The following is a 70,498-nucleotide window of genomic DNA, read 5'->3' on the forward strand; positions in this document are numbered from 1 at the left end:
AAGGTGATCCGCGTGCTGAAAACGCAAGGCAAAAAGCCTTTCCTCCGTTCTGTGGTGAGCCCCCGTCGCGCGTGAAACAAGGGCAAAAGGGGAATTTCGAAAAAGGCGAAATTTAGAAACTGGGACCATTAAAAACTGAAAAGTCTCCACGCCAAAGCAGGCACGGATAAAGGTAGATCTAGAAATGTGAAATATGCACTCACTTATTAGGGTCTGTTTGGGTAGCACCCCAAACCATGGTTTGGGGGCCCAAACCATGGTTTGGGGAAAATGCTACCCAAACACTCTTCCAGATATTTAAAACCATGGTTTGGGGGAAACCATGGTTTTGAACCCCCAAACCATGGTTTCACCAGAAGCCATTTCGATCTGCTTCTGGCTCCAATTATTGAAGGGTGATGGTGGGGCCCTCCTCACATGACCGAACAGCCCCCAATTTCCTCTGCTTCAATTATTCATTCGGTCGAAACTTCAAGCTCCCATTCCAGATTTCCAGTCGGTCCATTCCAGAGCTCCAGTTCGGTCGTCCTCTCGCTTTCTTCCCCAGTTCCATTCATCGTCAAGCACGGTCTTCCTTTCCCCCTTCGGTCTTTCCTCCTTGACAGAACGAGTCGCCGCCCGTGTTGAAGAGTCGCCGTCCAGCCATGGTTTGAAGGTGCCGGTGAGAGAAATCGCAGCTCGGCGGAAGAAGATCGTAGCTATCAGTTGTGAGTTCCGGCGCTCAGGTTCGCTCTGAAGCATTCCGCCGCGGTCAGTGTTCCCTGGCTCTTTCTCCGGCGCTCAGGAGCCGCTCTTCTCGTTCGTGCTTGGTCGCCACTAGCCCAGTCGCAAGTGCTCCTCCTGCAGCCGTCGCCGCCGCCGCCGCCGGCCCCGCTGCCTGGTCCGTCGTTCACTCTCGTCGCCGTATTCAGTCCTCCATTCAGGTGAGTCTCTGAGTTCGTTTTAACGACCAAGGTGTGACCGTTAGTTCCCGGCTTAAGTTGATCCACTTTGACGAACACCGGCTTCCTCTTTGCGGGTTTATTTGCCCCACCGCCTTGCTGATTCGATGCCATTGTTTCCGATCCCGGATTTCTGTGTTTTTCCTTCACGGATTCACAAGTTCAGAAAAAGTAATATGCTTATGGGCTCTATCAGTCTATTGATTCTGAAAACTTATGTGAAATTCAAGTTGTTTGGCCGATTTATGCTCTGTGATGTGCTGCTGCAATAAATACGGTTATCATGGTATTTAATCTGAAGCAGCCAAAGCTATTGAGTTATGATTGTTTATCATGGTATTTAAAATCTGATAAATTAAAGGTGTATAAATATGTCCGGTTGGTTTGAGCATGATATAGGGTATCTTCGGTTGGTTGATAATCTGTGAATTTTGTTTTGGTTCTGACTCTCATACGTAAAAATAGAGCAAATGGAAATCTGTGTTTAATATTTGTAGTTTGCCGCCTTATAATTTTTACGACCACTCAACGTTGATGATGACCGGGCTGTCTAAAATTTTGTTTTATATACTCTGCATTGAACTTGTCATGGCTTGTGGTCTGACCGGGTTAATTTTTTTTTCAGTACTGGCTTGGGGTGTTTGGTGGGTGCTGGTTTTGCTTGGTTGATAGTTATTGCTGACGTTCTGCTTCAGTGGTGGGTTGATTTTCATTCGAGGATTCATTTGTGTAGCTTGGTTTATCTAATTTCAGTCAGAGGATTGGTTTTCGGTCTATTCAAGTGATTAGTTTTTCCAGAGACATATATTTGTAATCCTTATGTTTTATTTTGAGTAATCCTGTTTTGAATAAAAGTATAGGATGTTGTATTTGTAGTAATTAAAATTAATTTATTTAATTTTTTTCTAGTCATGAAAGGAATGGGAACATAATTCCATTTTATGTTGAATTAAAAAAATTAATTACTTGTTATAAATACAGATTGAATTTCTTTTTGTTTTAAATAATAATGAAAGAAAGAAAAATGTTAATATGGTATTCATAGTTGATTTGGGTAACAATGACACTTGTTATTTCAATTAATTTTGAGTTGATTAACCTGTGATGACTGAAGAGCTGTAATTGTGATATAGCATAATGGGTAAGAATACGGTGAAAGCTTCCTGGGACCTACGAACCACGAAAGTGTTTATTGACCTCTGCATTGAACTTGTGCAACAAGGGGAAAGAAAAGGTACTAGCTTAACAAAGAAAGCTTGGGATATTCTTGCTGATAACTTTACTGCCAAAACTGGAAGAGTATATGAAAAAGCTCAATTTAAGAATAAATATGATTCCCTACGAAAAGAGTGGCAGACATGGGATAGGCTGCTTCGTGAGACAGGATTGGGATGGGATACTGAAAGGAATACTGTCAGTGCAACTGATGATTGGTGGGAGAGAAAAATAAGGGTAATTATTGAACCTTTTGATCTTACATTTTCTCTACTTGTTAACGTTTTGTGTATATTTACTGTTTTTGGAATATTTTATGATATTATTGGTGTCTAATGTGCAGGAAGTTCCAAACTACGAAAAATTCAGAGAAAGAGGACTTCAATTTAGGGATCAATTGACTCAACTATTTGGGAGTGTGGCTGCAACTGGACCACAAGCATGGGCACCTTCTTCCATGACACTTCCAAGTGAAGGAACACCGAATGAAGATTTGGAAGAAGGGTCCGGAGATAGTGATGAAATTTTAGGCGCACCAACTGGTATAAGTGGGGAATTTAACACAGTGAACTTCAATGATAATAGTGGAGGTAGTGGAGGCAATACTGAATTGAGGAGATAGTAGAAGTAGTAATTAAAGGGTCAAAGAGGAGGGAGGAAACGAGTATCTTGGGGGTCAAGCAGAGGAGAGTCGACCTAGAGCTCACTCAGAAGGAAGAGTGAAGAAGAAGAAACGCGCATCTCCCTCTATGAAAATAGCGGATGCAATTAGCAAGATTGCTGAAACAAATATTTCTGAGGCCGAGCGTGGAAATGAGGTCATTTCACGAGCAGAAGCTAGAAGGTTGGAAGAAGAAGCGCGTGCTTATGAAATTTCAATTAGGGGAGTCCTGTCTCACCTGAAAACAATTCCTGAAGTTGTCAGTGATCCGATTTCTTTAGACGGTGCACACAACTCCTTATGGAACGGCCGGAGGCACGGGAAATGTATGCAGCTCTGAAGGATCAGAAGGAACAACTTCTACCCATTTTAGAGCATTATACTAGGGATTTATGACTTGTTTATTATATTAGACAGTTCCATATGTGTATGTTTTATGTGACCAGTGGATTGTTATATGAATCAGACTACTCTGTAACTTTTATAAATGTTTCGTAATTTCTACGTAGGAATTTAAACTTTATGTGTATGTGCACAGGATAAAACGAATATGGATGATGAAATTAAACATGTGGAAGAGCATGCTAAGGGACGGAAAAAAAAGGGTTAACAAAGTTGCAGCATTGGTTGGTGCATACGCTACTTTGAACTTGTGTAAGGAGCCTCGGCATACAAGTGCTTATACAGGCTGCATATGGGTAAGGGATGTTTTAGATGGCAACTCCAGTCGTTGTTATAACATGTTTAGGATGGAACGGGTGTTCTTAAGTCTGGTGGAACAATTGCAACAACATGGTCTAAAAGAAACTAAAAATATAGGGATACATGAATCAGTTGCAATGTTTTTACATACCGTTGGGCATGCACTTAGTAGCAGAATGCAGCAAGAAAGATTTCAACATTCAGGGGAGACAATTAGCAGACATTTCATAATGTCCTAATGGCATGCTGTAGACTTGCCATGTCTAATATCAAACCAAAAGATCCAACATTCCGGCATGTTCATACAAAAATTCGGTTTGGTAAATACTGGCCTTTTTTTAAACATGCTATTGGAGCAATTGATGGCACACATGTTTCCTGCGTTGTCAGTGCAACAGATCAAACTAAATTTATCTCTAGGAAAGGAACAGTGTCACAAAATGTCATGGCGGTTTGTGATTGGGACATGTGTTTTACTTTTGTCTTGGCCGGATGGGAAGGTAGCGCACATGATGCTCGGATATTTGATCATGCCCTCACAACTCCTTCAATGAACTTTCCCCATCCACCTGAAGGTATTTTTTTATTTCCTATATTTTTTTATATTTAGCTTAACAATAGAAATATAATTTACAATAATTTCATTTTTTATATAGGAAAATATTATTTGGTGGATGCTGGATACCCAACACCGAATGGATATCTCGGCCCATACAGACGGGAGCGTTACCATTTGCCTGATTTTCGAAGGACATCTGGGTTTGAAAATGACAATGAGATCTTTAATTATTTCCATTCAAGTTTAAGGAGTACAATTGAAAGAACTTTCGGAGTTTGGAAAAAAAAGTTCGCAATCTTACAAAACATGCCATCTTATGATTTTGAAACACAAGTTAAAATCGTTTGTGCAACGATGGCTATACATAATTTTATTAGAACGACATCTATTACTGATCCTGGATTCGTTCAGTTGGAAGAAGAAGGTACTTATGTAGAAGATGATGATGATGGGGTTAGATTTTCACGTATACATTCATCAATTCAATCTTCATCTTACATGGCTCAGGTTCGTGACAGCATAAGAGACGAACTTGTTAATTCAATACGAGGATAGTAGTCATGTCTTATTTATTTCCTTTTATCATAGATTGTAATATGTAGTTAAAAAAAAACCTATTACAAATGCTTTGTATCGATGCATCATCTTAATGATTATGACACTTCTTTATTTATATTTCTCTTATTAATATTATGCCTTATATTCTCAAGCTAATTATTACTTACTTTGAATAATTAATAAATTATTTTAAGACGTTTGTTTATTCTATTTTGCAACAAAATAATTCATCTTCTCTAAAAATATTTTTTTCACATTATTATATTATGAATATTATGTGTGGTGACAATTAATTAATAATTGTATTAAACATCAGAGGTTATTATACATGTAGTATGTTATTACAAAAAGTAGTTGTGAAAAAATGTTATGGGATTTCACGTTTACAATCTTTAAACAAATTATATTTTCTGTTCTAAAAAAAAATCATTTTTCTATAAACATTTAATATTATGTTTTATAAATATATGTACACATATTATTATGTATTAATTATATTATCTTATATATTATTAATTATGTTAGTAAAATTATTTCATTAACAATTTTATTTCTTCAAATCAAAATAAATCATAAAATCTATCCCTTATATAATTATCATATTAACTTATACCCTTTTGGTATTTCACATGTAAAAAGCACTTCTGGTAATAACTATCCAAACACTCTCACTTCTCAGAATCACTTTTTCTCAGAATCTATTCTCCACAGAATCTATTCTCCACAGAATCTATTCTCCAGAATCACTTTTCCAAACCACGTTTGAAGTCATCCAAAACACACCTTTTTTAGAATAATTAATTAATTGGTTACTCCATAATTTATTTATAGGAAGAATCCCAAAAAAGAAGTTTTAAAAATTATATTCCTCATATAGCATTAAAAAATAAATCACTGTATCGATAAAAAACTTGTCAGATTTTATACTATATAAAGTACTAGTATATAAATATAGGTGGATAAATTTTTATATTAATCATTAATAATTGGGCAATCTATTTTTTTGAGCTGAAATAATCGGTAATCTATTAATCTATAAACTGATTACCATAAAAACAGCCAGGCACAGAGCAGCCCACCGACAAAACCGGAATCGGGTTTCGGGTTTAATTTCATTTTATAACATAGAATAATGCACGATTAGCCAGAAGATTTATTAATCACACTTATTATTTATTCCATACCAAAATGGTATTAACAAAATTTACCACAGCCACAGAATACTTTTAGTTATCCATTATTGGTCAACTTAAATCATCTCAGAAATCGCAATCTACCTTTCAATCAGTTAAAATTTCCTTTTGAAGTGTAACAATGGGCCGCTGGATTTATAAAATTTAAAATTTTCCCCTTCCGCGTTCCGTCAACAAATTCACGCGCCCAGTGCTCGAGTCCCCCTGCTATAACAAGCTCGTATTGGAGCAGATCAATTTACTGATTTAGACATGTACAAAAATTTGGCTCTACTTTATAAACTCGATTTCGCGGAATACTCGACAGCTAGTTTTGTGTTTTGGGTCAATAATGTCGCCGACAGCTTTAAGCCTTTCAACAGTGAAAAGTAGAGGAAATCCCTGGAGGGCTAATTTGGGAAGATCACAAAGCAGAAGGTTAGTCGAGCGTGGGGGCGGATCACCAAGTGCTAAGGTGTACGCCAGTGTAACCAATTAAAAACCATCGCTGTGATCAGTAAAGGATGTAAAGAGCAGTATTAGTGAGCACGGAAGTCCATGCGGATCAGGCGTATGGGAACCAATCACCGCTGGCACTGAATCAGGGTCATAGTCTCGTGACAAAAGTGTGGCGCCGCTTCAAAATTCAAACCCAGGGGTAAACTGGAGATTTTGCTGATCCCAGATTCGCAGAAGTAGGAGAGTAGCAGGAGGCGGATGAAGCTATCCTGCGTGCTTGCGTGGGAAGAGAAGAGGGACGAGGCGGCGTGCTGAGATCATGAGTTCGCACGTGTGAACCCGTGCTACGCGTGTGAGATGACACGTGTGAGAAAAGTGGTCCTGGGTCACCATGGCGAAACAGGTTGGGCACCACGGCCGTCCAAGTTGTGCGCGATTACCGCTATGTCGCCCACCTCATCGGTCGCGTCTACATTTCATTTCTGTGTTTTGTATTTTTAATGGCAATATTCACTTTAATTAATATATAATGAATTCCCTCAATTAATAATCATACGGTTGTCCCACTCATTACATCAATTCCAGTTCACAACACTATGATTGCGCTGTTTTGATTTTTTTTAAACGAGTTTCGCCCCTTTTTTTCAACATTGGCCGCTTTTTATTCTTCTTCCACAGGCACCAGCTAATTTAGGGAGTGTTTGGGTGACATCCCAAACCATGGTTTGGGGACCCAAACCATGGTTTGGGGAATAATCTACCCAAACACCCCCTCCAAAAACCAAAACCATGGTTTTGGGTCAAAACCAGGTTTTGACTCCAAAACCATGGTTTTGGAAAAGTAAAATTTTTTGCTTTTGGAGAAAAAGAGAGAGTGTGAGGGCCTATATGATATGTATCTTGTTATTTTTTTTATAAACATATTTTTTATAAAATATATTTAATCTTTATATTTTATAAATATATATACACATTAATTATTTATTAATTATATTATCTTATGTATTATAATTATGTTGGTAAAAAACATATTATTAACAATTCTATTCCTTCAAATTAAAATATATCATAAAATCTATTTTTCTGTAATTATACATATTAACTTATGTCTTTTTTTAGTAATTTGTATATATAAAAAGTGCTTCTGATAACAACTATCCAAACACTCTCACTTCAATCAAAAAATCTATTCTTCACAAAATCTATTTTCCCCAGAATCTATTCTCCAGAATCACTTTTTCAAACCACGGTTGTTTCATCCAAACACACCCTTAGTTTATCATTTTCGAAATTTTCAATTCCTAAACTTTGTCTTTCCTCCCGTGTATGTTTGGAAAAAAAAAAGGGATTGACATAGTACAGCCTTTTAAAATTTATCCACCCTGTATTATGTACTATTTTTTTAATCTTAACCTCCTTTAAAACTAAACCCGAGTTCCATCCTTGTAAATGAGGCATGTGAACAAGAATGAGGGGTTGATGTGGGTACTTGGAAAATTAAATGCCATATGATATATGATCACCCATGATGTCACGCATTATGTTATATTATTTTGTAGTACAAATTACAATACAAAATAAATTTTATATTTAAAATTGGATTAGTACAATAAAAAATTAAGACTATGAATACAGGAAAAGGGGGAAAAAATTATGTTTGGTCATAGATTATAAGTTGTATTTCAACTTATCCTACATGCAAAAAATAGTTAAAAATTCATTTTGGATCCAGATATAACATTTTCTTTTCATTTTATTTTCAAAATTTATAATTTTTATATTTATACAAATTAATCTTATATTAAGAATAAAGGGGAAGCGTAGAAATGGAACTGGGTGATGACAGGGTAGAATCTTTGTGCACAAACGTGGAACACTGAATAGGACGTAGTAACTAACGAGCAGCCACAGTGGGATGGAAATCAGAATAGATGATACGGAATGAATTTTGTCGGTGGCGTAACTTATGGCCTGTTAATAACGCTCTTAAACCAGGCCACCTAAAGTTTTGTTATGTACTACTCCTCTCTCAAACTACTATTAACTTCGAACCTGATTATAAAAGATCGTTCATTATTTATAAATAAAATTTTATAATTAAAATCAGAGATAATATTATTAGTGGTCATCCAAAAACAATACGAATGAAAAGATTCTAATATTATTGTTCAAACCCAAAAAAAACAAAAAAAACAGAGACAAGTAACAACTAAAATGCGGTCAATGAAAACTGGATTGGCGTCAGTGAGATGACACGTGGGTGGAACAGGGGCATATAAAAACGGAGCACATAAGAGTTTTATACTTTTATTTATGCTTTTCGACGGTCGTGGATGACAGCTCCTTCCAATGATTACTCTTTATTTTATTGTTTCGAAAAAAAGCTTCATCTTCACTTTGCCCACTACAAGTCAATAACACAGACGCGGATAATTCATCATCTGATACGAGGCTATCGGGTAATAATGCTGCAATTAGCGTCACAGGCGAAATGAGAGTCGAAAACTAACAAAATCCACAAAAGAAACGAGGAGGGCGACGTATCACGTATGAAAGGGAACAGGACAAGGCAGGGTAGGGCCATTTGCTCGGTGAGCTGTGATTGTGTAATTAAAAGGGGGTTAGGTGCAAATTAAAAAACGGGGGGCCGAGGCCTATCTTTTAACAGTGGAAGCACCTGTTAATCTATAAATAATCACAATCATAATAGGATCTTCAAAAGGGCCACCATGGTTTGTCCAATCGGAGCATTCATGTTCCCACACGCACACGAGTCTAATTTATGATTCAATCTCTTCAAGAAAAAGATTCAGGGACACTGACCCATCCGAGGCACTGTGATGGGGGGCACTGGCACCCTGCACCGACACTCTCTTTTTTATTAAAAAAATCGTTAAAAATGATCAATTAACGTTGGAATATTTTAATGTGGACAGTCAGATTAAGGAGGTGTTCAGTTTTTTTCTTTCACGCAAATCAAAATAAATTGTTTTATATATATCGTAAAATTAATTTTTACGTGAAGTTGGAGTGAGGGAAAGATTAAATAATTAAGGCGGCAGGTATTTGGGTAGGGAGAAATGTTCTTAGTTGTGTTGGGAATTTTATGAGAAGGCACAAGTGACCCGGTGGAATTTATTCTGAGGCCATAGCCCAAGCTACACCCTTTATTGCTCTGAAAATGACTTTTTTCCCCCGCGTCCTGTTGCGAAGATATACTATTCCAACCCGTATTTCTCGTCATCGCTAAATTATTCTAAATGATGAAAACTTTCACGAATGCTCAACGCACGACAGCTTTTAAGGAGGGAACTCGCCGGGGATTCGACATGACGCGTTTAAATCAGGAGGAAAAAAAAAAAGAGAACAGAAATAAAGGATATAGTAACGAGAAAGTAGGGTTGACTGTGGGAAGAGGATGATGAAACACATTGGCTAGGTACAAGGAACGAGGAAGTGTTTGTTCATAGTTCATGAGTTGGAGCCAGTTGGAGGCTAGTTTTAAGATGCCAACAAAAGTGGCTCAAACTACTATTGGCATTTTATCGCTACCTGGGACCAGATTGCCCAGGAACAGTTATGAGTTGGTCAACCCAGTTTAGCTTCGTCACGCTCCACATCCCTTTTACACTTGTCCTGTTTCAAAATTTAGAAATGGTCACTAATTAAAATATATATTTGAATAATATCTTAATTTGTAATGGTATTCATGAATAATTATATATAGATTCTATGCTGCTTTCAAACAAAAGCATGGAATTGAATTTCCAAATTAAAGAATAAATAAATTTAATATATTAACTATACATCGCGCTACTTATTCAATAAAATATGAAAAAATTATTATATAAATTGTCAGCTATAAATATGCATAATCTTGCATCAGATTAGCGAGCAAATAGTGATCACGAATATGGTTCAATTCATACTTCATATCAATCATTAGGAACAACAACCCTTCGTTTCTAAATTTACTGCCTCGATATTTCGTGACAACATTAGTGCTGACTTTGATTTATTGAGGGGTTGCTCTCCCCCCCCCAAAAAAAATAGTTAAAATTATAAGAGCACGGTGAATTTTTGAACTAGGGATGAAATTGACTTAACCTTTTCCTTTTTTGTTTTTGGTTACAAGAAGTCTAGAATAACCATAAAGTCACTGCCCTTGATGAATGAGTGATTTGCAGCCGCGGGTATCTATGATCTTTTCACAAGTACATTTACTTAAATAAATCAGGGATTTAAAAAAAAAAGGACAGGGAGGAATTATCTGTAGCTATTATGTGAAAAAAAATCAAATACACACAAGTTTTCCGAATTTCATTTAATACTATCAGGTCTAAAAAATGTTGATATTTACTCAATTTTAAATACAAAGACTTGACTTCTAAGCACTAAATTGTTAAATCTGGCTTGTAAATAACGTAGTTTTATCTGTAAATGTATTAAGTTTCTTAAAATGTTAGTAGTGCTTAATGAAATTAAAATATACTTCTATTGTTCTTAATATAAGATCTATTTAATTAATTTAATTAGATTACAAAAATTAGGTAAGTTAATTAATTATAAAAAATATGTCATATTTTTTTTAAAACATCATGATCATCTTTCTTAATATCCTCATTCCCTCTTCTACCTCATTATAGTTGAGGGAGTATCTATAGGAATAATTTAAAAAAAATTGATAAATATGAAAAATAGGTCTTATATTTAGGATCAAAATCAACTTAATAATTAAGTTATATATTAAGAACTGAAAGAGTATATATATATTTAAATTTGTTATCTGATACCTATAAATAAATTCCCAGAGAAATAAATTAGGATGGTATAACCGGGAATATTCCGCACAATGGAATGGCATCAATGCCCCCATGTTCTGTGGCAACGTGCCCCGAACAAAGTACAGGATTACTGGTTCCTGTTTTTGTTGGACCATCCCCCGTCCCATGTTCGCTTGCCGCTTCTTCTTCTTCTTCTTTTTTAAGATTATGGGGGCGAGGTCCTCGAACTTATCCGGGTGAAAATATACGTCAGGGGTCAAACGTAATAAATATATGTTAAAAATCATGACTGACTAAGCTTCAATTTCCATCAAAATCAATTTTAAAAAAAACCATGTTTATGTAAAATTATATGTTTCTCCACTTCTATTCCACTACAAACGATAACTTGATCCTCAATTCCTCACCTTATATCTTGTTTGCTCATTTAACGTGTTTTCAATCAATCACAGTAATCTCGGTATTTGATTTGGGCAGTGTTTGTTAATCATAAAAAATATTTTTTAAAAAAAATACTTTCATGTAACTTGAAATAAAACTACTCCCACATACTTACTTTGTATATTGTAATATAAAATTATTCTGAAAAGAGATAATTAATCCACAACTCCTTATAGTTTTAACTAATTTTGAATCAGGTCCTTATAGTTTTTTTTCTTTTTATCAAGTCCTTATACTTTTACTTGTTTTTAATTAGGTCATTGTATTTATTTTTCTTTTTATCAAGTACTTATAAGTTCACCTTATTTTTAATTAAGTCCCTAAATTTTTTATTCTTTATTTTATAAATTCTAATCGTACTATTATATAAACATAAAACAGTATATATTATTTAATATTAGTTTATAAACAATAATATTCTAAATATATTGAATTATTATAATGATTTTAATTTTTTCAGCAAAAAAATTAATTGTTCTAAAAAATTTTCCTGAATTAATTAATTCTATTACTTTTTTATTACATAATTATTAATTTAATTTAATTATTAATATTTTATATTTCAGTATTAATCTATTTAATTAAGCTTATATTTAATTAATAAATAAAATTTAAAACTACATGAACCTGATTAAAAATTTAGTGAAATTATAAGGACTTAATTAAAAGAAAAATAAATACAATGACCTAATTAAAAAAAAAGTATAAAGACCTGATAAAAAGAAAAAAAACTATAGAAACCTGATTCAAAATTTATTGAAACTATAAGGATTTACGGATTAATTAATCCTTTTGAAAATTATAATTTTGCTCCAAACATCTCCTTTATCACATCATTCCCCAAAACGAGCCCTACTCTTCTGAAAAGTAAATTTAAATTAAGAGATTAAAATTTAAACTGTCAAAAAAAAAGTTACTCAATAAAAAATACACGTGTCATCTGTTTTTGAAATAATAAAATCTGAGGGGACGGCTTGAAAGCTGTAACTGTCGGCATGTCATCTGATTCTCGAGATAATGGCAATAAAATCTCAGGAGATTAAATTAATGACAAATAAGATTTTAAGAGAAACCACACCTAAGGCCTTTGTCTTTCTTCAAGTCCCAAATGCCACTGGGAGGTCTGATATGGTTCAAGAACTCAGAAACATGTCATTCGCACGAGAGTCTAACCAGCAAGGCATATGCCATGCGTAAATCAGCCCATCTTTATTCACGATAGAAAGGTTAATGATTGAAATTAAAATAAAGAAACAGAACGATAAAGACATATATATATATATATAAATATATTTTATTTATGATTGGGCGGTGTTGGACAAGACAAAGCAATCATGCGAGTAAATCTATGGCTTGCCAATTGTCATTTGCTAGTGATGCATAAATATATGGTTGCTTCAAGCTTCGGACGTCACATGAGCTAATAATATGTTAGGTGAATTCACATGCCTTCGCACACCTTTCTCCAGGCTCCCCTGTTTCAGAATTTATTTTCCCCCTTTTACGGCCAGGACCCCTCCAAATCGCAGTCGGTGCAAGTTTATGAGCCTTCTCGATGGAGTCTTCAGAAACTGACGAGCTTTGCCTTGACTTTCTCGGTTTTACAGGAGATCCTCATAATCAATCAAATCGAACTTGACTTCCTCAGTAATATAATTATGAACTGAATCGTGAAAGATGAACTTTTGTTTGGCTTCTAACTTTTATTGACCCAGTCTAGCCCCCTTTTTAGGTTCAATCTCACCCTCTTTAATAATAAAGTCCGAAAGACAAGTACCGAGCCAGCTTCTTTTATATATCCTGTGAGGCTGTGACCGACACCAAAATCGTAGCCTAGTACAGTAACTAACACACGAGGAATGCGATGCAGGTTTGGCCGTCGCGTACTAAAATCACTGCAGTGACACTCACAACAACGACATAAACTTATAAAAATGAATGCACCAACGTAGGAGTTGTTAGAGTATATTACAACAACACAGGCTCCACGACCAGAACTGTGCTCCCGACATGGCTAGCAACGCAACGTGATGGCTTTAAATATGAATTACTTACTTCCTATCCCACGTTTGGCCAAAGCATACCAGAAACATTAACACGCACCGCCGTTTCGCGATGCCCAGCCGCTTTTCATCTGTTTCCAAATAAACTGAACCAACTAAACTGCCCCAGGAAAAGGTCCTTACCGCTTCTGTAACTCTCATAAATATCAGGTTTGCTGCACACAAAACCTCAGCCGAAGAAACACCCCGTGAATATCATCCCTTTTATTGAGCAACTTGAGGAGAATAGTTTGACTATTAGGTACGAAGCGATTTCCTGTCATTCGTCAGAGTTCAGCGTTTTAGTGGAGACCGCGCCTTTGAACGATCAAAGATGTTCAGGACTAGCACGTTGAATTTTGGAAAGAGTTTGGATGCTCCAAAATTAATTAAAATAATATTTTTACAGAAGTCAGAGATAAAATTTTTCTGACATATTTACTTATTAAAAAAAAAAGCTAATCCAAACACTTTTTAGTCCCTTGGTGATATGCTAACGAATGGGAATGGGGTTCCCGCACGTCCTCTGATTTTCTATTTTTCGCTTTCCAAAACATGAAGGCATTAAAGAAAGAAAAATATACCAAAAGCAGGGGAATGGAAAGGAATTGGATTCTCTCCATTACCCTTCCCATCCTCTTCCCCTCCACCATCCTCCTTTTCTCTTCACAATTATTGGATTAAAACTCCAATAGTCTAGATTTAATATTTTATAACATTTTATAAAAATAAATATTATGATAAAAAATAGATAAATAAATTTAAACTGTTAAAATCTAATCTGAACAGTTCATAACTACAGACTGTTATTATGGAGCAAATTTTTTTAATTTTTTTATTACAATTGTAAACTGTTCAGACCAGATTTTAACAGTTTAAATTTATTTATTTATTTTTTAATAACATTATTCTTATAAGATGTTAAATCTGGACTATTAGAATTTTGATCCAATGATTATGAAGAGAAAAGAAAGATGATGGAGGGGAAGACGATAGAAAGGTAGTGAAGAGAATCCAAGTCCGGATGGAAAAGGATAGCAACAAACGCTACGACGGGCAGGTGGGCACCTAAAACTTTTTGTTCAGTCGTGATCAAGATGGGTCGCGTGTGTTTGGATTCTTTATGAAAGCAACCCATAAATGCAGGCTAGTGGGCCTGGTCACGAGCCTAGACTTGGACGGACCAGACAGCGCAACATGGGCGTCTGAACGGAGCCTGCTAACATCTAAGGTCCGGGCCCATTAATGCTGTGCTTTTGTCCAGCTTTTTGTTGCCTCAGTGTTTTCTTTCCCTTTCTGGAGGCTTTAACCACCAAAACCCTAAACTTAAAACTAACTGTCTCTAGCTGCTATTTAACAAGTAGTTGTTTTATCAATTCTTGGATGGGATTAGCTTGGGGTTATACTTGTGATGCGTGATGTTTTATTCACATTAAACGTGACGATCGTGAAGTATATGCAAATAAAAAAAAAATGATTCTCTCGATTGTCTACTTAAAAAAAAAAAGATTTTCTTGAGAGAGGGTCATGACTCGTGAGTACATGGCGGTCCAAGTAAAAATATTGCATATGATATAAAAATAAATTCCATAATACGGATGGGAAGAAGGGGACCTCATCCTCGCCGTTGTGAAAGCAGCTCATTCGTGAAACGTCACGACTCTCTCAAACCCCCGACAACTCACAACCTTTCCTTAGCCCCTCCTTTCACTGTCACCATGATTATTGCAATAATTCAGATCCTGAGTTATAACTAATACTATCTGGTTTTTAATATAAAATATAGTTAACTATTTTGAAGAGATTAAGAAAATTAATTAAATTAGTTATTTGTTATAAATAGATTTTGTCTTTCTTAAAATACCTTTGCCAATCATATATCTTAACTAAAATTACCATTTGATAAAACATTTTATATGTGTAACTACTAAAATGATTATTTTGAAAAAAATAAATAAATATGAAAAATAAAATAGATTGGGATCTTATATTTAGGACCAAATTAAAAGTCAAATAAGTTCTTATAATAAGAAATGAAGTTAGTCTAAAAATTAGTTAATTGATTTAAATAGATTAAAAATCGGATGAGTATATCGTCTGTTGCTCTGACTTTATCACCCAACTGGCTGGGTGGATTTTAGTGTTGAATTGTCCCAAATATGGTTCTGCTCCTCATGCGTTGATTGAGTCCGTTGGTATCATCGCCACCAACAAAGCCACCCATATGTCATTCCATCTCATATTTATATGTCAAGTTTGTTGTTTAATACAAGAGCTATTTAGGAATTAAATCTAATTCTAAATATAAGATCCTAATAAATTTATTTTGTCTTCTAATTTTGTAATTTGTTTTTCTAAAATATCACTATTGACTATAAAGGACTTTCACCAAGTGATAATTATAATACACATGTAAAGATGATAGTTTAGAAAACTTAATATATATATTTATTACAAATAACCAACTTAATAAATTTTTTACCTCTTAAAAATTAAAGGTAGCATTAGTTTATACAGCAACCACAAATTTTCCTTTCATGTGTCATAGAATCTGGAGTAATGCAACTTGCTAAGATTTTTGTTGTATGTGCCGAGCCTTTTTTAACATTATATAGAATATGAAAATAATATACAGTATATAACTATTTTCAAAACTAGCCCCACAGATATGCGTGTGTGTGTATATATATGTATGTACTCCTCCGGTCCTAATTATAAGACCCAATTGACTTATTTGAGGAGATTAAGGAAGTAAGTTAAGTTGGTTATTTATAATAAATAAGTGTTGTCATTCCTAAAATATCCTTGCTAATTAAGTATATTGGGTCAAACTATAATTATTAGAAGGATTATTTTGGAAAAAAATGCATAAATATAAGAGACAAAATGGATTGGGGTCTTATAATTAGGACCAAATAAAAAGTCAAATTGGGTCTTATAATAAGGACCGGAGGAGTATATGTATAAGTATCTTTCAGATGGAATGTTTTGAAATTAATTAGTTTGTCGGAAATATAAAAATATCCGATGAAGGGAAAGAAGTCGCCAGGCTCCAATATAAAGGACAAGGGATGTAAAACCGTACGAATTGATTGGGAAATAATATAGACAAGTCATGAATAACGGTCAATATAATTTTTGTTCTTTTAAATTTAAAATTTGAACAACTAAACTTAAATAATTAAAAATTGTATTAATCTACGAATAATGATTTAAACTTTTGGAATTCTTTGGAGGCAAATATGGCCCCCAATTAATTCTGACTCCAGTCAATAGTGGAACCCTCTTCCTCCAACCTTAAAAAAAAAAAAATCTTCCGGAGGGGGAGACGACGAGGAAGTATTTACTCCATCCAATTCAAAATATAAGCTAAATTTTATTCTAAGATTTGATTTTTTTATAAGATAATTTTTTTTTTGTCTAATGAGTTTGTTTCAATTTTACCTATATATTTTCTTTCCTTTTTATTCATTTATTATATCTTTTACTTATTTTTTTTATTAATAAGAGTATATTTAAAAAAATACATACTTTATATATTTATTGTTTTAAACTAATTTTAACTAATTTTCTGATACATATAAATAGATCGAATTTATCATATATTTTAAAGTGGAGAAGTATTTGGTTGACCACATTTGTCCTCTCTTGACAGCTTGCTATCACTGCATGTGGCCGGTGTGGGGACCATGCATCTCCCTATTAATTAGAATTAAATAATAATGACCCATATCATTTTTTTTTAATTTATCTGCCTTGGAGGTGATCAATTTTTAATTTTTAATCATGTCAACAAAATATATTTCCTGGATGTAAGAAAGAAGTTAGTCCTTAAAAAAAGAAAAGAAAAGAAAATGCTAGCTTCTTCATTTTGAGTTGACTCTATTATGAGCATTTAATTCAGTTGAACCGGATGATCCAGCTTATTTAAGAAAATTAAAATAATGACTACTTTTTCATCATTGCAGGTTATTTCGCTATGATATATAACTATTTTATAGGCTTGGACAGAGAGCCTTATTTCCATTTCAATTTTGTTTTTCTGGGCCAACAAACTTGATGCTTATGTTTCTTTCGTAAATAAATTACATATATAGATTGAGTTTGATGAAAGCGATTTGATGAATTAAGGTTTTCATTTTCATTAAGAGATTGTCCACTTTTAATACCCAATAATACTTCGAATAAAATTACTTATAACAAAAGATGTTTGTGCCTAGGGGAAAAAAAGCAACTTACATATAAAGCTGAAGCTTCTAAGTGTATTAAAAAAAAAAAGACTGAAGCTTCTGATGCTAATACCTATTTTTCAACTAGTGAAAAATATAACGTAAAAAAAAAAAAACTAGTGAAAAGTACGAAAGCATTTGATAATTAAATAACTGTTTCTTCTGTAATTAATATACACAATTATTAAAAAAATATTAGTATTGCAGGAAGGCACGCAGCCGTGCTTGGCATTAAGTTATCAATAATCGTGGTGGTGGTAAAATTAATAGGAAAAATATAATATTTATAAATTATAATCTTAAAGATACGCCATTTTCATTTGAAAATCTGTGTGAAGTGTAAATTAAACAGGAGGTTGCGTTTAATTTAAAAAATTGAAAAAGCACGCCACGCACTCGTGTCATGCGTGCCATGCGTGCCAGTTGCCACTTAAAATCTGCCTTCTTCATCGTGTAAAATCTTATTTAATATGCAGAGTCCGATATAATTAAAAGAAAATATTATGAGAATTTTTTTTTGGGATAATTAATCTCCGGGTCCTTATAATTTCATTTGATTTTTAATTGAGTCCTTATAAGTTTTTTTCTTTTTATCAGATCCTTTTACTTTCGTGTGTTTTTAATTAGGTCCTTCTATTTTTTTCTTCTTATCAGGTCCTTATAGTTTCATTTATTTTTTAATTAGGTCCTTTGTAGTTTTTTTAAAAATTATTTATTAACTTTATTTTTAAAAATTAATTTCATTTTTAAATTAATAATTACATAATTAGACAAAATAATTAATATAATCATTTAGTAATTAATAAATAATCAGAATAATAATTGTACTTAAATATAAATTATTTATAATTATATTTTAATTTTAGAAAAATTTATTATTGTAATTTGAATCTTATAATTATAAAAATTAGAATTGAAAATAAATAATATATTTGTTTGACTAAAAGTTTAAAAGAATATTAACATAAGATTGTTACAATAATTTATTATTTTTAAAATTTTATTATTTATAAAATAAAGAATAAAAACTATAAGGACCTAATTAAAAACAAAGTAAAACAATAAAGACCTGATAAAAAGAAAAAATATTATAAGGACCTGATTAAAAATATGTAAAAGTATAAGGACCTGATAAAAAGAAAAAAAATTATAGAGACCTGATTAAAAATCAGTTGAAACTATAAAGACTTACATATTAATTATTTCTTGTCTTTTAAATATAGACAAATAAACAAAACGTAAGGGAATTTATAAGATTGCTTCCGCGTTATGGCCTTCGAAGATACACTACTGATACTTAAGACATTGGGGTTGTGATTTAACTCATATTTATTGCTTCACAGAACAAATGATTTAATAGTGAAAAAAGAAAAGAAAAGAAAGATAAACTCACAAATGGATTAAGAAGACAATTACTGAATTATTAAATAACGCTGTAGGAAGAAAGCGCTCCTTGTTATACCTTGCGCGGTGTAATAAAAGATCAGATAATTCCATCCATTATTAATTAATCAAATATCACTACCTGTATAGCTCGAGTAACATCACAGGTGTTTTATATATTCGGCTAACGTAAAGTGATTGATTTTACGAGTAGAAAATTGAAGCATCATTAGATTAAATGACAAGACTTTTTTTGAACAAAAGCGTGTTCACTTTTTTTTTTTTTGCAGATGAAAAAATACAGATAACTACTAAGAATAACGTCAAGAAAAAGCGTATTCACAGAATAATGTTAAGAATAATAATGTTTGTGTGAGAGTAAATGATTCGACACTATGAAAGCAAAAATTATTCCAAAACAGCTTCTCACATTGTGGCCCTGATTAAAGATGGAGGTGGGCAGCTATGCTTACCAGCTTTTTATTCAGCTTCGTTTCATACGCAAGCTTCGTAAGTTAATTGTTAATGATAAAAGGGATCACATGCTTGCTCTGAAGGCTGTGCTTCACTCCAATATGACAATATCAATCTTGAACCACGAAAAGATAAATAACAAAGGTAATTTAAAATTTCAACAACTAATTTCAGCCAAGACGGCGAGGACAAGCGCCTGATTTGGAACCCATGGTTTATCCTAAACGCACTGTGAAAGAACAAGACACTTGTGCAATGAACGCAAGACAAAGCATGAATGAGGTGTGCATTGATGCGAACGGACAAACAAAGCCATTATAAATAAAGACTTAAAAAGCAGCCCCGTCCGTAAATTTCTCCAGCTCTGTTCAGCCGAGTCACCGAAACTTCAGAAAGTTACAAAGCGGCCAGCGAAGCAATTCGCAAGAGCTAAGGTCTTCGCCGCCGCCCTTCCTGTCCTCCTCCTTCGTCGTCTTCGGGAGGTGTCTCGGATCCGCATTCCGACATGGCAGATCATTACACTGTTGGTTGGATCTTTTTCTCTGGTTTGTTCGCCTTGGTTGCTGTCTACAATTTGGTTTTTGCCAGGAAGAGCCGTATTGTTTCCTCCGCGGCTTCACGTCAGTGCCTGAATAGCTTAAACACCGCCGCCGGAGAATGCAGATCCGTTGACAGCAGCGGTAATGTTGATGTCATTATCGTCGGAGCTGGTGTTGCTGGCTCTGCTCTGGCACACACTCTTGGCAAGGTATTTTTGATTTACCATCCTTTTGCTTTTCCTCACGACTTGACTTTTCGCATAACAGGACGAACTGGCTTATTAGTAACTGACTTTACTGATAATGAAGTTATTGTAATTCACGTCAGTGGACATGCTTATAATTTGTGGATTTCGAACGAGGAAGAATAACTCACAATGTTATAAAGATTCATTGACGATGTTTAATAATGAAAAAACTGGGTGGTAATAAAACAAATGGAAACAAGGCATACTTTTAGTGTCTACACGAAGTTGCTGCCCTCGTACTTATGCCATACCATGCACAAAGAATAATTTCTTATTCTTATTCTTGTCCTGAATTTCCTCTTCATTTTCCCATGGTCATGCAGCAGATTCAGAAGGGATTTAGGAAATAATTTTCCTTTTCCTTCGGTGAACTTCAAGAATTTTTAACTAGGGAACTACTCAGTTGATGAACTGATTTTCGGTGAAAATATGTTGAAATGGCTTTCCAAATGAAAGATATTACGCCAGTCTCTGATAATATAGTGAACTAAGTGATTCCTACTGAACTAAAATTAATATTTCCTCCTGGTATGGGTTCCGGTGTTTGTGTTTCTGTGCACGGATATTTAATATCAAGGCAGTATGTTCTAATGTGTTTCCATACTAAAGAACCAAAACCGAGAGAAATGTTAGTCATCCACCCCGCTCCCGATAGCAGTTAAAGAACATGTTGTTTTCCGCTAAAATTTTAGACAATACGTGTAATCTTGTAGAAAGAACTAGTTTCAGTTGCAGAATGAACTTATATTTTCACACGCTTCACAATCATTTGAAGAGCTGAACAGTTTTCAGGTGAAGCATTTATTTGAGGCAATATAAGTATTACCTCCTGTCCGAATAAATATGAGAAACAAAATAGATTGAGGTCTTATATTCAGGATTAAATTAAAAGTCAAATTAGCTCTTTTATTAAGGACTAGAAGTTGTAGGTTTAATGCCATCTACAATCTCGCAGTTGGTCTACTGATCAAGTTTCATATATTTGCTTGAATATTTAATATAACATATATAGCAAGGTTTCGCGGCCTTTCCCTTAAAACACTACTGTCTACTACTCTGCCAGCACATGAAGTTCTGGCTTGAAAGATGATCACCTTTCTCTCTCTCTCTCTTTTTTTTTGGGGGGGGGTGTAAATCTTGTAAACTGATCTCGGTCTTTCTACAAATTTGATCACTCAAGGGACTTGATCTCTGCCTTGGATTAGCAATCATACATCTTCCTTTTTTTTAATCCTATTTATTTCTTATAGCTACTCTTCTTTGTGTAGTTAACCCGTGTGATTCAGAACACACAATTTAAAACTCAAATATACTGATTATTTATTATGCATTGGAGGATGGACACCGGGTACGTGTTATAGAAAGAGATTTGAGTGAGCCTGTCCGAATTGTTGGGGAGTTGCTACAACCTGGGGGCTATCTCAAACTAATTGAGCTCGGGCTTGAAGGTATTATACCTGTAAAAATTTTTATTCTGTATTCAGAATTGTGGTTGGTAAATATACATAAGAAAACAAGTGCTATACCTTGAGTCGGAGTAAAGCCCCTTACCAAATGATCATGCCTTGTGTTTTGCTCAGATTGTGTTCAGGAAATTGATGCTCAGCAGGTGTTTGGTTATGCTCTTTACAAGGATGGAAAAAATACTCGACTCCCTTATCCATTAGAGAAGTTTCACTCGGATGTTTCTGGAAGAAGCTTTCACAACGGACGTTTTATTCAGAGGATGAGGGAGAAGGCTGCCTCCCTTCCCAAGTATTTATTTCAGTCTTGTAGATAATACCCATATATGACTTAAAGTTTTTGTTTGCGTATTGACAGTCCTCACTATAGCCAACTCCGAGCATATGTCGATTTGGGCAGACAAAGTAATTTGATTCAAAATTGTGCTTCTGTCAAACTGATTTCTTTGATGTCTCATAGCATACACAGATAGCCTGTGGGGCTCTACAATACAATTTTGATACGATGTTTGTAGTTTTCTAATACCATTTTTTGTTCTTTTGAACCAACAGATTTCACGTTGTTTTTAATATGTGCGACTTATTATCTGTAGAGTACATTTGACGGAAGGAACAGTCACTTCCCTACTTGAAGAGAATGGGACAATTAAAGGTGTGCATTATAAGACGAAAGATGGCCAAGTATTTTCAGCTTATGCTCCTCTCACCATTGTTTGTGATGGGTGCTTTTCAAACTTGCGCCGTTCTCTTTGTAATCCTAAGGTGAGAATGCTCTTTCCCCTCAAATGTGTGATCAAGTTTCCTCGGTTGCATTGTTCAACACTTCAACTTCTTTCTCTGATGACATCTAAATTTTAAGTTAATCTGTCGCTATCATTCTTTCAGTGCTTGCGGAGAACTACTATGTTTAACAATTTTAGTTTAATAATTACAAAATCACTAAAAGTTATATGGTATTCTTTTTCCAGGTGGACGTTCCCTCTTGTTTTGTTGGTTTGATATTGGAAAACTGCGAACTTCCATATGCAAACCATGGCCATGTTATACTAGCAGATCCTTCACCAATTTTGTTCTATCCTATAAGTAGCACGGAGATTCGCTGTCTGGTTGATGTACCTGGTCAGAAGGTTCCTTCAATTTTAAATGGTGAAATGACCAAGTATTTGAAGACAGTGGTAGCTCCACAGGTATCTCTACAAGCTAGCAGTTTTTTAACCTTTCCAGTGGAGCTGCCTTTATCCCATTGATAATAGAATTTTTCTTCAAATTCAGTTGTTGGTGTCTCAGTTCATAATCAGGTGGCAAACTTTTGCAGGTCCCCTCTGAGCTTTATGATGCCTTCATATCTGCCGTGGACAAAGGCGACCTGAGGACAATGCCAAATAGAAGCATGCCGGCAGCCCCTTATCCTACTCCTGGAGCCCTTCTGATGGGAGATGCATTCAACATGCGCCATCCTCTTACCGGGGGAGGAATGACTGTGGCACTGTCTGACATAGTAGTGCTCCGGAATCTTCTCAAGCCTTTGCGCGATCTAAATGATGCATCCACGCTTTGTAAATACCTGGAGTCCTTCTATACCCTGCGGAAGGTAAAAGCATTCCAGCCTTTAATATCGCTCAGATGTAATTGTCCTAAGTAGGAAAGGTGATTAAAGCGTCCTCATGATTTGAATTTTTGAAATGGCAGCCAGTGGCATCCACGATAAATACGTTGGCGGGAGCCCTATACAAGGTTTTTAGTGCATCACCTGACAAGGCGAGGAGTGAAATGCGCCAAGCTTGCTTTGATTATCTAAGTCTCGGAGGTGTATTCTCCGAAGGACCAATTTCTTTGCTATCTGGATTGAACCCCCGCCCTTTAAGCTTGGTTCTCCATTTCTTTGCTGTTGCAATATACGGTGTTGGCCGTTTGTTGATTCCATTTCCATCGCCCAATCGGGTTTGGATAGGAGCACGATTGATATCCGTAAGCCAATGAACCCAGTTTCAGTGGAATGAATGGAACATGATTGCTTTTTGGTGGCCCTGATTTTTTTTTTTTTTGGAGTTTTGCAGAGTGCTTCGGGAATAATCTTCCCCATAATCAAGGCAGAAGGAGTTCGCCAGATGTTCTTCCCTGCGACCGTCCCAGCTTATTACAGGGCACATCCGCCTAAACAGGAGTGAACATGGGCGAAGCATATTTGTCAGTCAGGTTCCTCTCAAGTTGCGTCTTTTCGGTGTCCCGCCTCAAAGGCTTGAGTAATCCTTCTGCATTCATAACTGACTTTCTTCTTATGTGCATACATAGCTTCTTCCCCGCAAACTAAACTATGCACACTTTGTCTAGCCTCCATTTCACAAACATCTTTACGGTAAGGATTAGCTCACGACTTTTCACCCAAAAAAAAAAAAAAGGATTAGCTCACGACGCGTCGTTTAGCATTTAACACCGAACTACCGGCTGCGTATTCAAACTTTTTTCCCGTCCCACGTGGGGCTTATAGTAACATAATGCCAATCACAGTCAGTCCATATTCAAAATATTACGAGGAATTTGGTACTTTCAGAGATAATGGGTCCGTTTGGATCAGCGATTGGAAAAGTAGCTTATTGAAAAAATAGCTTATGGAGAAATGAAGTTGGTAAAAGCTAAATTGGATAAGCTGAATTGTGTTTGGATTAGAGTTCAGAAAAGCTAGTTTGCAAAAGTGAGATTGGTAAAAGATTGTTTGGATAATGGTTGAGTAAAAGTAGGTTTAGTTGTAAAATGACCAAAATAAATATGAGTTTTAATAATAATGAAACATGATTAAAAAATGATTTCACATAATACAATGAAATTAAAATAATTTAATATAAAGAAATCAAATTTAATGAATGAATTAAATTTTAAAACTTTAGAGAAATCATAAAAAAATTTGTAAATATAAACTGGAACATAATAAAAAAATAAGTTTATATAATACAATAAATTTAAATTAATTTAATATGAAAAAATGAATTTGAATGAGTAAATTAAATTTTCAAATATTAGAGAAATTATAAAAAAATTATTGTATTTTGTTGACTAGGCAGACTTTTGACAAAAAATCATCCATGTGGCATCTGAGTGACTTACATGACAACATGTGTTTTATTGATTTTCTCCCCAAACAAAAATTCATCGCATAATATGGAGAAAAACTTTTCTAAAAGATCTTGACTTTTAACAGTTTAACTTCATCATTGAACTGCTGGTCAAAAAACTTCATCACAGAACTGGGAGAAAAAAATACAATCGACCCCCAAACCATGATCGGCGCCCTGAATCGTGAAGAGGAGTTTGCTCTTAAGCTCGCAAGGCAGACGTGACGGAGCTTCTGGCAAGGAGGCGACAGAGCTAGTCCAACGGCAGAGACGGGTCATGGGTTTAATGAGCTCTGGTCGAAAAAAAGAGAGTGAACAATAAGAGAATAATGAAATGAGTGAGAGAATAATGGAAGCAGAATAACTCTGACAAGATAACAGACCATCTCTCGTTTTTTTTTTTCCGCCACAAGCTCTTCTGGGTTAAGCATAAGCTCCTTCCTCTAGCTTATGGCAATTGGGTGTAGAATCAGGCTTTTGGCACATAAGCCCAATTGGAAAAAAGTGAATCCAAACAGGTCCACATTGCAACCCAGCTTATTTTAAAATTTAAGCTGATTTTAAGCTCAATTTAAGTGAATCCAAACAGGTACAATGGCTAAACGATCATCTTTACTTTTACTTCTATTCATAAAAATAAATATTAAAAATATAGAAATAAAATAATATTAAAACTTTAGGATATAAGACAAATATGTGAAGAGAATTTTGTCTTAACTTATATAAAATGTATTTATAAACAAACGATTCATGTATGATTTTAATATGGATTCATTCCATCTTGGTTTTTCTGGTAACAATGAATCAAAGAATTGATCTTTAAACCTTTCGCAACTCATATAAATCTTTCACTGAGGATACTCAAAACTGGACGAGCAAATTATCTCCATCATTCATTTAAGGATAGATATCGACATTTCCATCACAAGATTATTAAACACTGATGCGCGTTCAGCACGCAACTGGTACATAGTACCAAGACTCTCTACACACACTTTCCACAGGCATCAATACCTATGTCTCTTCAACAATTGGATGGAAGCATAATCATGAATTCAATTTGTATGTTCGATCGCGAAAATTAGCTTTCTGTACGATTGCTGTTATATCGTACCATTATGGAAAAAAATCATACAAAATTTTATGGAAAAAATTCAAACATTATTATTAAATTCTAAGAATGTTACAAAAACATTATCTTCATTAAAATCTAATAAATTTTTTCTTAAAACTTCATAATGCCTCATAAAATTTTATAGCAACCCCAATCTTTCAAAATAATTATTTAAAAATATTTTTACTATTATTATTTTTTGCTTTGAGTAAAATATATAATTTTCTCCGAGGCCCAACTCAGCTGTCCCGTTGCCAAACCCAACAGAGCAAGGGTCTTTCAGTATGTAGCGAGGTTGCCGCTTAGATGGCATGGCCTCCCATCATCCCAACCCCTCTGGTCCTCCTCCTGCCGCTGCTGCAATGATTCATTATCGGATCTTCTTCCTACTGAAGTATTAAAAGTATTTGAATTACTGATATTGTTTATATAAGATAACACTTGACATCGCATTTAGTTTTCAGGACAATACTATTTATATGTATTTCTTTTTCGCTAATTAAATATTAAAATAGATACAGTAAAAACTAAGCAGTTCTTATTCAGAACGAAACACCTTACCAGAAAACATTGTACATCCAATGAATCAAGGCATTATAAATGAATAATGCATAAACTGGTTAAAAAAAGATGGCCTAAGCTATGCCGACCAAATCGTTCATTGTATGCCCCCCTTGAAATCAAAATGAGACCACATATGAGTGGCCTTGAATGTCAGGGGTGCATTGTTAATTATGCATTTCTCTTTTACATGCATAATCTGACTCATCACTAGAGAGCAACCTCATAGCAGAACATTCTGTATATCATTCTCATACAATTCTGAATGCAGCCGAATCAAAATTAAGGTCGTCAATAATTTTACAAAGCCATGAACTGTTTATATTCCGGAATACCTTCTCCAAATAGGTTCCAAAATTCTGAGGCAGAAGCTGGGGAAGGATTGGGCAATTGCTACATCTGGTTCTCTCTTTCCTTCTTTATGGTTTCATAAGAATTCACCACCTCTTTGAATTTTGCCTCTGCAGCCTCTGCAAACTCACAGGTCTCCAGATGAGTAACAAAGAAATGAAAGCGGGTCACAAAATATCACCAAAAATGATTCACCAAAAAAAAAAAAATTCACTAAAAATGGCCAATCAAGATTTACCTCTATTATCCTGGTTCTGATCAGGATGATACTCCTTTGCCTTGGTCCTAAATGCTGTCTGCAAAGATGAAAGCAAACCCTATTGATTACGCTAACTCAGGTAATACAGCCATGCCATTCCCAAGATGAGCAAAAAATATGTATAAAAAAACTTTTTATCAGGATGAATAAATGATATCTGAAGGAGAACCACTATCGTTAATATCACATCAGGGTTCATGTCTCAAAAATACCATGTTTGAACCAAAAAAATATATGGAGGTGACAACGTCCAGGGCAGCTGCTCGATTATCACTTGCCTTGGGCGCAGATGCGATGATGTTAAAACCAATAGCTCAAGAATGATGCTCAAATTAATATTTAATAAAGCTTGAGTACCAGCTATATATATACTTCAGAAAATTGCATAATATAGTACAGTATCACAATGAAACTTCCTATTTATCCAGAAGAATGCAATGGAAATTGTTGTAGGTGTTGTAACACTAGCTGTGACATGCAAGGGAAGAAATATTACCTTAATCTCTGCATCTGTATATGGTGTTGTTCTAAACCTGTTGTCCAACAAAACATGGCAAGCAAGGAGTTAATAATAATGCTAATGAATGCTGCACAAACACACTAAATTCTTATCTATATGAATAGCAGTTCAAGTGTTTATATAACTCCAGCTCGAAGTCAAAACTCCGCAAATCACTAATAGTCTTACCACAATTAACCTACCCACATCACATACTGGTTTGTGGCTTTTTTAATTGAAAAAAACTCCAATCGCCTGGGAGAAGCACTGCTTTCAATGAGATTTGATATTTGTTTGCTCCAGAAGAATCAGAGCATTCTTCCCTGACTATATGGATTTGTAGTTATTGGACAAAGTCCTTTGACTCCACAACTTTCATTTGTTTTCCAAGACGTGGATTTTACTTTCTATGGTTATACAAGTAAATACCTATACGGTGACATAGTCTATCCCGCTGAATCACACCTCAAGCAAGTTCATAGCTACTACTCAGAAGGTGAAGATTGAGAACAGAGTTTTCAACTTTTGCCATTGCCACTATACAATATTAACAACCTTCCATCCCAAACAAGTGTGTCGTTTGAACATAGCATTTTAGTTATTAGCCAATTATGTTCTGGACTTCGGGGGTCAATACAATAATTAGACTTGTAATTTATCCTGACGCCAACATGCTTCGAGTACTTTAAGATTGAAATTAAGGAGTGAGAGAAGGCAAAACATCTTGATCAAAATATCGAGATGAATAAATCATTAAGAAAATGCATCAATTCCAATGTATAAACTGGGTTTAGACATATGCTGCCTCCACTGGAGCATCTCTAATGAGGAATAACAAAAGCACAAAAATGTGGTCTATTTGCAGAGTTCTACTTTCAAAGGAGATGTATCATACTGTTCAGTAAAGTCCATAACAAAGTCACAGAAGTTTCTATTTCTCACATGATATTTTTTTTTTTTTTTGGGTGTCAACTCCAATCAGGATATCTGACGACAACTGTTGTCTCAGGGAGGAGTCTGATATCATTGCCGCAATATAATGCAATAGAAATTCACAACATGGGCAACTAGGATCTAAACTATATTCATAAAAGTACCTGTCAAGACCCAAAACTGAGTAGTGATGCGATAATGAATAGCTTCCAGTTTCCCTTGGAGCTTCTCGATAATTGGTCCTCCAATCTCTATAGGATGCGTCAGTCTTCCAATACCAATCATCTCTTTGGAAATGTTGACGATATCCACCGTTGTGATCATTTTGGCTCCAGTTCTCATAGCTTCTTTTGTACTTATTCCTTTCCCTGTTAAACACACTTTGCATACGCCTTATACGTTCCTGCAAAGAGCAGAAGGAGAAGGAGAAATACCAAGGTTTAAGCTAAAACATCAAGGATAACCAACCAACCAAATTTCTTGACCAGCTGAACGTTGCGTTTCTCAGCAGCTAGAGTCAAATAATAAATTTTACAGTCAAATTCATTACTTGGAAAAAGAAATTTGGTTCACCCTTTCAAAACATCACAGAAGAGTTTCTATTTCAAACTCAAACTATACAACGCCAAGTTCATAGAATAATTGAAAGCATACAACTAGAGGGACCAAACTCACCACTCTCGCCATTTCCTCTTCATACTCTTCTTGGAGCCGCTTATTGTACCTTTTCCATGCTTCTTCCTGAAAAGAAGATCGAAAGGAGCCCGCCCCTCCTTTCCATGGTGATTGCGATCTGGACATCTACAAAGTTCAACGGAATGCACGATCAGTTTCAATGACGAATCATGTATGGTTAATGCAAATATATGAAGCTTCAGCGATATTGAGCTCTTCATTAGCTACTTATTCCCATTCACTCGGATAGACAATGGCAAGAAGTTAATATCTATGTAATCAAATACAATCGGACAAGCATTTTGCTAAAATATTATGTCTACCTGTGCATAGAACCAATCAACAGTCCTCCGCAGCTGACTGACCTGCCGAATTACTTCAAGCATTAAATAACAACGCCTAATTTAAACGCTCCGCAAGAGAACAATCCATTACCCGCAATAAGTTATAATAGCATGCGATGAACTGCGAGTTTTCATAGCCAACCGGGGCCTTAAGAGGTGCACTTGTTTCGAATAATTCTCACAAAAAGGATAAAAATTTAAGTCTTCTGTTTTGCCGTTTAGACAAATTTAGACTACGAAATTATACCCCCGCCGATAGAAAGGCAATTCAATCAAGAATAGCTAGTAGCTACGAATACCAAACCACCTAGGAACATCGCCACTAATAGGGCTTGGTTTAACTGAACACTACAGAGCTGATTCAAGAAAAGAAAAGCGAAGAACTCACGGCGAAGGTTGTGGCAGTGGCACCTATCAAGCCGAAGAGAAAAATACCCCAAAGCTTCGCATCATGCTCGGGCTCCCCCTGATAGGGCGAGTTTGACGAGGGCCATGGATTATCCCGTTTTCGATCATCAGCGTCATCCTTCATTATCCCCTTCTTAACCTAACGCTGGTATTGCTTTCTTCAATTCCGCAATCCAAAACACAAGCCACGCTTTTATATTACAATTCCTTATCTCGCTTTGATTTTTATGATCTTTTAACCAATTTCTAGATTTCTAGATTACAAACTTCTTTTTACTCTCCGTGGCCCCGTGAAAATCAGAACTCTTTCTTCCCTCCGGCCATCGGAATTCGGAGACGAAAAGGCGGTGACTCGCATTTAGTTTGGGCTGGGACCATCTTGGGCCAACCTAAATGGGCTTGGCCTGAATGAGAGAGAGCCCATACCTTCCTCAAATCAGCGGTTGAACACCGTTGGATTTTCTAACCGACACTTGAGATCCTAAGGAGTAGGAAGTCTTTCCTCCATAATCACAATTTGCATCCCAGTTGTCTCATTCCATGTTTTAGTTGGCAAAGCATATAGTAACAGGAGACATTTCCGCGAACCTATCCCTGTGTTTCTGTCTTTCGTCAAAAAGTTTCTGAGGAAACGGGAAATTCAGATCTAGCCCTTGATAGCCTGTCATAATGCAGTCCCTTTAGCAATACTCACTGGTAATTCCCATCTCGTTCTTAGCTGGATAGCATTTATGGATCCGTGTCTAGAATAGGTGAAATTCTACATAATTATTTGCTTCCCATAGTGGGTAATAAACGATACATTTTTGCCATCTTTATATAGCTGTCGCACATTCAATTTGGTTTCTTGTGTGCAGCTTTAATGGCATTGTGAGCCTGATCCGCGTAAATTACAAATATCTGTTTGCTATATTGCCTACGATGAAGCTAATGCTGCCGCCTTCCTGATCTCATCCTAGAATTCTTTTAATGATATTGCAATAGTTTGATTTGTTTTTCCGCCCAGTATCTTGCAGATAACTGCATAGCATCTTTGTTGTCATAAGCAATTGAAGTGGAAATTATGTCGAGGAGACCGGTATTACCATCTCGACGATTTGGGGACAGCGGTGGTGGATTGTTTTCCACTTCGAAATCGCGGTCCTCGCCCATTTTGTCTGTTGGGCTTATACTCGTGGTAAGAGCAAATTCAGGAATTGATTTTATTCACGTTATAGATATTTCATGGAGCTCTCTGTGTCGCTTTATTTGATATGGCCTCTTGGGGGAGATTTTAATTACTTTTAGTTCCTCAACTTTTTAGGGGGGCTTGCTTCTCATTGCCTATCATTACAGAAGTTCAGGTATGCCTCCTCTTGTTACTCCAATTCATTAAACAGTTTTCCTTTTGTTTTTAGGATGAACTTATGTCTTTTACGGTGATCCATTTCATATCAGTTGGAATTTTGTGGCTTTCACCTTTGTCCCTGAACGGGTTCATGGATGATGTTAAGTCGCATATCGTAATTTACTTTAGTAGTTAATCACAAGACTTGCCTCAGAATTTTATATGCATCTGTAGTGCCGTCATTAAACCAAATTTTCTAATTACTGCCCTATCATTTGTGAATAGGTGGATTTGGCAGCCAATTAGAATCTGCCAGCAGGGTTGAAGGTAATCTAAATTTTCTCGCTCTTATGTTTTTTATGATTTTGGCCTACTAACTATAAAGATTAAGGTGCTCTCTTGTTTGGGAATTTCAATACTATGCAATTTTCTTGAGCATGACTGAATCTAAGAGATTCAGTCTGTTATATATGTTTGCCCTTTTGGTTTTGTACCTAGGTTTTCAGATTATTGAGTTACCTTGTCTACTTAAATTTCTCGTTTAAAATTAGTTGCACCATCCACGTATCGATGTGATGATGTGATCAATGTCATTGGGTTTTAAGAAGGTTGTTGGTAATCGTCTAATGTAGGTCAGTGTTTGAAGTGGCTTACAGATTTCAATGTCTTAGTTCAGCACAGAAAAGTCATGACTTCTTTGGCCATGTTCTCTATGGTCAAATTTTTGCTCCTTTGAAGTTTGAATAACACTGAGAACTTGACCAATTAGGCATGTGCCTACTGGATATATTGTAATTGTATGGACCTCCTCTATGCAGGTGATTATTTGTGCACATCAGAGGTCCAACGAACAATTCCCATCTTGCAGAAAGCATATGGTGATGGAATGCATAAAGTTTTGCATGTTGGTCCCGACACTTGTTACGTGGTCTCTAAATTGCTAAGGGAGGAGGAAACTGAAGCCTGGGGAATTGAACCCTACGATATAGAGGATGCTGACAGTAACTGCAAAGCACTGATCCGCAGAGGCTTTGTGCGTGTGGCTGATATCAAGTTTCCTCTTCCATACAGGCCAAAGTCTTTTTCTCTTGTAATTGTTTCGGATACCCTAGATTACTTATCTCCAAGATACCTCAACAAAACCCTACCAGATCTGACAAGGGTTTCGTCCGACGGCATAGTGATATTTACTGGTAAGAGCATTATATGAAAATGTCTGAACTGGAGTTCATTGCTTTGTTCGCTAGTTTTCTTTTCTTTTCTTCCCTAAAGGAGACACCTCTAATCTAAACTTCGCTTCAACTCAATTGATGTGGTCTATTACAACCGAAATGAGTGAACGAAAAGTAGGAAATGCTTTCTAAGACATCCGGTGCTTCACAAGCTGTGGGAATTTCGTTCTTTAGAATATTAAATCATATTTGCATCCATTGTAGTATGTGTAAACATAACACCTGATACCTTTTATCTGGCTTTAGGTATTCATTCCTATCTTTGGCGGTGAATTTGATATGGAACTAGAAGTTTGGCTGCGGCTGTTTGAACTGGTAGAAGAATAACATAAATATCAATATAAAATATAAAAAATATAGAGCCGTAATATGTTTTAAGTCATAGATAATGCGACTTATTCTGTGCGGATGTTCAGGACCCAATTTGATTTTGATAGAGACCAAACTTTCTTTCCATCTTTTGACGGATACTACATGATACTTGTAATTGTAGGACTTCCAGGTAATCAGAAGGCTAAGGTTGCAGATGTTTCCAAATTCGGCAGAGCGGTGAGTGGGGCTTCATAAAGATATAGAACTGTTTGTTCACGTTTGTGTGATTGAATGCTTTATTGCAATTTCTTAGATTAATAGATAGTCCTTCCCTTTTTTTGGGGGAAAAATAATAAGCGAAAGAGAGTGATGAAATTGCAGAGACGGGGGATGTAGATGAATTTCCCCCATATCCTCTCTCTCTCTCTCTATTAAGAAGTGAACTAGTGAACAAACTAACGGGACTTGGCTTTGTTCAGGCTAAGAGAAGAAGTTCGACCTGGTGGTCTCGGTTTTTCCAACAGACTAATTTGGAGGAGAATGAGGCTGCTTCTAAGAAGTTTGAGCAAGCTGCTGCTACGAGTTCGTTTGTTCCCAGATGTCAAATATTCCACCTGAAGCCTCTCAATTGACCCCTGCGATGTTTTCCTTAGGATCGTTGTAGCTCCTAATAGCTGCTTAGCTTCACTTTCTACGATGGAGGTAATTTGATTCTTTTGAGCATCACGGTGCCTCATTTTTTGTTGGATTGTAATAGATTTTTATATTCTTTGTAATTTCAATTTTGCTTCATATTAAATTATAATAAAACGAAGTTTTTCCTCTCTTCCTTAAATTTCTTTCAGGTAAAGCCATAAATTGCATGAGTGATTTATGTAAATTTTTGGACCCAAAAAACAATGATTTATGTAAATTTACGCGATTTATGAATCCTTTCAAGGCATACAGATTTTCGCTTCATCCGTTATACTCCTCCGGTCCTAATTATAAGACCCAATTGACTTATTTGAGGAGATTAAGGAAGTAAGTTAAGTTGATTATTTATAATAAATAAGTGTTGTCATTCCTAAAATATCCTTGCTAATTAAGTATATTGGCTAAACTATTATTATTAGAAGGATTATCTTGAAAAAAATGCATAAATATAAGAGACAAAATGGATTGGGTCTTATAATTAGGACCAAATAAAAAGTCAAATTGGGTCTTATAATAAGGACCGGAGGAGTATTTTGCGTCTGAGTAAATATTATTGTGAGGTAATATAAAATTCAGGGTTAAGGTACATCTAACATCTTGAAATATTTTTTTAGACGCATCTAATATTTTGAAATGTTTTTTTCAGGTACATCTAGCACCTCAAAATATTTTATAGTGTATATAACACCTCAAAAAAAATACTTTGAAGTGCTGGATGCACAAAAATATTTCATGGTGCTAGACGTACTTAAAAAAAATATTTCAGAATACTGAATATACTAAAAAGTATTTTGGATGCTGATAAAAAAATACTATGGGCTGCCAGATACATTTTAACCCTAAAATTTATAGCAACATAATGTTATCTGCAAATTACAAAACATATAAGCGGTATTTAGTCTTTGAAACTTTATATCATATTTAAAATTCACCAGGTTGTATTTGACGATTCAAATATTACTGCCGGTCCTAATTATAAGAGTCAGTTGATTAATTTGAGGAAATTAAGAAAAGAAGTTAAGTTAGTTATTTGTCATAAATAGGTGTTGTCTTTCTTAAAATATCCTTGCTAATCAAATGTATTGGTTATAACTATCATTGTTAGAAGGACTATCTTGGAAAAAAATACACAAATATTAGAAACAAAATGGATTGGAGGTCTTATATTTAGGATTAAAATAAAAGTCAAACGATATTCTATATTAAAGACGGAGGTAGTAATAATATGATGTAGGAGGAGGTAAAGGACGACAATAATAATTATTTTTCCTGAGAAAGTTTTCTTCGGCCAACATTTAACAGGGGATCGGTAAAATAAAAAGTTAGTATAAAGCATTACAATGTTGTGGGAATCTTAATAATTTTTCACGAATTGTAATTGGAATTCTACTATGCATCCCCTTACTTTCAAAACAACTGATATTTTGAATCTTTTTGCAAGAAGATGACAATTCTTGTTTTTCTTCCAGTGATGTCAAAATCAATATGGACGCAAAATGCCAAGAGCCAGAACCTATCCATGTAAAATCAGTCTTTTTTCTCGGAGCAATTCGTTTTCTATTGTAGCAAGATCCCCTTGCGTCCCGAACTCTTTCCGGGACGTAAAAATAGCTATAGGGAGAAAGAGAGAACGGAAGGGAAAATCATAAGAAACGCTGGTCTCTTTGTTTTGGCCGACATAAGAAACAGTGGTCTGAACAGTAAAAAATGCTAGATGCAAGTTGTAGCCTTCTTTTTCTTAATGCTCATATTCCTCCATGTGGTCTCAACAGATTGAACACAAGATGAAGCAATCAGAAACGAAGCTTTAAGGTTTGACAGCAGTTAGAAAAACTCATGTCATGTTTGGTAAGACTCCCTTATCAATTCTGATATCACTTAAGTGTCATTTTTTGGGAGATTATTCAATACCCGTGTCATTTTTTGGGAGATTATTCAATGCCCCCTTCTCATGTTACTGCAATTTTAATCGTGAAAATGAAAATTCTCTAACCGAAATGCCCTTGTAAAATTAGTATGCCTTCTTCATTTTCATCGCCCTTCCTCTCCAATCTCCACAGGCCCTCTCATTCGTCTTCGATCACTACCTTCTTCGAGTGTTGTGGAATGAGTTTCCATTATGTTTAAACTGCAGTTTATTAGTAATTATCACTCTGCCTCCGATGTATCTCAGAGTTAGGTCGCTTGCACTTTGGCAATTTTGGTTAAATTAAAAACTACTCCTCCTATCTTTAATATAAGACCTGATTGTTGAATTGATTTTGATTCTAAATATAAAACATATTTCTTATATTTATCAATTTTTCTTAAATTATCCCTGTAGATACTCCGCCAACTATAATCAAATAGAAGAGAAAGGAAAGATATCAAGAAAGATAATTATGATGTTTTAGGAAAAACATATTATATTTTTTATAATTAATTAACTTATCTAACTTCTTTAATCTAATTAAATTAATTAAATAAGCCTTATATTAACAACAGAAAGAGTATTAAATTTAGCGATATGAGGTCCAACTTGCACATGAACGATGGAGTGCCAGCAGAAAATGGAAGTCCGCGATATTTGGGAGTGCCAGCAGAAGCAAATCATGAAATGACTTGGCAATATTGTCCACGGAACAGTTTAGGCTCTCTTCAGTTCACCCCTACTCGGAGAATATAAAATAAAATAATTTTTTAACTAATTAATTAAAATTTTAAATCTAGGCGATGAAGAAATTTTTTTAGTATTATTCTGGTAAGAATTCGTTTTCTTCATCGCGGTGATGCTGCGTATCAGTAAAGCTTCATACTCGTACCATATTATTGCCCGTTTTTGGGCGGTTCCTTTCTGCGCCGTGAATTTCGTCTTCCTTCGCTGTCCGCCACGTGGACGCCAATTTTTTCCCCCCTCATATATTCCATCCATAATTAATGCGGGTTCATAAATTATTAATTTCCAATAATTATATGGCTCCCGCTATTTCTTCCCATTCCTTTCAACTGTAATGATGTGACGACGGAATAAAAAAAATGGGGCCTCTCAGGGAAATAATATCTCTTTCCCGCTTTTAACTGATTGCGGGTTGGCGGTGCCGGTGCCGGTGCAAGAGGATATTGCATTGCACCACTACTTAATTGCTGCGATTCCGTGTATTCTCGGCGCAGTTTATAGAGGAAAACCCACACACATTCGCACAGGATTTCAATTCTGTTCGCTGCCTTCTAATCAATCTCACGCGTGCCTATCAAGCTTAAGCAACGCGCGGCAATGGCGTACAAGTTTTGAGCCTACTCTGACCCCTTCTCCTTCTTCCACATTTTCCTATTTATACAAGGCTGCTTTTGCTTATTGATCTCTACCGAGTTTGGGTCGTCTGGATATTTACTCTACACCGGCAGATTATTCTTTCGTGCCCAGGTGCTGCTGCAATTTCCTTTTCTTCTTCCTGTTCCTTCCTTTCTTTCTTTTTTGTCACGTTAAACATCATTGTTCATTTGACAATCCCGCAATTTTCTTTTTCCGACTTGTCATTTTTTTCACGTGATACTGTCTGGATTTGGTTTGTTGCGCTTACATTCGCGTTGTCGTTTATCGAGATTTTCTATTATGTTGTACTTGTTCTATTAATTAGCTGTTTTATTTATGGTATCCCTTAGAATTCCAAAGCAAGTTATTGTCGCACACCATTTTTTTAAGGCTTCACTGTTTTTTGTTATCTGTACGCAGATTTGTGTGTCTATTGCTCTAGCTACGCAAACATATGTTGGGTGAGAGGAAAAAAGCTTGTCCTTCAGCTGTTGTTTGAATGGTCAGTGTTAAAACTTCCCAGCACGTACCTTCTTTATGTGGACAAACCTTTAATACTCATATTTATTATAAACAATCCGAGCACTGTTTAAGATTGTTTACCTCATTTTCACAACAAACCTATGTTATCACTGGACGTGCGTTTTCAGGATCAGTAGACGTTTACTTTCATTTAATACACTTTTAATCTCAATGTAATCATCTATTAGATTAGCAATTTCATATTCATTCATTCATATTATATGGATAATGCTCATAAAATTTCACATATTATATTGGTGACTGCTCAATAACCATTTTATATTTGGTTTGATGTGTATGATCAATACGATAAACTCTTCATCTAATAGTTGGAAATTACGTTTTGCAAGTTATTCGATGGAGCACGTGTCTCTGGTCTTACATCAGTCTCTGTGACCATAACTATTAAACCTTTTGTTTATTTGCACAGGTGCTTGCTGATTCAAGGTTAGGATCACACAGCGTATAGTCTGGAAGTCTGATTTACCCCTATTACGGATAACATAAATTTTTCGTGTTGTGTGCCTTGAATTTCTCTGAAGAAAGCCATTTTGGGGACGTCGGTTGAGCTGTATATATACACTTCAGGTGATGACCATTGTTTGGATGTCATATGTCATTCTTCCTGGGTAAAGAGATGTGTCAAGGTTGCCAATATAGTGGAGAAAGATGAAACTCGTTGCTCTTTTTACCTCTGCTGGGATAAATATTGGCGTCTGTGCAGTGCTTCTTTCACTTTATTCGATATTAAGAAAACAGCCTGGCAATGTTAATGTATACTTTGGACGGAGGCTGGCCTCTAAACGGTCAAGACGCACTGATCTCTGCTTGGAAAGATTCGTTCCTTCCCCTAGCTGGATATTGAAAGCATGGCATACAACTGAAGATGAATTATTGGCTGTTGGTGGCTTGGATGCTGTCGTTTTTGTCAGGATAGTTGTATTCAGGTTGTTTAATCCTTTCAAAACGTAATGTTAGTAATTTTGCTTTTTGGCATCTGACCTGAAAGATTTACTGGTCTTGTGGTATTTCACTTGTATCAACTAAGAATTTCTGAAAATTGCAAGAATGTCCACAGGCGCCACTCTAGTGAAGATATCTGGATCATAGAAGATAGTGTTAATGTGTGCTCACTTTTATGAAATATTTCCTGTGTTTTTCAGTCCACTTTCTTAGTGCATTTGGTTGGTGCCATGAAAATAGTGGTACGAGAGTTATATGTTAATAACATGTGACTTTAGTTATGCATCAAATGATATCTTCGTTAGTTTTCCTGATCCGTTAACTATGTTACCCTACAATGTATTTAGTTTTAAACAACTTCTCATGAAAAATCTCGTTTGTGCCTGAGCTAAAAGGAATCTAAATGTTGAAACTTTCCAGGAATAGAGATAATGGTGCATAAGTCTTGTTTTAATGCAAGTTCTGAGAAAAACCTAAGAAAATGTTATGGCAAGTCCTCAATTTAGCTCAAAGAACTTTTTCATGTTGTTATGCTTGATTTTTCATCTGGTTCTTCCAGCGAATGTTTTGAATTATGGTAAATGTGGCCAACTTTGTCTTATTTTTGCATCTGATTTATGATTTTACTTTAAGCACCATTCTCATCTTACTAGAAAACAGTTGTTCATCCATATAGGTCACAGTAAGTGGATTGTATAAAGAGTTCTCACTGTTCATTTTACACTTCACAGCAGTACTTACTGTCATTGCTATTATTTTCTTCTTCAGTCTTCGAGTATTTTCTGTTGCGGCTATCATCTGCACTTGTCTAGTGCTACCAGTAAATTACTATGGTCAGGACAGAGAGCATGAGGATCTTTCTTTTGAGCCACTGGAAGTATTTTCCATTGAGAATGTTAAAGAAGGCTCGAGATGGTATTCACTATCTTTTCTCTCTCAATTGACATGCTAATTATGTTAATTTAGCATGAATAGGGAATACCTTAGAGAAGTTTAGAGTAGAATGAGATAAACAAATGAGGTCCCTTGATGTTTCAAAATGAAAGAGAAAATAATTATTTTGAAGCTACATGGGGATCTTCCCCTCCTTGTCCATTTTCCTTCCTTTACTTATTATTAGTTTTACTTCCTCCTGCCAAGGTTACTTTTAGTGGTGCAGATTCCTGATGAACATGGAGGGTGCTGGAATGATGTGATGTGGAACTGAATAACATAACAATTAAGAAGAACCAGGGAAGGAAATTGCCTAGAGAAAGAATGGAATGAAAACCTTGAAACAATTCGTTCTACCATTAGTCTGTAAGGAGAGAACCAATCTCCCTGATATGAAGATAAATTCATTCCTTCAAACTAAAGCTAAGTGCTGTTGATCTATTTATACCAGAAGAGAGTTACAATAGAGTAAAAGCATCCATTAATCCTAAAAGTTATACAGATCTTCTATAGTGCAGGGCGGTTGGGAAGTTACAATAGTGGACACATGACATAGATGTCCGAACTTTTTGTTTCAGTGCTCATGTGTTAAAAATAAATGTCTTAATTCAGGATAACACATACAGAATTGTTTCTCATGTGTTGATGTTCTTCTTTTGTTTGATATCAGGCTCTGGGCTCATTGTCTGGCATTATATATCATAACTATCGCTGCTTGCGCTCTTAGTTATTTTGTAAGCAATTGAACCTACCTGCAATATTACCTTTTCCATCTTTTTTTTTTTTTTTGCCTAAAAGAATGACCTTAACAGTTTTTTTTGTCCTTTTTTTTTTTGTAATATGATTGATCAACTGGCATATTATGTCAGGAATTTAAGGCCATTACTAATTTGAGGCTAGTGCATATTATTGGGTCACCTCCAAATCCAAGTCACTTTGCAATTGTTGTGCGAGGAATTCCATGGTCTCCAGAAGTCTCGTACTATGAAACTGTGAGAAAATTTTTCTCGAATTATCACGAATCAACATATTTGTCGCACCAAATGATATATAAGTCTGGTACTGTGGAGAAACTGAAGGTATACTTCATAACCTTGTTTTAATTCCTTTTTATGAGTAACATAGTTTAATTAGGTGATGTGATTTTCAGCATCGTGCTTTTGTTTCCAACTTTTGTTTCAGTATCTTGACTGTGGTCATAACTGCTGCTGTGTGCTTATTCAGTATATTGTTTATGGCTGTCATTTGGTTCAAGTTGGATCGAACTAGCATGAGGACTCTTTATGGAAACGAGTAATTATGCTTTCTAGTGTTCTGAGGCATGCTTCGTTTTTGTGCTTTATAAGGCTGTTCGGTATGAGATTTTCTCGTATCACTTCTTTTTTGAAAGAAACTTGCAGATCCTCTGCATCCTCTTTATATGGTCAGAGCTTTTTCATGTTATAGAAATCCATAAATTTTTTATACATAGCTTTCTGGTGCGAGGGTCACATGCCAGTATGCTAGATAAGAAGTCTACATGATGGTTGTATTTTTGGCTTTTATTGATGTTATTTCTGGATTTTCATACTATACATTGGTCATAATCCATTTAATGAATCTGGAAAATGTAGTATATTATGTGGACTCTGCAACAATTTGACGTGTTTTAACTCTATCAAGAGCAACCCTTTGTAACTGTGATTATAGAGATATTGGATGTTATGTGGCTTGATTTATCTCTCAGTCTGTGTCAAGTATTGGATTTTCTCGAATTATTCTTGGTACCATAACTGCTATTTATGCTTATTTTTCTAATCCCTCTCCCAACACAAAAAAAAAAAAAAAACTCCAGGATGATGCGGAGCTGATGTATAAATCAATAAAGGGTAATTCATTTGATCAGAGCTGTAAGCCACATCTTACTCAATGCTTCTGTGGAGGGCCTAGAAATTCCTTCAAGATGATTTCTAATGAGATAAGCAGCATACATGGGAGAACAGCCTATAATGACGTGAATTTGGATGAAAGAAAAAAGGTGCATTTTCTGGCTGGATTAGTTTATCTATATCCAACTTTTCTTTTTTTTTTTTGGTGTTTGAGATTTTCTGCTGTCTTCGCAATAAAATACCCCAGAGATAGTACAATATTGGTTAAAAGAAAAATAAATTTTAAGTGTAGGAAACTAAAGTAGCTATTTAATAATATATAATTTATAATTATATAACTTTAATTATGAAAAAGAGTGATGGCTGTAAGTTTAAAGAAGGGGATGTTGGGTAGTTATTCCGTAATTTATGAAATCCCGTTGCTTCTAGTTTTTTGAATAAAGATTTTCTTATTCACAGAGTCTGATAATTAAATATTCATTTATGCAGTCATCAAAAATAGATATGTGTGTGTGGAAAAACCCGCTATGTGTGATGCTAAGAATTTTGTACATCCACTATTTTGTGATCTAAGCTGGGGTCTCAATTACAGGAGTGTGCAGCTGCTTTTGTGTTCTTTAAAACTCGGTATGCTGCTCTTGTGGCTTCACGAATTCTTCAAACATCAAATCCAATGTTGTGGGTGACTGACCAAGCTCCCGAGCCACATGATATTTACTGGTCAAACCTTTGCATACCTTATGGGCAACTCTGGATCCGTAAGATAGCAATACTCGTGGCTTCTGTTGTCTTCATGCTTGTGTTCCTTATTCCCGTCACATTCGTGCAAGGCATGACTCAACTGGATCATCTTCAGGAATCGCTCCCTTTTCTTAAAGGGATACTTAAAAAGTAAGATAATCCATCGGGGAAAATGTTGTGGAATTTTGTGGCTCGTAATATAGCTCATTTTTGTAGGAATAGAAAGATATAGAAATGCTGTTCATGTGAGGCTTAAAGTTAATAAAGCAATACTTAACAACCAAGGTGCATTAGAAGGCAAGAAATTTCTTGCTCTCTCTTTGCAAGCCAGCATGTCTGCCTTCACAGTGAGATTACTTTAATGCTGTGTTCGGTGCATAGAAAAATTGTTTGAAGAAAGGGGAGAAGGTGAGGAAAAGTTGTTTTTTTTTTTTTTTAAAAAAAAGTATATTTGGTAGATGGTAAAGTAGCTCTGTAAGAAAGAAAACTTCCCATATTTCTAGGAGAGAGCTTTTCCATTCCCTCTCCTTCTCCGATTTCCCTTTCGCACCAAGCAAGTCCTAATGCACTTGAATAATCTGCAAATTACTATGTGAAGCTTGCAATTGCAAGTTTGTATCCTGCAACGAGACTCGACTAGGTTGCAAGCTTATGACTGCAAGTGAGTAGGTTTGAATCTCACAATTGTCAATGTCACCATGTATGCCATAGTTCGCATTGGTGGTGTCAGTATACACAGTTTTAAAGCTGTTAATATTCTAATCTGCGTCTATTTTTTGTTTATAAATTTGACATTTAATAATTTTAGATGTTGCAAATTTAACTAAGAAAAGTACATTGTCTTGCTAAGGAATTATGCTAAACTTCAATGATTATAACTGTTAATTGGAATGTGGAATGCTGGCTAATCGCAAATTGACCCTGTATTTTTATGCAGGAAATATGTGAGCCAGATAGTAACTGGATACCTACCAAGTGTGATTTTGATTTTGTTTCTGTATACTGTTCCTCCAACGATGATGCAATTCTCAGCAATCGAGGGATCCATTTCCCGTAGCAGAAGGAAGAAGAGTGCATGTTACAAAGTTTTGTTCTTCTTGATTTGGAACGTGTTTTTTGTTAATGTTTTCACTGGCTCTGTTATCAGCCAACTCTCAATCTTTAACAGGATAACGAACCTACCTGAGCAACTTGCTAAAGAAGTGCCAGCACAGGTGATATGTCAAGATTCCTAGATGACCATATCTGTTAAAAATGGCATTGTTACATGGATTTATACATGTTAATACACGATTTATAGTATCCTTTTGATTTATAATAGAGATGATTTATGCGCTAGAGTATGAAGAATTGAGCAGCACCGTTTAATATGCTTTTGACGAAATATGTGAATATCTTGTTTTATTGAAGAATCAAAATGCAAGGGTATTTGTAGAGACAAGGAAATGCTACTCTAGGAAACAATTAATAGGTGAGACAAAGCTTTTAACGTTCGGGAACTGATTTGTGAACACATGCCTAATTCCTAGGGTCAGCCGGAGAAGACCAAGCGTGATGATGTGGGACAGGGAAGGGGAAAGGTAGGAGAGGGAAGAGAGAGGAGGGAGATAGCAAGAAAGGAGGTAGAAACTAGGCAACATTGAATAGTGGACAATTTCAAAATACCCAATGTCATACATCATGAAGGCCTCAAATGAGACTGATCCTAGCTCTATTTGTAGAGCACTGAGCAACCTAAACCTAACTTAACCTTCAAGCGAAAAAAAAAAAATATATATATATATATAAAAATAAGAATCTCTAATAAATAGGAAATAATTTAATAAACCTAAACCCAACTGAAATTATATAGTTAAAAGATAACCTAAATTCTAATAAAAATCCTAATAAAGATAATAAGAAAATTAATGCTAAATTTTCATATTCTAGGGTAGATTCCAATTATCCTCCTGTATTCCATCACATAGTGGTGGAAGGTCAATGCCCTGACCATCAGAAGGTGGGTTTCCCTTTTCTTGCATCCTCCGAAATTTCATCTTATAGGCTTTTGCAGCAAAAGTGATCCCATCACGTACCCACCTGTTTAGCGTTAAAAATAATAAATAAATAAAATGCTCTTTTATCTGGAGCGTACTCGTGTGCCTCATTTCTGTTTGTATTCAGAATTTTAAGTGGAGTTAAAAAAAATGTATATATACATCTTATTTGAAAATATAAACCTTAAAAAAATGTACTGATTCACCTTACAGTGTTCTTTTTTTGTTGGTTTTATCCAGGCTACCTTCTTCATAACCTATGTTTTATCATCTGGTTGGGCAAGTTTGGCAACTGAACTTATCCAAATTTTTCCTCTCTTCTGGATTTCGTTCCAGAGATATATACTCAGATGTAAGGATGATTCGCTCATGGCCCCCCCATCTTTTCCATACCATACTGAAACTCCAAGGATTTTGCTGTTTGCATTCCTCGGGTTCACCTGTTCTATTCTAGCACCCCTAATAGCACCCTTCTTACTGGTTTACTTCTTCCTTGGTTACCTTGTTTACAAAAACCAGGTTAGTATTTCTTTCAGGTTTTGTCTTCTTATTGATCCTTTATGGAGTTCTTCGAGTTTATATCTGTTCTTATAATGCATAATCATGTACTGGCTAAAAGAGAAGTGTATAATCATTATGTCTTGTATGGACTTAGACATGCACAACATCCATATTCTCTGAGGTGACTGTCAGGACATATTTTCTGGCTGATGTGCTGGCTGCATAGCGCTTGCAACTTTTTTTTGCCTGAAAATTTATTAATTATGAGATTATACAAAATTGGAAAAGGAAGACAAGAACTGAAAATTAATTTGGTGTATGGCGCACGTATTTTCTCTCCCTTTTAACCGAAAAGAGCAGACTGAGTCTACAATTGTTTACAGAATCTATATGGCTATATCGCAGAATAGTACTTACAGCTACTGGTTATTTTGGCTAATGTCCACTTGGGAACTCCAGAAACTAGAAACCCTGGATTGAAAACATGATTTGATTTTTGTAAGGCTCTATGTGAGTAGAACCTTGTTTTTCTTTTTGTATAGCTTGGGATCTTGGCTATATCTACAGTTATATTCTATGCAATTGGGCCTCAATAGTTCATTGATATCAGAAAGAATTCAATGGGGAGAAATGCATATACCAGGACACTAAGTGGGCTGTAATCAGTGATGTTTGATGTTTCGTTTATTTTTGTTTTTGCAGCTTGTCAATGTGTATGTTACAAAATACGATAGTGGCGGAGAGTTTTGGCCCATTGCTCATAACACAACGGTGTTTGCATTGATCTTCACTCAAATAGTTGCTCTTGGGGTGTTTGGCATGAAACGCTCACCGGTTGCATCTGGATTTACTATTCCACTGCTGATTCTTACTATTCTATTTCACGAGTATTGTAGGCAGCGATTTCTCCCAATATTTAAGAACAATTCAGCGCAGGTTGAAACCCCCCCCCCTCTTTTTTCTCTTTTATGTATCTACCCCCCTGACCCTTTCCTTCTTGTCTCTCTTTCGCCCATTTTGAGATTGATACGCTGTTTGTTTCTAGATTCTTATTGACATGGATAGGAGAGATGAGCATGATGGAAAGATGGAAGAAATTTATGATCAGTTGCACGCAGCATACTGCCAGTTTGCTCCGCCGACGACTGACCCTGATTTTTCCAGTAATGCCCCTAGCCAGGACTTGGAGGGGTCAAATCGGGTCTCAGAAATCTCGGAGACAGGTTTTTTTTTTTTATCCACATCCAATGATCAGGTGTTCACCCTCTTATCTCCAACATACGGACTAAATTTTTTTCATATTCCAGGCAATCCACAGCCAAAACGATGAATTATGGCCAGTTCCAGCCAGAGCAATTTCAGTAATTACGGGAATCAATGAAGTATTTTGTTTTTTGGTTTTCCGCTTTTACATGCCGGGAGTTGCTGGGATATGGCCCGCTAAGGCGGGGGCATCAAGTCATCAGTACTCAGCCTTCCATCGGTCATGGTAAATACCATCTAAATGAGCTTGCACACTAGTGAAAGGAAAAAAAGCGTGAATTAGATTTTGCCTCTTAGGTTTGTAGATTTCAGAATGTAAAAATTCCTTCACTGTAAATATTATTCACTATAGTATAGAGGGAGGCTGCTCCATGTTATGTCAGGTAAATGAAGGGCCTTAAGCTCAACACAGGCAACAAATTCAAGTTATACCGTCGTGGCTCTTCGTTTTTTCATTCTTCATTCTTGGTCAACCATTTTTTTAGTTATATCGTGTGGGTGTGAGAATTTTATTTGTACGAATCGAATTATTTAATTTTAACAAATATGATGTAATCTCTCTAAAATACTCTTATGCAAATTCGGTAAGTTAGTTTGAAAAATAATAATAAATACGATATAAAATTAAATAAAAGAAAACGTATGTATATTCGTGCATCTGCTCTTTCACTGAGATCTTGGTCGTTTCTTCTTCTTGAATTCAAATACTACATGCATAGTCACCATGTCCATGCTTCTGCAATATGTTTACTCAATCAAAAATAACAGTCAGTCATTGTTGAATCGGCTGTCCAAGCTTGCAGGATGAGCTGCTCCTCCAGTGAACCGAATTTATTTAATTGGACTGTCTTTGTATTGAGTTTGAAACGAATGCTATAACTTTTTTTTATAAGCTTTAGTAGCTTACGACTTATAATGTTTTTTTTTTCAAATTTTATATTGCATATAAATATCCAGATTATTTAGCTGGGACGTTACTTGTAATGTGTAATATTAGTTCGTGCTTATAGAACACCGTGCGCTCGTGTGGCCTTTATTCCCCCAAAAAAGAAAGCAAAATTAGAACTTTATGCTAATGAAGAGGGCAGCAAAGGAAAGACCGAAACATAGCACAGATGAATGTTTTATGTCGATATCAATTTGCATATCAGGCATTCAATGCTTCCACATCAACTAGATAAAAGGCCAAAAAAAAAAAAAATGCTTTCCTTTCTTCTTTCTCTAGTACAAAATGAACTTCAAAGAAATTATGTTCCATTCCATCCATGCCCCTGCCATTTTTTCACCAGAATTCTAATTTCTAAGATAGGACACAGATACATCAACCCAGCTATTTAATGAGGAATGTCAGATAACATAAGTGTAGGATAATAAATTAATTTGAAGATACGCGTGCCACCTTAATTTGTCGGTTATATATCTTGCTCGTTAAAAAGGAATAATTTACAATATTAAGAATGTATCGCAGTTATTCCGAAACAAATAAGAAATATGCAGATGGCAACGGAAACACGATTGACAGGTTCTGACGCTGAAAAATTTCTATCATGTTGGTGTCATTATCATTTCCCAGTGCCTAAAGATGCGGATTTCCTTAATAATATATAAAATTAAGGAGGTTGTGCTATCAGTTGTCGTTTGGCTGTTGTCCGGGCCAGCTATAGGGCCACAGGCTCCAATCACGGATGTCGTTTTGGTTCTTATTATTATCCTCATAAAGTTGACACAATACATATAATGTTTTCACCCTCACAACTCAAGTTTTGAATCATCCTTGGTCTTTTGTTCAAGGATCCTTCTGTCGAGTTCTTTCTGGGTTTGGGATATTCCCTTCTCATTTACTGACTCACCTTTAAATAAATGTGCGCAATTTATTTCCCTGACTGAGCATATATTTCTCCCAGGCGCGCAACGAGGCGAGTTCACGGCCAATTAAATACTCCGGCAGCTTCGCTCTCTGGGGTGCAAAACAAACCGATGAACTCGAAAGATACATCTTGAGATTAAAACAAGAGAGACTATTGTGAAAGAGCTGATGATCGATGGTGCCTAACCAGCTAGGTTGAAATTGCTGAGAAAATCGTTTATCTACTTTCAAAATATGTCAGCTTATTTTAACGAGTCATGATCATGGCTAGCGTGCCAGAAAATCAATATAGTCAACAAAAAGTTCATCTAAACTTAATAATATGGTAACAACTGTAATCAACTAAGTTAGAATTAATGGCATTGAGCTTAATATAATAAGATCATTAACCGAACCTTCGTACTCGTGACCAACGTGTCAGAAACGTGTAGGGAGGTTATGGTTGCGTGGGTGTGATAATAATGTAGAGTTAAGCCTTTGCTATCATATAACCAAGAAACGTATGGCCAGATCAATGAGATCAGCCCTGCACAAGAGTCTAGATAATCTTTTGGTTTTATTTATAAGGCGCTTCCGACATGTTTTACACATATCAAGAAAAATCTTAAAGTGCATTAACTTTTCATTAAAATATAACAATACTTTTCAACTTTACCCCTATTTAATATATATTCTTTTTTAAAAAAAACTATCTGCACTATAATAAATGAAAGACAATATGGTACATTTATGGTAAAAATTTAATGAAGTGACCTATAAATAGGATAAAAAAAAACCATTTTCTCTCTTCTCTATAAATAGGACCAAAGGAGTATCTAGTTTTTGTGGGGAGTTGATGACACGTGTATACAACTTAGCTAATTATCCTTTCAAGCTCAGATATTTGGTTCACATTTGAAGGGGGTTTTGACTTATATTTTCGTTAATTAATTGATCTATGTTATTTTCCTTCCACAAAACTTTACACCGAGTAAACAGATCGAACAAGTTATGATAAGAAAAATAATAGTATTGTGAATATATATGCAAAGGTATTTCGCATTGGATCCCAATTCCTTGCGTTCTGTATGCCGACTAAAATAAGTGTCGTAAAATTGGTAGCATTGAAGACGATTGGATAGATCAATTTCTTAATGAAATATTTAAACATATTAAATGGCTTGAAATATTGGGTGGAGATGGGATATAATCAACTTTGTCGTTAAGATTCACCAACTATATTTGACCTTAGCTGAAAAACCACGTCTCTTCAAAAATTCAACTATGGAAATATAACAGATTATCCATTTGAAGGATGTATCACTATTAAGGTTGCAAGTAAGAGAAAACAAAGCATTTAATAAAAAACTGAAATTTAATATAGATATTTTTAATTTTCAGAATCTGAAACTAATTAAAATAAAAAGTAGTTGTTTATTAAACTAATTAATTCTGTCTCATAAAATGAGGCCTGGGGAACATTTTCTTCGTTGCTTTAATTTAATTTGTTTTGAGATCTACTATCAAAGTTTCAAAAGTGATCTGAAAATGGTGGTTGTTCCCTTGCATCTAGCGTATTGATCTTAAGCTCAACCTTTCTTTCTATATTTGTTTGGATGGAGAAAAGATTAGGGAGGAAAGATAGTTACGAGAAAAAACTCTAAAGAAATAGTAAATTTTATTATTATTTTTGAAAGTTTTCTTGTCCAGTATTTCCTCTCGCTATTTTCTTCCCACTTTCCCTCCATCCAAACATAAGCTTAGCATCTAAATATATTGGGTTATGTGAAGCCAATATATATATATTATACTGGGATCTGTGTTATTTCCTGTCCTGGTTGGGTTTGGCACCCTTCTAACTGCGCTTTCTAACCTAATATTGTATCAAAACATTAGTTTTTCGTTATTCATCAGAGATAAATAATTCTTTGTTCAAAGATAAAATTAATTCTCCGTTTTTTTATGTCTCTCTAAACGTATCGCTATACAGTACACACAGTTTATTTAAATAATTTCTTTAATCTTGAGAATTTAACAATGAATCCCACTTAACTTTTAATTTTACACAAATGATGCCCTATAATTTATTTAGTTTTATAAAAAATTTTGCACATGACTCAAAGTTCAAGGGCCACGGAAATTAAGAAGACCTATGATCATTGACATATAATTAATACTTTATTAATAAATTAATTAACGGTAAGAAAGCTATTTACAAAACTCCTTGTCAAAATAAATATTTTTAAGGCTATTTGTATACATAACTCAAAATTTAGGAGAGTTTTGTCTAATTTTTTACAGTTTAGCTTATCCAACAGTAATGTACAAATCCCACACATGTAGAGTATATCAATTAAATCAATTCCTCAAGGCAAAAAGTAGATATAGTATATTGAACCACTACAAAACATATACACTTATTAAACCTTCACACATTTTCATATATACTTCTATTATCATGGCTCTAGTAGAAATTATATGTATGACTACATCATGATCATAAAAAGGGTAAACTTGTTATATATTTTCATTAATACACGCAGTCATCATATGTATTGATTAAACTCCTGACACTTTCCAGCTTTTTAACGAAAGGTGGTTCAAGGTGAAATGTCTAAGTAGTGTTCGAATTCGATCTTAAGTTTTTTAATATAATCACATTTGGTCTTCTTTCGAAAAAAACAATTATACAGCTCTAAGATATAAAAGAATTATACCTTTTCGTTTGTAATGATCAGTTAAAATATATAATAAAAAAGAGATGCTCGTATATGCATATTTAAGGTCCAGCTAGCTTGCTAGTATCTGAGTGTCAGTTATTAAGATTGCACAATATAGTTCGAAGGGGTTGTGTGTGTGTGTAGGAGTAGCAGTAAATCTCACATGTGTGTGTGTGTGTAACACATTCAGGGTCAAATTATTTGGAAAATGATGTTGAACTTCAATTCCAGGGTCTAGCTTAATGCTACAAATATTTAAAAAGAAGGCCGAACACTATAATCATTATAAAATAATCATTCTGTACCTCTTCTGATCAGTTAGCTAATTCACATGTACATAGCCTTGCATGTTTAAGTGGAAATATGCAACAGTTTAAAACCTAGCCTATGCAATGCGCATGCTTCATCCCTATGCCCTCGTTCGTTATAACGAGAGACTACTCTATTTAATTGACTCGAGAATACTGAGGGGAGGGGGGATAGATTAATTCTTTCATAATAGGGATCGCTGCCATGTGTTGTGTATATTCTTTTGCTAAGAGAACTCACGCGCAGTTGACTCTAGCCTAGAAGATATGCCTCAGAAATGCTGATCTTGACCCAGCAGTCAGTGGATCAGGAAAAAAAAAAACGAATCCTTTATTTCTCAGAATTAATTAGAAGATCGAGATGAACTAACCTGGGGTAGTACTCAGGAATTAGGTAGCTATAGGGCGTGCATGTTGGCTACAAAATTTATAGTGAGGCACAGGAAGAATATTATATCATTAATATATAGCAGTCCAAATACGTCTCATCATCAAGAAATAAATTAACAAACCTCGAGTGTGAGTAGTGCTGATGGAACAATTGAGAATAGAGTGGGCAAACCGATCTCTACCTATGCATACATACACATATATACCGCAGATTGTATTATCCACGGAATGAAAAAGACAAGGTTTAAATTCTTCTTGCAGTACCGTTATGAAAAAATAACTATGGCCGGTTAAACCTTAACTCTGGGAAAGCACATTGTTGTGGGGTGTGCTGTGGCATGTCCTGGTAATTGGAAGAAACAAAAGATTGATAAATGAGAGAGTTGGTATCCGCAGGTGGGGCTATCTTGTCATTGACCATCATGTCATCCCCAAACAACAATTCGAGTCCCTCTAATCTTTGTGGATAAGCATAAGTACTATTACTGCATACTATCTCATCAAGTCCTCCGGTCTCTTGGGCCAATTCCATCTGATTGTTGTTAACTATCGTACCGTTATTTATCATGCAAGAGGAAGAAGAAGCCATATCTGATTGTTCTTCGCAGACTGGTTGTGCGCAGGGAGTACCATCTGGGAATAGATTGGGATTAATATTCAAAGCATCGAGGGTAGGGTGATAATCGTGATCATCCTCATCGGAAAATCTTCCTCCCAGTTTCATAAGCAATTTTTTGATGGAATCTTGATCGTTGAAACATGGGTCTTGATTTGAATATTGCAAGGGAGTTATCACGGGCATGAGTGGCCAATATGGTTGTGGAAAAATAGTATTTGTAGAATTTTCAGGAACTAATAAGGAATTGGGAGAGGTGATTCTATTAGCTTCCAGCTTGCTCTTACTACGTGATTGTTGATCTTTACGGTGCTTATTACCCAGAAGCTTCTTCTTCAGCTTTGTGTTCCAGTAGTTCTTTATGTCGTTGTCCGTTCTTCCCGGCAATTGTGCTGCTATCACCGACCACCTGCTCAATTTCACCATGTACAAATACAACTATCAAATTGATGATTAAACCCTTCACTTTATTCCAGGACACAAATCTGATCAACCTAAATGGTTGCACCAAAACGACTGTATAATCAATAATCATATGTATACCTGCTTCCAATACTAACGTAAAGGCTGCAAATAATGTTGTCTTCTTCTTCCGAGAAACCCCCATGCTTGATATTTGGTCGAAGATAGTTTAGCCACCTCAGTCGACAACTCTTCCCACATCTCTTTAGCCCTGATTCATGTTTATACTGAAACCCTCATAAATTTATAAGGAAAAAAGAAAAGTTCCCGCTACTCATATACTTTTTCATTTTTGGAGTAAATTCCTAATTTGCGCAGCGTTAGTGTATAGCAAATCATGAAGACAAAAAGGAAAATAAGACGAAATAGCTGAAAAAATAAGGGTTATATGTAAATAACATATAGTACCGTACCGATCTTCTGAGGCAAAGCGATCCAGTTTCCACCAGTTCCATGCTGTTCGATGTAGGACTTGAGTTTGGCATCTTCTTCTGGGGACCAAGGTCCTTTCTTCACGTTTGCTTTATCACAGCAAGGAGCCCTCCCCATGTTCTCTCTTCTTCGATGTGTGTTTCTCCGATCAGTTACAGATACAGCTTGCTTGATTAAGGATACAAGGTAATGGCTTTAATCAGTACCTCTCTCTTTTACGGCCCTCGAATTCAGAATTATAAGAGAGAGAATGACTATAATATAAAAAAGTAGGAGGGGATAAACATGATTCCAAGAACATCCATCACACTGTATAGAGATATAAATATTTTATGCAAGGGAGTGGCGAAAAATAAGAGTATTTTTGGATAGAAAATTCCAGAATTTGAGTATTGCCAGAATAGGAGAATAAGGTTTGTTCTTCTTGTCTTTGTCTGACCGGAATCACCTTGTATTTGGAACTACGTGGGCTGCTTTATTTACTTTAATTTTCTTCCACCTTTTTCAGGTTCCCCCGTACTATACACTGCTTCTTTATAATAAGGCTCGCCTTCATCCCTCTCTATAATTAAGGTCAATCTATATACATGGACCACCCTTCATTGCAACTTACAATTACTCTTCTAGCCCTTCTTTCATTACTTCTTTTTCTCTTATAAATAATTGAAGATCATTTCAACTCAATTATGCAAGTTCCTTTTAGTGTATATAAATTCGATGCCTTGGTCATCATCAGCTTTTTAATAATTGTGCGGACTTGAATTATGTATAGTTCCTTCTTAAGACAACTTTCGGTTTTGAAATTCGTATATGCAAATAAATCTACTGATCAACAAGTGACTAGAACTTTGAGACAGGCTTTTGCATTTTCCTAAGACTTGCCTACTATGTAGTGCGTTTTACTTGTCTTGCAACTGCCCTAGTAAAATAAAGTTTCACTATTTTTCGGACGACCGATTAAGAAATTTTAATAAAGAAACTGACTTATTCTTAAGCTTTTTACGACCATGATTATGTGTGTATATAAAGTCTTGTCGTAAAGTCTAGCACTTCGTTTTCCATATAATTTACCTTCCATCCCTCTCTCCTTCACGCACACCAAACGCGTATATCATTGTCAATATTAATATCGATTGAACTTACTGATTTCTGGTTGACTGCCACAATAAATTAAAAACTTGCATGGTTCAAATTGCTTACTGTGTATTATTATAGTTATAGATTAGGGCACACTTTTATAGCAGCATCGTAGGCCGTTCAAATAATAACAATATCCCTAGTCCGTTTCAAACCGGCTTTTTGAAAAATACTGTGGCGCTTCATATTGATTACGATATTTCAAACATTTTTTCTTATCGACCTATCAATATTTTATTGTGGATAAAATACACAAGTAAAACAGTAAAAACAGCGATGGCAATGTATATAAGAGATCAGTTGGGGAATATATATTAAGAAATAGATGACTCAAGTAAATTTGGAGGAAAAGACAAGGTATATGGTGTCAGAAATATAGTGAGGGAGAGAGATGACTTGGATTGGAATAGACTAGGGTCATATATTCACCAACCAAACTTAACCCAACGGTGGAAAATTTATTGCAGTCAAATTTTTATCAAACTGGGGTCAATTTCATCGGGCTGGCACCTTGGGGTCCAACTTGAATAGGTTGATATAATTTTCTAGAAGCTAGATATATAGAAAAAGACAAGGCATTTCCCAGCGCATTGAATTTATATGTGGAAAATACGGTGCATTTTTCCTTTTGGGTTGGTGAACGGATCATGACCAACATGATCACGAGAGCCAGAAACAAAGCTGCAAGCAAGTACTCAGTTCACTAAACCAGAATTTGTATCCATCCCGTGAATAACGAAATTTTCCTGAAGTAATTAGTTAATGGTCGTTGAGTTTGTGACTACCCTGCATAACAGACAAAAACATAGAGAAGAAATGCTTCTGATGAAGTGTAATTTGGAGACAGATAAAGAGTTGATTGATATAATCAATCTGCATGAAGTCCAGTTGTTTTATCTTTCCAAATTCTCTTTTTTTTCTCTGTTGTTTGAGCTCCAATTTTGGATCTTCTAGAAAAATGAGACTCAAGAACGGCCGGAGTCAAAAGTCACGAAATTAAGGATATGGACAGAGAGAGAAGGAAGGAGGAAAATAATTGAGAGTTAACGTATGTAGTGGGGAGAGAGGCTAGTGTCACATCAAGGGCCATTGTTGGGTTTGAAGCTTGAAGCTATGGCTCTCTAAGTTAAATCTCTACGACCACCCTAATTTGCAAACTTTGATTTTCATCATGTGCGGGCGCAGCCATTGATAGATACTTTGTATTAGGAGAACACACACACCCACCCACACACACACACACACGCACCCACCCACCCACCAGACACACACAAAATCTACCTGCTCTGCAGATGAATTGGCTCTTCATAACCTTGTTTTGATTTTGTTGTGTACCTTGGTTCAACTTTAGGTGCCACGTAGATATAAATGTTCAGATACTTCAGGGTTATTCGTGGTTGCATAAAATCCAACCCATACTACAGATTTTTCTTCTTCCAAAATATTTGTTGTGCTAAAACTATTAGGGATCAGTTTGTTTAAAACTTAGAGAGAGAGAGAGAGAGAGAGAGATTTTAGTTGGGAGAGTAAGAGGGAGTTAGGAGGAAACTTTGAGGTAAATAACATATTTTTAGCTTATTTGATAAGTCGCGATCCAAGCAAATTGGATATCAGCTAATTGAAATAAGCCAAAAATATATTATTTAACACATCCCCATATCCAACTCCCCCTCACTTCTCCAATTAAAATCATTTTTTATAATTTTAACCAAACTGGCCCCAAATATTGCTATAGGTGAAATGGTACTGTGAAATATAAACTCTAATAAACAATCGATATAGCTTAGTCAACAATTTAAATTTGTTATATCAATTTAGACCTAGAGCAAACCTAATAAAGTGGACTTTTTACTTCTTATGAGGAAATTTGTGGTAGCCAAACGTATCGCTCTATAATATTTCATTTCTAAGTAATGGTTGTACGTGTTTGGCAAATAGAAAAGTCTCACATTCAAAAGTGATGACAAAAAAATAGAGTATATAAATATACGACAATCCTAATTAATCAAATAGCTTAGAAATTTTGGTGAAATGAGCAAGTAGATTTACTAGAGAAGATTAAGGAACTGAGACTCCTATAACTGATGAACTCCGAAAGAATTGAGGAGCAGTAAAAAATGCAATTGAAGTAAACAAGGACACTGATAGAAAACACAGCTTTGACAACACATTCAACCGTTGGAAAAAAGGTTTAGCCGACAATGGAAGCAATATCAAGGTTTGATATGGTAATTAAATATTAAATATTGAATAATGATAAGAGAAGGAGGAGTAATTGACAAGAATATCCGCCCAAAGTAGGGCAGCCACTTTATTATATTTATGGGCATAAATTTCCAAATCTGATTTGACCTGCCTAAATATTTGAAAAAAAACAATCTTCCTTGACAAATCTAATTCATCGTTACAGCTGATGCCAACTTCCTTCCAGGTTTTATTATCTTTTTATCATCAATTAACCTAAAAGTAACAAATACATTAATTAATGGATACATTAAAAAGTCAAGTCGCCAGGAAACAAAATAAGCGAGATCAATATGGATACGCGACTTTTCTTTTATTCTTTAATATAGAAATGGGGCCTCAAGCTCCTCCGAGAGATCATATTAGAGTGAGAATACACATAGATATACTACCGCCAAGAGATAACTCATGGTTAGAAGAAAAAAGAAAGAAACTCAGATTGAAGCTTAATTATATTTTAAAGGAGGAAATAAACTATCCACACGAGAAATTACATTGGATTTGAACACTAGACGTCACAATCATAATCAATGTTAGCTAATTGGGATGCATGAGTACAAAAATCAACTTAGAAGAAATGGTTGTATCTGGCTGACTGGGTCGTATAATTCCACGCAATACAAATAACGAAGGAGGGAAAAGGAACCCAATGTTTCTGTGAAACTGGTTTTGTCACATAGCGACTGTGGGGTTGGGATAAGACATTGGAAATCACAAAACTCGTGGGCAGTGAAGTTAATTAAGGACTCAAGAGTGTGCCAGCTTGACTTTGGTGCTAATCATTTCAGAAAATCTGTAGAGACACAAACATGGAGGTCAAAGGAAGGAAGGAAAACCAGCTAGCTAGACCAGTAATAACATATAGTCCTTATTATATAGATGGAGTGCACTCAACGGTGGTCTTGTGTTTATTGGACATGCCCTCTCTTTAGTCAACATTTGGGTCCCATATTAATTTGGCTTGATTATGTACGTCTTATTTAATGCATGGACATATGTATAGGGGTGCATGAACCTAGTGACACTTCATAGTGACCACTTATATGTGGGGCTATTCTATGCCCCTAGCTTAATTCGCTAATCTTCATCCTTTTGAGTTGAATAGTTGGTCCGAAATAGCTCTATGGTCCAAATGATGGATCGGATATTCAAAAGTAGACTGGCTCTGATGATACAAGTTTCGTAGATAATTTGTCCTTCTCTCTTTTCCGGCCCCTCTTCTAATATTGTGAATTTTGGTCACCATCTATCTATCTAAAGTCAAAGGTTTTATTTATCTACTTAAGGTCTTGATTTTCATTTCCAAAAGCGTATTGCCACGTGGAAGAAAGAATCATATCCAAATAATACAATCTATAAACAGTCAACTTGGTAATCATCCTTAGCACGATTTTACACCGAACTGGTGTCCATAAACAAAATCGAAACTGATTGTCTTGTCGGGACAAAGTTTAACCCCCTCATCTTTTACCAATCAAGTCTTCTTCTGATCCAAAATGAGCAGCCAGTCAAGTCTTCCGATCAATTAACTGATCTTCTTGCGTTCTGATCCCTTCAACCTTCTTCACTCCAAGCTGGGAATGCCAGATCTCCATTCTCCAGTTTAGGGGGTGTTTTATTGTATATAGTAATTGTAATTCAGTTATAAGTTTGTTAAAATATTTGTTATTCGGATAATAATTCTGTTACACACAAAACCTTGTGTATAGAAAACATTTGCTTCAGTAATTATGTTAAATCTTTTTTGGTCAAAAGTAATTTTATTAAATCAGGGCCGGGGAACCATTTTTCCGCGCATTGCTTTTCAGGCCTGAAAACTGGGTCTGTACTGTGAAACTTTTACGGGCTTCTGGGGGCCCAAAAAGAGGTTAGAATAATATCAGGCTTGATTCCTGTGGTCATATTCGAGAATACGCCCAGCCCAGTAAAGTGCTCCACCAGGGACAATTAGCATCTAGGAACTCCTCAATCTCCGTGAACAATCTATCCCGCTTGAGAGAGTATCTACATTTAGTATCTGGTAATATTTTGAATAAAATTGCCTCTAATAAAAACATACGTATGTGTAGGGAAAAAAACTCTCATGAAAGATGCCATATTTGCTATCGTATGCAACAACTGTATCACAGCGCCTTCTTTAAACCCATACACATGCCCTCTTCAATTCACTCTAGTCAAATTATCTACAGTATATGCTCCCAGTAATATGCCTTTTCAAATTTCTCTGATAAAAACAACAAACCAGTTTTACAAAGTCTCCTGATTTTTATGAGTTGACAAAAACATCTTCTTTTGTTTCAAACTCAAGTATTTAATTAAATCTTCATATAGTCATTTTGATTGGTCCGAGCACCCTCACGACGTAGAACAGCCAACAGATGCTTTTTTGGAGTCTGATGGATGATCAAACTAAATATCACGAGTCTCAGAAGGGCATATTAGTTATAAACGGAGATTATCACTCAATACTCATTAGGATATCTAATCAATATAACTTTTGATTAGGATAAATAGCTTTTAACCTTATTATGCATAGTAAAATATCTTGATCTGTAGTTTTCGTTTGGTTGAGATCATCTTCGCGTCCAAAAGCCACCTTATTAATTCTCAACCAACTTATTCATTCTCTTCAATTAATCTAACATTTAGTTTTTTGCCTCAATGGAACAAAATATAGAGAAAGTCAATCAAGAAAACAGAAGGCAGACTCAACAAAACTGATCCATCTCTCTTCGTCCTCCTAAACCTACTCTAGTCTCTTTCACTGTTGCGTAGGCAGTGACCACAAACATATGGATTGCCCTGCAAAAGCTATACACTGTTTGTCTGGCATATCATCTACTTCATGATGTGCTGAATTGCATTTTTCCAGATCAGTACGTATCCTTCCTTTTCATTGGTTGTTATGCAGTTTCCTCTGCAGCCTTATTTGCAGGAATCCACCTGCATGTACCAGATCAGTTCTGCAATGTACCTCATTCATTTCACTTTTGCTTTAATGTTCTATCCTTGACCAAACCAATGCGCCATGCATCATGTATTGTTTCTGGCAGAGTCCAATATCTTCATAAATGCAAATTCTGTGTGCATTCTTTGCAGAGTGAAAGGCCTAGCTGCTAGCTAGGATTGTTTGTGTTTCCCTCTTTCTGTATCCTGTTGATTCCAAACTGCATGGAGATCAGATGTGCGTAGAGAAGTTCATTCCACGTGTCAGGCACTCCAGGCAAGCACCAATGGCTGCAATCCTGTGGGGCGCCAGGTGGAGTGCCTTCTTCCCTGTACTTTGAAGGATGCCCATCTTTCCTCATCTCTGACAGATTCGTGATGTTCAGAAACTGCACTTTCCACTTCCCGTAGTCCATCTGTTTCACAACTTCAGATATAACTATATTATTATACGGTTCTGTTTCAATTCTTTTCGGCTCCTTATCTGGTTCTGTTTCCTCGTCACAACCTCCCCCTCCATTCCATTCGCCACCCCTGCAATTTCCATCCACCCAGATTTAAATCAGGAGTTTACATGGATTTATAATTATGTAGTTTCCTAAACTACGTCAACCAATGTACGTGCCTGTAATGTACGGGAGAAAAGCTGCGGAAGAAAATGAAGCTTTTATCAGGATCCAATCTATGCAAAGCCCATGATTTCCATGTCTGTAAGGATCTCTCAAATGCTTCCTTCACATCCATACTCATGTTCACGTTGGCCCCTTCTTGAAAATAGCATCCCCTAAAAAACAAGAGCCATGTTCATCCGAAACAAGTAAATCAAGTAGTTAAGAACTAGTAAAGTAAGATGAATAGAGTGTGGATTATCCTACGAGTTAGTAGTTTTATCAGGATTCCACCAGTGGCCAGAATTGAAAACAAGGACATCTGCTCCAACCCACATGTTGGAAAACCAGTGCAACTTGTCGAGCTTAATGACCTTTTGGACTTGAGGGGATGAAGTGGGAGGTGGAGAGGCTAAGGGGGACAAGAATGGTGTCCTGTAATATTCAACTGTCAAGTTGAATTCTTGGAACCGCATGGATAAGTAACCCTTGTGTTTGCTAATGGACTTGCCCTTGACCTCATAAATGGCGGATACGTTAGACGCTCCTGAAGCCAGCATGCACAGTAATGATTCCCACTGGTTTCTCCCCATTGAATCCCCCGCAAACACAATACGTCCATTCCTGCTTCTCTCCAGAAGGTCCGTCGCATTGAATCTACAAGAGAAATTATGATGATGATCAGATGGATCAACTTGTTGAAACCAAGCACAGCCTTGTGTCAGCCCCAACTTCTCATTTATCTCCCCATTTATTTGTTTCATTGGAACTTGAAAGATATTCATTTTTCTCATGGAGTAAAAATTTTCACGTGATCATTACGTCAGGGGAAAAACTGAAGAAAAATTTCTTACCAATCTAAGTTTACTTTATTAAGGCCCCTTCCTGTATAAAACGACGTGTTTTGATGCATAAATACGTGCACGTGTTTGTGTGTGTTGCGTGTGCATTTTATGCAGCCTTGTTAGTTGTTAAGGGAGTATGCTATGCTGGTGTGGAGGCGCCATTTGGTTAGACACACGAGGCCAATGCCATGCTAGAAATTAGGATCTAAGTGGGTCACTGCATTTATGTTCATAACTGTTTCCTCATTCCATTTACTCTATCTTCCAAATCTGCATCTACCAGTAACAGTGTCATGTATCCTCTAATGGGATGCTCTCGCCCCAAAAAAAAGAAAGAAAGAAAGAAAGAAAGGAAAAAACACTAGCATCGTCTTTTGCAAGTTACAGCACAGAGCAGTAACAATGGCAAGAATATGAAAGCCTACGCGATAACAACAGAATGAATAAGAGAAGGGTTACCGGGGGAGGTGGCAGGTGTGAGGTCGCCATCGCCATTGCCAGAAAGTTTGGTTGTGTCGGCCGTTGAGGCGGCAGCGGAAGCCAGGATCCAGAAATGGGCAGTTTTCATGGTAAGAATGAGAAGAGGAGTAAGCTTCGTCCCACAACCAGCGTCCGTTGGAATAATCACAACGTTGGAGGTTGTCGTTGGTGAAGAAATGAGACCACAATCCCTGACGATCAAAGGGGCGTAGGACGTTGACGGACAAGAGGGAGAATAACAACAGGATGAGCAGAGGAAGTGCTAACGTTAATTCTCTCTTCATCATTATAAAAGAGCCTCACGACGATGTTTTGGGTGTTGTTGCTGCTATTAGATTTGAATATCCACCGAGGACCGCTCCCGTTACTTTGAATCAGTCCTCTTTGCCACATATATTGGTTAAATTATTGGTCTGTATATACACACAACTAAGAAACTCAATTTAATAAGCCACTAATACCCTGCAAATAAATAAGATCATGACCAACAATAAAAGGATTTATGTGGTCAGGCTTTGACCCAATAACATTAATGTACCTCTTAAAAAAAAAAAAGTTTTATAAAACCTCTCTTAAATACTTCTTAAGAGTGATTTTGTAAATTCAAAAACAATTTATCATTTATTACTTTCAGTCTTAATTATAAAAATTTATTTATAATCTACAAATAATATTTTATAATTAAAATCGGAGGTAGTATTAATTTGTGTGCTTTTGGGTTGGCGGATGATTAGCCAAGCTCATTACCGACGGTGCATCTACACACGAGATCTTCCATTTCCCGCTGCATCATCAGCATGCTTCGGGCCATATTGTTCAAAAGCCATACATATGGAACAGAGGGGTTACGAAAGCCACATCATGGGCTTTGGGCTTTGGGCTTTTCTTAGCAATTTTTTATTTACCTTTAGGCCTTTAGTGGCCCGTTCTATTATCCAATAGGAGACCAAGGCATATTATATCTACATCGTCAGTGGCTCAAGACAAAATTCATATGCTAAACCAAGCAAACCGTGACAGCTTAGGATCCACGTCCTTATTCTTGCTTAAGAAAAGACCCCAGTGTGATTTGAGGCAGGCACTGCAATACTGCAATAGGAACAGATTAGGATCCATGTCCTTATTCTTCCTCATAAAAAGTTCCCTTTCATTTTCATGAGTTCCCCTGTTCATCGTTGTTTCTGAATCGAATTTATTTTCTTTTGGGCATTGCTAAATCGAATGTATTCAAAAGCCTAGTTGCACTGTCGGTAATGAGTTCGCTATTTAATTCTAGCACGTGGTTGTGAGTCCAAAGTTTCCAGTTTCCTAAATAATCAGTCTGGAATCGTCCGTTTTCAATGCTCTCATCAATTTTTAATCAAATATATAAAAACTAAACCTTCATTGCTGTTATTTCTATCCTCTCAAATTTAAATATAAGTAGTCGAATAATTTCTTTTTTTTTATTTCGACTGTGAAACTTCAATTTCTTTTTTTACCAGAACTTCCATTTTTTCAATCTTCCTCATTTAACATTTTTTTCAAATTACTCTCATTAATTTCATGGTGCCTCTCATTTTTTGTCTCCTACTGTCCTGCATTTAACGCTGTCTCCCTTCAAGATATTTGAAGGGGAATAACACAATTTCTTCACAATAATAATAAATAAATAGCTTAACTAATTTTTTAATTCCTGTAAATTAATTAACTATGTCTTACGTTTAAGAGTAAGTTAAGTACAGTTTTTATAATAACATGCAAAATTTTCAACTCCTCTGGGGTAAGTTGTAATATTAATTTGACCCGTTTAAATCGTGATCAATCGAATTGAGATTATCGTTTTTTTTTTTTCATAGAAGTGAACCCCAGATAATTTGAAGAGCATTAGGCATAATTTTCTTATCTGCCTGGCTTTTTCCCCCCTTGATGGGAATTCTCTTTCCCTCCCAATCAATCATATACGTACGTGAACAGCCCTTTTTGACTGCTTTCAAAGGAGCAGTGAAAAGAGGGGCGGCTTTTAAAAGAGGGGTGAAAGGAGTTTAAAGTTTAAACCGTAAAATAAAAGAAAGTTAATTTGGTCTCTCTTGAATTTTGATTAAATATAACTGATATTTTATATATTTTTCAAATATGACATTTTCTCTTCTAATAATTGGTACACGTCCTCAGAATTTTAAATAATTTGTGGTGAATGAAATTATTTTTTACAAAAATAAAATTTTTATACGGTATCAAAAATAAAAATAGAATTGATTTTTAGGCAGTAACAAACAAAAATTTTATTTTAATTTAATGTGATAATAAAAATGATTGAATCAATAATAGTTTTTGTCTACAATTTATAATTATTTGAGTGAACCATGTGCATCACTCTAAGCCTGAATAATAAGCAGCAATTATAAACACATACTTTGTTCAGAACAAACACATATGTATTAGGTATGAAGTTAACTCTGCATTTATACTATTATATCTTAAACCAAAAGTGGCATGATGCTACTTTTTGCAAGAAAAATCAAAATGAACAGAGTGTAGAGCCTAAGGAGGTTTACATGATGCATCTAAAATAAATAAATTTCTTTTCCCCAATAATAAACTGGAGCTGATGATGACTTCTTGTTTTCTAGATATGTAGTAGTTTGAAATGAATCATATTGTTCACAAGCCGCTGCATGCATTATCGACTACTATCTCTTATTTTATGAGTATCAATATTTCAGAATCTTTTTATTGATTGATATATCGAATATATTGATGTAAAAAGTGGGGTGTACGTGTGAGGATCGAATTAATTAATTAAATTCGCCAGTGAAATTCTTTAATGAATAATTTATTATGCAGCGTTCATATACATAGCAAGTGCGTGCCCGGGTTTTCCTACTGAAAAAATGAAAATGTTGATATGCACGCACATATATCTAATCTAATCTCACATCTATTTTTAATCAATGAAATGAAGATGCCTTGAAGACAGGCCAAGATACGCTCTTCACACGAGGCGCATTTAATTAGATTGAACAATCAGCAAAAAATAGAGGCCACCAAGGCAAAGCATTGAAATTATTGGGAGTCGTCGTGCATCTTGGCGTGGGCCTATACTCAAGCAGGCAACCATGGATTGATACCTTGAAAGGAGTGTGAGAGCATATTGGAAGGCAAGTGTTAGGGTCAATGTCGTGGTGTCTCCCTAATTATTATTCATACTTCAAAACCACCACGATGCTCCTGCCTATCTCCCCCAAGCCCAGTCTCTTTCACCAATAGGTTCATGTATTAGACCCAACATAACCTGAGTGGGGTTCGCTTTCTCTCAGCTTCGCTTCTCGAAAAGACTGTTCCTCACTATTCATTTATTTCTCTGTACATGGCTCGCTCTCTCCCTCTCTCTCTCTCTGTGACTATACCTTATACCTTCCTTGTCCGACTCTTCAAGCTCGCTGGTTTCTGCTCAACCCTTTACTCACTGACGACGACCTTACAGAACCCTCCCTAAAGATTTGGTCCTTTCTCTTCTCTCTGGTCATGAATCCGAGACTTGATTGCTAGTTGCGTCTGGCAAGCATGGAAGGCAACAATCCGCGGTGAACAGTAGTGAGAGGGACACGAGGAACCAGATGCTGGCTGATGATCAGAGGGGGTGAGTGAATAAGAGAATAATATGAAGAGAAAAGGGGAGGGAGTAAAAAGGATTACGTAGAAGGATTATAATGTTAAAGACGATGACCGAGAAGAGAGATTCAAAATCAATCAATAAGAATCGCGATGGGGAGGTCTATTCGTAAAATACAGACAAAGTTAGTGGGTTTGCTGACATGGACGGTTGGTAAGGAAGAAAAGAAAAAGAGTGGGATGTGGAAAAGCCAAACAAAGAGCACAACCCTAAATTCCCACTGGTCGGCTGGCCTTAACCCCCGGAACACAAAGCTGAAACCTTATCTCCAACAACAATTTAATACCCCTTTTTTTAACCCTTTCTTACCTTCCACCTTCTCCATCATTGCCAACTTCTTCCCTCTGTAATCATCACCCTCATTATTCATCCCCTCTGCTTTTAGAATCAAATACCCAATCATCCCAAATTATTGGTTCCTGGTCCACTAATTTTTCGCGTACACACACACACAACTATTTTTCCTTCCTCCTCATCCACGTGGCACTGGACTGTGGCCGACACGTAGCTGGGAGCCACCCTGCATATAAAGGGAATATAAGTGGGCACCTGGGGCTCGCTTTTTTGTGACCAACTTGCTCTAAAACAGGCAATATACAGGATGTGAAGAAGATCAAAATTATGATTTGGAGAACCAGAATCGATGCCATGCATTACAACACCCTTCACTGCTAAGCTTTGCTTTCTTTTATTTACTTTGTTTTTCTGTCTGTCTAGTTCTTTTTGTTTTCTAGTCCAGTACTCCCATTTACAGCAACAGGCACTTGTTCAGTCTAATCCCAGATATTCGCCATCATCCCTTCCATTTTAAATTATGCTATCTGTTTGGATTTTTGTGAACTGTGTTCGGGTCAATATCTATCTAATCGTGCTTGAAGCTTGTCGTGTAAGAGTATCTACAATTCTATATGTGCAATAATTTTGCGATTATAAAATTTCCTTCTTTTTTCATTTATTATTGTTTTCTTTACCATGATATCCCTATGAATTCTAATTAATTGAAAAAATTTTACTCCGCACGAGTTAAAGAGCGATAGCAGAAAGTTGACATATCTGATGGTTACCTGTCCCATCTATTTCAAATTCTCAATCATGATACATTGAATTTATTTATTCGTCGGTGATTCTTATCAATCATGTCCTACCAAGTATATATAATATATTTTTGCAATGATTTTGATTCATCAGAGACAAGTTGCCTGGGCAGATTACATTATTTGCGAATAAAGACTTAAAAGAAACAGAAATTTGGAAAGCTTGATAAATTAAACAGAAAAGGGGCAGAAAAAACAAAGAGGCGTGATTAGGAGGGAAAGACTAGGAAGCAAACTGGAGAGGTTTTATATTATAAATATACGTTAAGTTGATCCCAGTGCTTTTATAACTAAGATTTAGGAATATCGTAATTCGTAACACAGATAGAAATTAAACTAACGGCAAATCCACTGGCCACGAGATGAACTTAACCAGGAACCTTATATTGGTTCATTTAAATAAATCTTAATATTTAAAACTACATTAAAAAAAAGAGTAGAACCAAGCAGGGTCTCCAATAAGAGAAAAAGATGCTGATGACGACTATTCTCCAAACACTATTGATACTCCTCTATCCGATTTTTGAAATTTATTATGCCGATAAGATTTTTTTATCAAATGGATTATTATAATATGCGATGCCATGGCTCGCAATATTATATAGTGGCCACCTCTCTGTAAAAAAAAAAGGGGGGTGTGAAAATAAAGATGATGTATCCGATCCAAAGTTGACTTTTATCGCACTAAAGCAACTTGTCATTGCCGCGGTATTTTTAAAAACAAAATCAAGTATTTAAAGTCATAGAGGTTTCGATCGTTATTTGTTTCCCATGATACAACACCATTAAGCAAAGCACACAATCAGTACCCAATATGCGTGCGTTTATGATTATGGCTTTGACAACAATTTGAATACGGTTGTATATGGAATTTGCCTTGTAGTTTTATATTTATCATTTTTTTATTTATTCAAACCCATTAATTATTCATTTAGGTGAATAAAGATAAGACCTGAAATTTTCACCCAAAAAAAAAAAAGGGAGACCTGAAACACTCTGAATTAATGTCTTAAAGGGAAAGTAGAAATAGGAGGGAGAAAAGAAAAGGTGAGAATGTGAAGATGAAAACTTGAGAAATATTTTTTTGTATGTGAATGTTGCTTTCAAACACGCATATACATATGTCACCTATATATATATATATATATATATATATATATTGTCATGGTTAGCTTAATTAAGTCTTCGTTTGTGTGTGTTTTTTTTTGGGGGGGAGAAGGGGAGCAGCTTGTTTAAGTTGCTTCTGTCTTCTGTTACGAGCTGTCTGTTGTTTTGTTTTTGTATTTCATTCCTTCCTTCAACTGGCCGCTACGTCATCTCTTGAGTCCTAATTTTGGATTGGTTTTTCTCGAAATGGAGTTTAATTTCTTCAATGGTGAATTATGGTAGACATAAATACGAAATTGTTGTGAATTTGCACAATGATGCAGTGATATTAATTACTCCTCCGATTTTAAATATAAGGCCCATATGTAACATTTTCATTTTTACGTGCTATTGAATTTTTTGTTTTGAATTATATATATGCTCAACATATACAGTATTATTAGGTATTCCCTTTGGTCTTGAATATAGTAACTATTTAATTAGAATTGGAGGTAGTATATATATTGTATCTATGTGTTTGTAATAGCTGTACATGCATAATCTTTACAATAATAATATATTCATGACCTTTTTTTTCCATCTATGTTTATGATGCTAAATATTACTCCTTCTAATTTTTAATATAAGAACTAGTTGAAGAAGTTGAGCTTAATCCAAATTAAATATAATGACTCAATTCATCTTGTCTTTGATGTTTATTATTTCTTCAAGATTAATTTACTTGATATGCTATAATTAATGTTACATATAACCAGTTTCACAACGGATGGATTTGAATTCTCCAAGGCCACTAATGTCCTACACTGGTGAGCACAACTGTGTAGGGTGATTCTCTATCTTCTCGGGGGAATGCCAACATGGCGGTGTAACTGTACGTGGCTTGTCAAGGTCCTTTGATGGTGTCCATCGTTATCATATCATGGCCAAATCTCCAATCCACGGTATCGGGCTCTTTATCCAGTGAATTTGGAAGTGTCTTTGCAATTTACTTATTTTTGTTTTTTAGGCACAAACATCTCAAAAGTAATCTGTTAAAATACTGTCAGATAATAAATATGATATTTAAATCTTAGTTTATTATTTTTAAACCTAGAAAAAGGGCTATATCACGTAATTCCCAGCTTTAAAATATCATGTATTATACACAGACTGAACTTTTTTTTTGTGCCAGCCACATATTGAACTAATGACCTAGTGGTAGTTAGAGAAAATAATTTTTTTATGAAATAATTCCTTTCAAAAGAAAAGATTTTGTGTTATTTAGGAGGTGTTTGGGTAATCCAAAATCATTTTTTAAAATTATTTTTTTGCAAACTAAGACAAACTCTTCTAGATTTTATATACCATAAAAGTATTTTGATTTTGTTTCTACTTGGATACCCTTTAAATATCTTTTCGTAAAAAAGTACGAAGACAAACAATTACCAAAAGCAGAATCTTGCGTCTCCCGTGAGACCTGTAGTGAATAGTTTATCCATTTATGACGGCAAAGATTGGGTCTTCTAAAAAGCGAAGCCTATAAAATAGTGTCACGACAAAACGAATATTATCTCTTGTTTTTAATATAAAAATTTATTTAATTTTTATTTTACTTCTAAAACTTTAATTTATTTTATTTTTTATATTTTTTTCTCAATGTAATCATTGCAATAATGATAATTCTAGTTAATACACTTAATTAGTAAGGATATTGAAAAAATATAATATATATTTATTACAAATGACTAATTTAACTAGTTTTCTTAATTTATTTAAATTATTCAATTAGTTTTTATATTGAGAAACAGAGATAATACAATATATTCTCTCTTTTTTTTTTATCTATCTGATTTTTCGTTTTAGAACTGCTTTACAAAGTCGTAACAGAGATTCAAGATGATGAGAAGGCACTGACTTGAGGCCATATCTTGTGCCCCAAGCAAAATGGAAATGACGTTTCTCTAATTTTCTTTTGTAACGAAAAACATGCAAAAAAAAAAAAAAAAAAAAAGTTCGACTTAGCTGAGTTCCTTTTGGCGGTAAAGCCAGCATGGAACGCGCGTGATGGCACCAGTAAACTCAATGGAACGCCAGCCTTTTTTGTCGGGGAGCAGCAAAAATGTATTTTAAAGGACTTGTATTTTATGCGGAACAAAAAAGAATTAGTACATTATAACATCCCATCTTGAGAATAAGGAGATCTAGGATTTGTTCTCTCAATTATGGTAGACGATAAGGCACGATAAGGCTAAGGCGTGAATCAGACACATTTGCGCATATATTATGTGAAATCTTAAGATACTAGTTTGTGCTTTCTAAATGACGTGATTTTTTTTGTAAATTTTATTTTACATTGATATGTTGATTAGCATAAAATTAATATGCAAAAAAAATTATAATGAATCGGAGTTTTTTTTTTTTTATGCGATGAATCAGCAGAACTCGGTAGAAAATTAATCGCTCAGAAATTAGAAAACAAAACTAGTCTTAATTCTTTGAGGACTTTAAGCGCTTAAATAAACATTTTTAAATACCTAAATATAATTGTTAGAAATAAAATGTCAGGGAATTCACATCCTGGGGATAAATATTCGCTCAAAAAAAAAAAATCCGCAAGTCAGTTTCAATTAGACAAGGAACACCAGGGAATTGAACTTCAGGCTCACACCGTACAAACGTACGTCATGGACGAAGGCAGTTACGAGTGCAACCGCACGATTGTCGATTATTGTGGAACATATAGAATCGTATGATCCTGCAAAGTATAAACACAAGAAATGCTCCTGATTCGCTGCTGTGCAGAATAAAGGCGATAAGGTGAAATAAAAATAATAATGGCAAGCTGAAAAGGAAACTGGAAAAAAAAAAAAAAAAAAAAAAAGAGGAGGAAAGGAAAGGGGTGGGGGTGAAATATTCTGTCGATTATGCGCTATCTAATGTGCCACCCACTTTCCACGTGATTCCACGTAAACCAGCTACCATGTATACCTCATCATTCATTGCATATTTTGTTTGGACTTGCCCTTTTCTTCACACAACCCCAGTTCGCGAGCCGGGCACTGCCTTTTAATGGTCAACCTTTGAGCCCAAAAGACGCCTTGGAATTGGAATTCGAATTTACATCATTCCAGAAACCATATCCCTCCCTCTCCCTTGTATTTTTGTATTCCTTCATTATTAAATATTCAGTCCCCACCCAAAGTCTCTCCCCTCCACAACCCCTCTTCACACTCTCCTTTCGCCTTTTTTTAAATTCCACCACTTTCTTCATTCCTCCCTCCCTCCTCCCTCTCTCTCCTCCTCCTTGTTATATATCAACCACACTGCTCGACGACAACCTCCCTCCAACACTTTCATCCTCTTCTCACAACTCAATGGGTTTTGCCGATATGTCTAATACGGGCCTCCGCCTCGGCCTCGGCCTCGGCCTCGGTCTTCCCCATGAGTCAGAGAATTGCCGCGGAGAAATCCGACAGAAGAAAGAAGAGGATCCGTACAAATGTGACCAGAAGGCGTACCCGTCTCTTACTTTAGGACCGCCTGATGATCAGGACGCCAATCGGCAGCTTCCTCCGACCAAGACTGAATCTGTTCATTTCCATGCAATATCCTCTTCTTCTCCCAGCGCCGCCTCTTCCTTCTCCAACTCCTCCAGCATCAAGAGGGAGAATAAGGAGTTTGTCGGCGACGAGCTTGATTTGGAAGTAGAGAACAAGGTTAATCCCTCCAGGGCTGGCGTCGACGTGGACGACGAGGGTAATCCCAGGAAGAAACTCAGGCTCACCAAAGAACAATCTGCTGTTTTGGAGGACAGCTTCA

At 35.6% G+C, this 70,498-nt stretch overlaps 7 protein-coding genes and 1 long non-coding RNA gene across 13 annotated transcripts in view; 5 read left to right on the forward strand and 3 right to left on the reverse strand.

Annotated features, from left to right (window-relative positions):
• The first annotated feature begins 948 nt into the window (after positions 1 to 948).
• LOC114761707 (uncharacterized) lies at positions 949 to 19,029 on the forward strand. Its single transcript, XR_003742181.1, has 3 exons — positions 949 to 1,101; positions 7,722 to 7,725; positions 19,019 to 19,029. It is a non-coding gene; the product is annotated as an uncharacterized LOC114761707 (long non-coding RNA).
• A 921-nt stretch (positions 19,030 to 19,950) lies between these two features.
• On the forward strand, positions 19,951 to 24,236 carry LOC114761715 (squalene monooxygenase). The gene is made up of 8 exons (XM_028951144.1): positions 19,951 to 20,368; positions 21,744 to 21,855; positions 21,988 to 22,162; positions 22,464 to 22,632; positions 22,839 to 23,057; positions 23,186 to 23,461; positions 23,560 to 23,838; positions 23,928 to 24,236. The coding sequence occupies exons 1-8, from the start codon at positions 20,126 to 20,128 to the stop codon at positions 24,036 to 24,038; spliced, it is 1,584 nt and encodes a 527-aa protein (XP_028806977.1). The 5' UTR covers positions 19,951 to 20,125; the 3' UTR covers positions 24,039 to 24,236.
• Positions 24,237 to 26,259: 2,023 nt separating this feature from the next.
• Positions 26,260 to 30,432, reverse strand: LOC114761712 (dnaJ homolog subfamily C member 7 homolog). Of its 2 annotated transcripts, none has more exons than XM_028951139.1 (7): positions 30,105 to 30,432; positions 29,373 to 29,498; positions 28,862 to 29,100; positions 27,762 to 27,798; positions 27,245 to 27,302; positions 26,991 to 27,125; positions 26,260 to 26,448 (listed from the first exon to the last, which is right to left on the reverse strand). In XM_028951139.1, the coding sequence occupies exons 1-6, from the start codon at positions 30,246 to 30,248 to the stop codon at positions 27,049 to 27,051; spliced, it is 681 nt and encodes a 226-aa protein (XP_028806972.1). In that variant the 5' UTR covers positions 30,249 to 30,432; the 3' UTR covers positions 26,260 to 26,448; positions 26,991 to 27,048. The 2 variants fall into 2 exon arrangements, with proteins under 2 accessions (XP_028806972.1, XP_028806973.1); XM_028951140.1 differs by having other exon boundaries at positions 26,260 to 26,451.
• A 228-nt stretch (positions 30,433 to 30,660) lies between these two features.
• Positions 30,661 to 33,830, forward strand: LOC114761710 (probable pectin methylesterase CGR2). Of its 5 annotated transcripts, none has more exons than XM_028951135.1 (7): positions 30,661 to 30,820; positions 30,982 to 31,301; positions 31,428 to 31,467; positions 31,737 to 31,778; positions 32,270 to 32,644; positions 33,177 to 33,232; positions 33,475 to 33,830. In XM_028951135.1, exons 2-7 carry the CDS (start codon positions 31,188 to 31,190, stop codon positions 33,625 to 33,627), a joined length of 780 nt encoding a protein of 259 aa, XP_028806968.1. In that variant the 5' UTR covers positions 30,661 to 30,820; positions 30,982 to 31,187; the 3' UTR covers positions 33,628 to 33,830. The 5 variants fall into 5 exon arrangements, with proteins under 5 accessions (XP_028806968.1, XP_028806970.1, XP_028806967.1 ...); XM_028951137.1 differs by having other exon boundaries at positions 31,109 to 31,301; XM_028951134.1 differs by having other exon boundaries at positions 31,131 to 31,301.
• Positions 33,831 to 36,754: 2,924 nt separating this feature from the next.
• Positions 36,755 to 46,376, forward strand: LOC114761713 (CSC1-like protein RXW8). Its single transcript, XM_028951141.1, has 13 exons — positions 36,755 to 37,094; positions 37,404 to 37,485; positions 37,936 to 38,452; positions 39,237 to 39,383; positions 40,072 to 40,135; positions 40,271 to 40,480; positions 41,236 to 41,418; positions 41,862 to 42,160; positions 42,948 to 43,224; positions 44,287 to 44,565; positions 45,250 to 45,483; positions 45,593 to 45,770; positions 45,855 to 46,376. Exons 3-13 carry the CDS (start codon positions 38,175 to 38,177, stop codon positions 45,875 to 45,877), a joined length of 2,172 nt encoding a protein of 723 aa, XP_028806974.1. The 5' UTR covers positions 36,755 to 37,094; positions 37,404 to 37,485; positions 37,936 to 38,174; the 3' UTR covers positions 45,878 to 46,376.
• A 4,735-nt stretch (positions 46,377 to 51,111) lies between these two features.
• LOC114761714 (transcription factor RAX3-like) lies at positions 51,112 to 52,958 on the reverse strand. The gene is made up of 3 exons (XM_028951142.1): positions 52,566 to 52,958; positions 52,234 to 52,363; positions 51,112 to 52,099 (listed from the first exon to the last, which is right to left on the reverse strand). The coding sequence occupies exons 1-3, from the start codon at positions 52,699 to 52,701 to the stop codon at positions 51,355 to 51,357; spliced, it is 1,011 nt and encodes a 336-aa protein (XP_028806975.1). The 5' UTR covers positions 52,702 to 52,958; the 3' UTR covers positions 51,112 to 51,354.
• Positions 52,959 to 59,081: 6,123 nt separating this feature from the next.
• On the reverse strand, positions 59,082 to 61,128 carry LOC114761709 (protein trichome birefringence-like 9). Its single transcript, XM_028951133.1, has 4 exons — positions 60,824 to 61,128; positions 59,787 to 60,176; positions 59,537 to 59,695; positions 59,082 to 59,445 (listed from the first exon to the last, which is right to left on the reverse strand). Exons 1-4 carry the CDS (start codon positions 61,126 to 61,128, stop codon positions 59,082 to 59,084), a joined length of 1,218 nt encoding a protein of 405 aa, XP_028806966.1.
• Positions 61,129 to 69,848: 8,720 nt separating this feature from the next.
• LOC114761708 (homeobox-leucine zipper protein HAT9) overlaps positions 69,849 to 70,498 on the forward strand; it is a 1,630-nt gene continuing 980 nt past the window's right edge. The window contains exon 1 of the mRNA XM_028951132.1: positions 69,849 to 70,498. This exon is cut by the window's right edge and continues 23 nt beyond it. Within this exon, the coding sequence (XP_028806965.1) occupies positions 70,054 to 70,498 (445 nt within the window). The 5' untranslated portion in view covers positions 69,849 to 70,053.

Source organism: Neltuma alba, unplaced genomic scaffold (assembly GCF_004799145.2).
Source record: "Neltuma alba isolate B1F8T4 unplaced genomic scaffold, ASM479914v2 tig00011130_pilon, whole genome shotgun sequence".
In the NCBI taxonomy this organism is placed as follows: Eukaryota; Viridiplantae; Streptophyta; class Magnoliopsida; order Fabales; family Fabaceae; genus Neltuma; species Neltuma alba.

Coding starts and splice junctions, on each gene's coding strand:
- LOC114761713 (XM_028951141.1), top strand. CDS start 38,175: ATGAAACTCGTTGCTCTTTTTACCTCTGCTGGGATAAATATTGGCGTC. Junction 38,453..39,236: donor GTCAGGATAGTTGTATTCAG/GTTGTTTAATCC, acceptor TTTCTTCTTCAG/TCTTCGAGTATTTTCTGTTG. Junction 45,484..45,592: donor TTAAGAACAATTCAGCGCAG/GTTGAAACCCCC, acceptor GTTTGTTTCTAG/ATTCTTATTGACATGGATAG.
- LOC114761712 (XM_028951139.1), bottom strand. CDS start 30,248: ATGAAGGATGACGCTGATGATCGAAAACGGGATAATCCATGGCCCTCG. Junction 29,499..30,104: donor CCACTGCCACAACCTTCGCC/GTGAGTTCTTCG, acceptor TGAACTTTGTAG/ATGTCCAGATCGCAATCACC. Junction 27,799..28,861: donor TCAGTTTTGGGTCTTGACAG/GTACTTTTATGA, acceptor GTTGGACAACAG/GTTTAGAACAACACCATATA.
- LOC114761710 (XM_028951135.1), top strand. CDS start 31,188: ATGTCGAGGAGACCGGTATTACCATCTCGACGATTTGGGGACAGCGGT. Junction 31,302..31,427: donor CTGTTGGGCTTATACTCGTG/GTAAGAGCAAAT, acceptor TCAACTTTTTAG/GGGGGCTTGCTTCTCATTGC. Junction 33,233..33,474: donor TTTCCAAATTCGGCAGAGCG/GTGAGTGGGGCT, acceptor GGCTTTGTTCAG/GCTAAGAGAAGAAGTTCGAC.
- LOC114761709 (XM_028951133.1), bottom strand. CDS start 61,128: ATGAAGAGAGAATTAACGTTAGCACTTCCTCTGCTCATCCTGTTGTTA. Junction 59,696..59,786: donor CCTGATAAAACTACTAACTC/GTAGGATAATCC, acceptor CTTGTTTTTTAG/GGGATGCTATTTTCAAGAAG. Junction 59,446..59,536: donor TTTTCTCCCGTACATTACAG/GCACGTACATTG, acceptor TGGAAATTGCAG/GGGTGGCGAATGGAATGGAG.
- LOC114761715 (XM_028951144.1), top strand. CDS start 20,126: ATGGCAGATCATTACACTGTTGGTTGGATCTTTTTCTCTGGTTTGTTC. Junction 22,163..22,463: donor AAGGCTGCCTCCCTTCCCAA/GTATTTATTTCA, acceptor TATTATCTGTAG/AGTACATTTGACGGAAGGAA. Junction 23,462..23,559: donor CCTTCTATACCCTGCGGAAG/GTAAAAGCATTC, acceptor TTGAAATGGCAG/CCAGTGGCATCCACGATAAA.
- LOC114761714 (XM_028951142.1), bottom strand. CDS start 52,701: ATGGGGAGGGCTCCTTGCTGTGATAAAGCAAACGTGAAGAAAGGACCT. Junction 52,364..52,565: donor CGCTTTGCCTCAGAAGATCG/GTACGGTACTAT, acceptor AACATGAATCAG/GGCTAAAGAGATGTGGGAAG. Junction 52,100..52,233: donor TACGTTAGTATTGGAAGCAG/GTATACATATGA, acceptor GAAATTGAGCAG/GTGGTCGGTGATAGCAGCAC.